The 71,652-nt window shown below is 44.9% G+C and overlaps 2 protein-coding genes, 3 long non-coding RNA genes and 1 pseudogene across 8 annotated transcripts in view; 4 read left to right on the top strand and 2 right to left on the bottom strand.

Moving 5' to 3' along the window:
• The first annotated feature begins 15,204 nt into the window (after window positions 1-15,204).
• On the top strand, window positions 15,205-18,594 carry LOC136495602 (9-beta-pimara-7,15-diene oxidase-like). Of its 2 annotated transcripts, XM_066491495.1 has the most exons (3): window positions 15,205-15,625; window positions 16,810-17,734; window positions 17,814-18,594. In XM_066491495.1, exons 2-3 carry the CDS (start codon window positions 16,829-16,831, stop codon window positions 18,444-18,446), a joined length of 1,539 nt encoding a protein of 512 aa, XP_066347592.1. In that variant the 5' UTR covers window positions 15,205-15,625; window positions 16,810-16,828; the 3' UTR covers window positions 18,447-18,594. The 2 variants fall into 2 exon arrangements, with proteins under 2 accessions (XP_066347592.1, XP_066347587.1); XM_066491490.1 differs by having other exon boundaries at window positions 15,205-17,734.
• A 17,372-nt stretch (window positions 18,595-35,966) lies between these two features.
• LOC136495589 (alpha-copaene synthase-like) lies at window positions 35,967-48,121 on the top strand (annotated as a pseudogene).
• LOC136495598 (uncharacterized) lies at window positions 40,443-43,298 on the bottom strand. The gene is made up of 7 exons (XR_010769015.1): window positions 43,042-43,298; window positions 42,918-42,938; window positions 42,770-42,822; window positions 42,129-42,205; window positions 41,828-42,031; window positions 41,259-41,359; window positions 40,443-40,815 (listed from the first exon to the last, which is right to left on the bottom strand). It is a non-coding gene; the product is annotated as an uncharacterized lncRNA (long non-coding RNA).
• On the top strand, window positions 45,321-47,057 carry LOC136495583 (uncharacterized). Its single transcript, XR_010769014.1, has 2 exons — window positions 45,321-46,039; window positions 46,127-47,057. It is a non-coding gene; the product is annotated as an uncharacterized lncRNA (long non-coding RNA).
• A 13,454-nt stretch (window positions 48,122-61,575) lies between the features above and the next one.
• LOC136495567 (glucose-6-phosphate 1-dehydrogenase, chloroplastic-like) lies at window positions 61,576-64,700 on the bottom strand. Of its 2 annotated transcripts, none has more exons than XM_066491463.1 (8): window positions 64,376-64,700; window positions 64,128-64,306; window positions 63,944-64,038; window positions 63,410-63,524; window positions 63,064-63,269; window positions 62,825-62,974; window positions 62,324-62,674; window positions 61,576-62,239 (listed from the first exon to the last, which is right to left on the bottom strand). In XM_066491463.1, the coding sequence occupies exons 1-8, from the start codon at window positions 64,620-64,622 to the stop codon at window positions 61,780-61,782; spliced, it is 1,803 nt and encodes a 600-aa protein (XP_066347560.1). In that variant the 5' UTR covers window positions 64,623-64,700; the 3' UTR covers window positions 61,576-61,779. The 2 variants fall into 2 exon arrangements, with proteins under 2 accessions (XP_066347560.1, XP_066347565.1); XM_066491468.1 differs by having other exon boundaries at window positions 61,580-62,239; window positions 64,128-64,282.
• Window positions 64,701-70,941: 6,241 nt separating this feature from the next.
• LOC136495558 (uncharacterized) overlaps window positions 70,942-71,652 on the top strand; it is a 3,126-nt gene continuing 2,415 nt past the window's right edge. For both annotated transcript variants that reach the window (XR_010769013.1, XR_010769012.1), the window contains exon 1: window positions 70,942-71,451. This is a non-coding gene — a long non-coding RNA (uncharacterized lncRNA). The remainder of the gene's footprint in view (window positions 71,452-71,652) is intronic.

Below are 71,652 nucleotides of genomic sequence, written 5' to 3'. Positions count from 1 at the left end.
CTAAAAGTTCAAAGTTTGGAAAGTGGTCTCCTAATTGGGAAGGTCCATATCAGATAAATCAGTCTGTTCCTGGTAACGCATATATTCTAGAAACCCTCGAAGGGGTTGTGTTTCCCAGAGCATTAAATGGAAAATATTTAAAGAAATATTACCCTAGTATCTGGATGGATGCATAAAAGTATAAGTGCCGATAACAGTCCTATCGGCTAGAATTATGCAAGGATGTCAATGTCTCATAAAGTGCTGATACAATAAATAAGATTACAAGTTTAACAAGGATTGGATAGCTAATATCGCACGCAGGCGAATCTGGTTGGCTTCCTCCATTTCTTTAATGTCGTCATCGGCAGCACCCTCCACCGGCTTGAGTTTTTTCTTCATGGTCAAAGCTTTGCGAGCCTGGATGTCTCTTTCTTGCTGAAGGGCTTTGATGGCATTGGGTAGCTGGCTTTCTTCTTGTTGAGCATGAGTTAAGGCTGCATCGACTTCTTTCAATTTAGCCAATAAAGCCATCTTCTTTGCCGATAAATCCAAGATTTTCTACTTAAGTTCAGCACCCGAAGTCTGCAAGTTGCCGATGCCCTTGTGCTTCTCATCGGCAATTTGTTTCAGTTGTAGCATCTCTTCTTTGAGTTGAGCCTGAGCTGCTCTATCGGCAATACGTTGAGCAGCCCGTTGATATTGTAGTTGGCGGCTTTCTAAATGGGCTGCTGGGAAGAGTACTTCTTCAACATCGGCAGGGACCTGGCCACGGATTGTTTTGAAAATTGCCTTTGTGGGGTCCGAGTCATCTACCAGTTGGGCGGTATCCTGCTGTAGCAAGTTCAGAAGAGCTTCCAACTTGGACTTAACTTCTGCCGATATTGTTCCCAGTGCAAGGGAAGAACTTGTTTCCTCTCCATCATCGTCAGAAACGTCAATGGCAAAGGAAAATAGGCTGTTTGGGGAGTCTTGTTCCTGAGGAAAAGAAAAAGAGGTCAGTTGAGGATAAATATGAATATTATAAATCGACTAGGTCAATTGGCTTACCTGTTTCAAGGCAATTTCCTGTGCTTGGCTGGAGGAAGCAGCCTGGAGTATGCCGTGTGGAGGATCGGCTGAACTTGCCGATGGAATATCCTCTGTGGCCTCATCAGTGGTTGGCCCTTGGGGTATGATGACCGATGGTATGTCCTGTACAGGAGGATTAACTGCTTGCTCAGTTGCATCGATTGATTCTAGCCGGCTTGCAGACGTTGGGGCAGATGGGGGGATCGGCATGGACTTCTGTCATTTTGGCTGTGCCTCGGCATCTGTTAAGGCTTTGCGCTTTGCTTGGGCCTCAGCAACGGTTGGCTGGGGGGCATCGGCACTTGTTGGTTGTGGAGCTTGAACATCTGGTACGCTTGCTGATGTACCCATTTGTTGCTGCAAAACAAGTGTAAGGTATGATATTTAACAGATAAAATGTGAAATCAAGGGGATACCTCTGAAGGTTTGTCAGAAGAAGTGGTGCTTGATATCGGAGGAATTGCCGATGATGATCCAGCAGCGGCTCTTACACCCTGATGATTAATATTAATACAGTTTGTGATTGGCATAAGTAGAAATAAACAAGGTTGTTACCTTGAATGCCTTGACCAAGGTTGTAGCAGCGGCCGATGGAGTGGCCCTGGCTGTAGCCAATTTGGACTTGGAGGTGATGGTCTTGGTACGGATCTTCTGGTGAGTCAAAGCGGCTAAGGTGGGAGCGTTGTAGCCGATCGGTGATATCAGGGAAACAGGCCAAAGATCGAAGGGTTTCCCACTTTTGCTCATAGTTGGTGCTGGGTTGTTAACCTATCACGAGAGAGTTAGTTACCGATATATGAAAGGAAAAAGCGGAAGGGAGCTAAAAGGAACTTACTGCGTCATCGGGAATGGCGTATTCAGGGTCGATCATGTGCCGATATGTGTGAACAGATGTTGCAAACAGTTGTTCCCTCCACTCTCGCCACCATTGCTTATATGATTCAGTGATGAAAGATACTAGCGTCCAGACGGATATATCGACATTCGTAGTATCGGCATCGGGGGAGAGTTGCACTACCCTGTTCCAATCTGTTCCGCAGGTGATTGTTTCTCTGGGTTTGATCACATCGGCAAAACAAAGTTTGATTGGCAGTTGCCCAAAAGCCAATTGACGGGATACTGCCGATGGGTTGTAAAACTCATATGTGATATTGGTGTTTTTCTCGCTACCGAATGTGTTTACTGGAATTGCCCTGAGAGTAATGATAGCCATCATGAGCTCGTTATCTTGATTCAGAGTGTCATCGGCAAAATTGAAAAGAAGGGGGAATCTGTTTTCTTCGTCAATATAAGGCACCCAGGCCCTATGATCACGAGAAAGACCATTGTAGAAGCTTTGAAAGAATCTGCCGATCTGGTCTTCATTGGCTTCTGTTCCAGGGAGGACAATTATGGCTTCACCAAAATTGAGAGGTGAGCGTGTTGCCGATTCCTCGTCCCCAAGCACATAGTCTTCAGCAATTTCTCATGGGAATTGTTGGGCAAAGAAGTCCCATTGCAACCGTTTGTGCATATGGGTATTCAGCCACATGTTGATGAACCACCACGGGCCTCCTAAGTTGCCGATGGGTTCGCCTAAGCAGAAGTTTCTGAGACACTTGATGAAGAAGGTGATAAGTGGAGCTCAGAAGGTATCGGCCAATAGGGAATCTTACGCCATTGGCCAGGAGTTCAGCAGCGGGGAGGAAAGTGTTAGTTGGTCCTACTGATCGACCACAGAAGATAAATTTTTCTAACCACATATTCAAGAATGTGGCATGTTCCCTCTGATTAACTGTCCCAGTCTTCTGGCATTCTTGGATGTATCCTGTCCAACCGCCGATATTGCGGGTATTCACCCTATATTCAAATTTTCTGCCATAAATAGAGCCTTCATCGGCAGTTGAAATATCCAAACCAGTGAGCATGTATACATCGGCAAGTGTGGGAGTAGCTGGGCCATGTCCAAACATAAAAGTGTTTGTTGTGTCTGACCAGAAGTAAGCAGCTACAATCATCATTGATTCATTCTTCTGCATATCGGCAATAGATAGCCTAATGCATTGGTCTAGCTTCCGTTCTGCCCAGTACACTTGCATCGATCTATTAACCCTCAAGTACCAATCTTTCCACCCTTTGGTGGTTTTGGGCCAAGATCGGAATGTGTCTTTCCATAAATTCAGAGAGAAATTTTGGGCTCTAAAGGGGATTCTGTTAACTTCTGCATTAATTAGATCAGTTAGATCTGGGTTGCCCATTGGTCCTAGGCATTGGACATGCGGCTGATCGGTTGGAATAACTAATTTGTTGCGCAGTTCCTAAGTTTAAAGGATCCGGAGAACAAAAAGAAAGGAAAAATCACCAACTGTATGGATTTGCAAAAACTAGGGGAATCAAAGTAAAAGGTAATGGAAGTGGAGCGAACCGCAGGGACGTCGAAGTTGATTGCCATTATCTTGAGGAAGATGGGGGCACGAGCCGGAGACTTGAGGTTAACGCTGGAGAAGAGTTCTTGTTGGTTGAGGTCGCGCAGTTGTTCGTCGAAGTCGCCGCCGGAAAGAGAAAATGTCAAAGATTGGAGTCTGAGGGTAGAAGACGAGTGTTCCGGAGGAATCTATTTATAAGCCGCTTGGAGTAGGGGTATTTTGGACTTATCTCTATACCGCGCGCATGTAGGTCGAGGTGGTTCAGATGGATATGGTAACTGTTCGCACAATAATTAGGGGATTGTACAGATGAGTTGATGGCAAGTAATCATGACTTGGAAGAGATATCGGTATAGGATATTTTAATTCTGAAAATGACAGCATTATCATGTTAGGATCTTGCCGATGGGCTATTGTTTCGGTATCTTAACCATAATCAAGGCAAGAGTGGTTGGCGATTGTGCGATATTTACTGAAGTGCGTGAATCAGGATTAGATTTGATTGGATTTGATAACAGATCAAGTTTTGGCTTGGAGAATGAGTTACGGTAATCGGGCGAAGGCAAACGTTATCTGGAGTAAATTTCGGAGCATTAATGGTTTTATACTCCGAAATTGGAGGGCATGTGTTGACACCGTTTTTTGCACGTGTCAAAATGATCGGAGTGGACTAATCGGCAAGGGGAAAGTTACTGTATGCTCTGATAGCCGATGAAAGCCAGCTTGTAAAGATGGTTGCCGATAGCTGGTGGTGGTCGATGGAAAGGTTGATTTAGACTCGGGCGTTGCTGATGAGGTTGGAGGTGTTATTGTTGATGCCGATGAAGGGAGGCTTGAAGACTACTGCCGATGAAACATGAAGTATGCCGATGGAAAGGAGGTCGGTGAGATTTCCATCGTAATTGAGGCGGACAGGGAAATAGATAGGAGTTGATTTCCTTTTCTGTATTCATTAGAGTATGATTCATGTAAGAGTCACGTATTTCCTTAGGTATGGATTTGGTGTCCTAGTTATGTTTGGTTATGTCTCTTTAGATCAGGGTATAAATATAGATTGAAGGGCAATGTAAAATATATATCAATCAATATCAAAACCAAGTTTTACTCCTATTTACATCTACTTACTTTTCGGCGACTTCGTCAATTTGCATATTTTTTCTTTTTACGAGTTCTCATTGATTCGGCGAGTTGCATTATCTCAGTGCGACCTTCGGCGACTCTCAAGTTCCGCGTGAGTACCTCTTGGCCGTGACTTCCAGGCGTATCGCTGTTGTCAGGACCAAAGTGCTCGTATCTTCATCCTTGTCGATTAACAGGTCAAATCGACTGGCACGCTTTGGATATCGATTCGGGTATTAGCCCTTTGTGTTTGCAGATCCACTTTTGCATCAACAGCCGCCCACTCCATGCATGCTTCCTCGCAGGACTTGGGGGGATTCGGCTCCCCTCGGGCCCACTGGCTATCATCAATAGCTTGGATCCACACGCAACAAGTGCCACTACTCCACCTCCACCAGATCTGCTCCATGTGGCCCCGACGTCCAATCTCCTAGACTAGGTGGGACGGCATGGGGGCTGCATGCCATAACTCCTCCACCAGGCATCATAGCCTAGACACCATCAACCGCCTATGCAAGGCATCAGCGGATGGGATGCACCCAGAAGCCACCCCTTCTGCTAGCAAGGAGGCCCCACAATTGGCTTAGGGGCTATGCCGGCTCCCTAGATGGAGCATCCCGACCCCCCGATCGATGGGCACTAGGGTGGCGCATCCCCGAAAAACCAACCAACTCCCTAGAGATGGGTTGGGAGCCACTAAGGAGTGGGCCCAACGAGGGCCTTCATCCAAGCCTCGGTGTGCTCCTATCTCCCCGACCTATGGCCATGGAGGGTTAGCCCTAGAAGGCCAGCTCGAGAAGATCAGGACCTGTTACAGCAACCCCTAGAAGGGCGTGGCACTCTGGATGATCAGATGGCCTCGAGCCCGAGGCCAGCGCTCTTGATCACCTAGCCCATGGCAGACTCTGATAAAAAAGGACGGCGCCCCTAGGCCTATAGTCGGTAACTCCTAGACAAGTTCACTGAGTTTTCGCTCAAGTCGTAGACCCATGCGACATAGGCTCACAAAGGGATCAACACCATCTTTGCTCAGCCCTGACAACCAAGCAATGCCCATCACTTTAGAGAAGAAGGCCCCAAGCAGGGCACAACGCTCTCACTAGTGGAAGTCATCCCCACCAAGGAGGGTTTGGTCACCAGATGATCGACTTTGGCCCTTCGTCACCATCACACCAGGTAAGGCCATGAAGGGCTCAAGGACTCCTGATGAGATCCTAACATATAGGTATGTTAAGCCTTGGGTCCTATGGTTCCCAAATGAAGAAGACCCCCGACCGACCCCTTTAGGATTGCCTAGGGTCTCGAGGGCTATGCCCATCGGGCACTCTCATGCGCACCCTCTGGCAAAGAGATCTAGCTGAGCCTGACTCAACTGCAGCTTCCGCCTAGGGCTCAGGGGCTTCCTTGAGCCTTGGGCTCCTGATCTATGGCATGACCTAGCCTGGTCCTTGGCTCCTACTTGGCTCATGACACCGACCAAGGCCCGGACACAAGAAGATAGGCCTTGAGCTACCGATGCTCGAGGGCTCCTCGGCACCGCTCCCTAGGCGTGGCCCTGCCAACTGCTCCTCCAATAGGGTCACGTCCGGGGCGTGACACAAGAAGAAAAAGCTTCCCACAACCTCTGGGGGCTCGTGGAGTTCTAGGCCCACACGTTAGCCCCTGGAGCCGACCTCCTCCACCACCAAGAAGACTCTAGAAGGTCTCACCTAGGGGAGGTTGGTCCAAGCTGACACCGCCTGACACGTAGAGTGTCAAAACAGAGCGATCAGACGACGTCCAAGGCTTCTTTGACTACAAGGCACCGCGACGGTCCACGGCACACCATTGTAAGACCCTCCTGGACTCCAACACATGTAGACCATAGACTAAACCCCGAAACCACCATGTACCCGACCTATCTCGTTATATAAGGGATAAGGTCAGATCTAGAGGGGGAGGATCCCATTTTGATCACCAGACACTCCATTCCACCAGCCTCTGCTCTACACAGAGGGCAAGGCAACCCAGAGAGGGGCACCAAGAGCCTTTTCTCCACCATATCCCAATGTCTTCCTCCTCTTCGATGAGGGGAAGGCACCACCGATGGTGAGGCAACCTTTGGATTAGCACCAAGCTAACCCCTTACCAAATCTTCTTCCTTTACACTCTGTTGTAACCCCCAATTTTGGGTGCTCTTGAATATAAGGATCATCAGCTACTATACATAGGGACCGAATTGGCCCGAACCAGGATAAACCATTGTGTCTTCTCTGTGTGATTCTTGCATTCCTAAGTCCACCCAAGCCACCGAAGACCCATACTCTAACACCGACTCAAACAACATGCTTGCCGCAGTTTCGACCCATGATAGTTGGCTCATCGCCAAGCATTCCTCCTTGGCTCCAATGGAAGTGGCGTTGGGGCCGTTCCTTACAAGGCTCCTCTTCCTCGGATGTTAGAGAAAGCTCCATGAGGTAGGTCTCCCCAAGGCTACTTTCAACAGTCCTCTCTTGCTTGCAATGCAGATCCAAAGGTTAGAGATGCCTTGTGCCAGTCTCTCCGCTTCATGAGGTGTCCATCACGAGCAGGAAGGAATCTGATGATCAATGTAGCCTCGAGTTGTGTTGACATCCAGTCTTGTAGTGTGTTCAACCAGATGTATTTGCCCATGGCTTAGGAGCCGATGGTCCTTAATGTTTATGATTGTAACGTGTAAGCCTTTGAGCCTTCAATGCATGCATTGTTCTTTTGATTTTTTCTTTGTTGTTGCACTATTGGTTGTTTGACTGATTTGCCTTGGTGAGTCATGGTGTGAGGAATTTCACTCGAGTTTTGTGGCTCATGGGTTACTAATGGTTCTCGTGAATCATCCTGCTCGGTTTAGCTCGTTGTCGAGTTGTTGCCAAGCTGCGGTGTGAGTTCGTGTTCATGTGCCACGGTGCGTTCCACCTTAGTCAAGGATACTTTGGTCATGGGCTGGTTTGGTGTGGCTCCCACCCCAGGGGAAGCAGCACACTTGTCGTTTTGTCGTTGGTCATCCCTTTAGAGGAGCGGTCGCCGATAGCCCGGATGAAGCGACCTTGTTATCTCATGGGTGTTGTTGCTTGGATGCACGTCGAGGTGCTTGATGTGTGAGCTCATCTGTCATGTCGCCGCCTGCATTCCTCTTGTTTGGGCTAGAATTGCTCCATCTCCTTAGGCCTTGTGCGTGTGGGTGTGTGTTCTAACTTGGGGGCTGGCCTGTAGGGCAGAACATTACGTGGCCCAGCGGTGCGATCAAAGTGTTGGGGATGGGTTATAGATCTGTTTCTATGCAAGAGGTAAACAAGCAGAGGGTACATGTTTCGTCTGTCCACATTCCACCTATTCAGGCAGAGCGACGTTTTGTTTCCTTTCACTCTCGCGCGCGAGTGCTCGACTTTGCCCTAGAGCTGGTTTGTGAAGCTTGGTCTGAATGGTGCCTTGGTGCGCTCGAGAGGTTGGGAATCAGTTCGTCAATCTATCCTACCATGAGTACAGACAGAGAGGCTTGAGGCAAGTCCTTTGTTTGACGATGGATGGTGTTTAGCCTTTACATGTATATGATGTGTGTTTGGCGTATTTGTTTGTCATTCTACCGTTCTTTCACTTACTTTTTTGTCTGAATTGGAATGTGCTTCATCCCCTTAGTCCTGTGCTCATGAATGCATGTTTTAGCCTAGGGGCTAGCCCACAGGGCTAAAATGTGCGTGATTTGTTGGAGTGACAGGATGTCAAGGGTAGGTCGCAGATCCGACATGATATGGAAAGAAAGTGAGAGGATGACAAACACAGAAATAGGTCGCTAGGATGATGACAAATAGTGCTATGTCATGGATCACGTGCATGCACCTATGTGTGCAGCGTCTGTGAGTGAGTCGTGTCTGGCTACTTGCATGAGTCAGATCGGTTTACTTGGGGATCCAAGTGATACTAGGATTTGATGTGTGGAAGCTATGGTCTTTGGTTCGCTCTACATGTCGGCTCTAGTTCTAGCTCTCCAGTACTCATGGGTGAGCCTACATGTGTATGTGGATGTGCTTGGATAGAGTGGCTAGAGTCAAAGCCGATGTAACTAACCAATGTGTCAGAAGCCATCGTGGATTTGGCCATCGTTGCTCAGGGCGCGGTGAGCCCCCGAGTGCTTGTCCATGGTGAAGTCATTGCGATCTTTGGGTCGTAAGCTGATGAGGGCATTTCTTTAGTGCTTGGAATGGTTGCAGCAAGCGTGGGTCAACCTCTCAGATGGCTTTGGATTGATCTTTCCTGTCTTGACATCTTTGGCAGGCTCACAAGCCCCTAAGGGTGACTTCTTCGAGTTCGGCTCGCTGTAGCCTCTGATTGGGGAGGCTCATGCCTTATAGTGCTTGGGCCCTCGTGGCATGACGACGTTGCAGTCATCGTGTCCCCACCTCTGGGTGTGGTTGCCGCTCTCAACGAGGAGCTAGCGTGACTTGTCGTTGTGGAAGTGGGTCTGAATGCAATGCAGTTTGGTCTGCTCGACGTGGCATGTGGTGCGCTCAGGGAGTCTGCTTCCTCGGATGCACGCACCTCAAAGTAGCAGCTGACAGTCTGCTGAGGCATGACGGGTGGTTTGTCCGTCAACCAGGGCTAGGCTCTGGTTCCAGACTTGACTACGCAAGGCGTAGCACCGAGTAGCCACTTGATTACTAACGACGATGCCGCGGGGTGGCGGGTGATCTCATCGCTCATGCGTGTCTTGATACACGACACACCGCTAGTTGCGGAGACACTGCTCAAGGCGCGTTTCCACTCTAGGCTTCCACGTGGTTGACCTGGATGGGGCAGAAGCTGGTGATGGGCGCTGACCCATTAGTGTGGATAACCTCGTGATTCCCCAAAAAGATGTGGCCGGTTGAGGCCATTCACTGGGTGAGTTCGTCATGAGCCATGGTCTTCTAGCTTCCTGGTCAGAAGACTTGGACATGACTAGTGACGAGAGAGGGCATTGGCCCCCCTATGTAGGTGAACTCTGGGATGCCACCGCCAGAGGTAGTTCTGAGAGTGTGTCCACCATGGGCCATGGGACCAAGATCTCTATGGTGGAGGTTTGGGCCGCGGCTGTAGGCAGACACGGGCGCGGGCCCTTTGACGCTGGCGAACTCATAGTTTTCATGGCGGATGTGGCCACTGTGGGCCATTCCACCAGCGAGTTCTCCAACAGTGTGAGGAGTCATCGCTTCCTACTCAACAATCAAGAGTGTGCGATTGTCCCCTACCTGGCGCACCAGCTGTCGGTGTTTTGTAAACTAGACTAGTAAATTTAAACGATTATCGCGCTGCTCTAGGAAGATGATGGTAGCATCCAAAAGACACGAGAATTTATACTGGTTCAGGCCAGAGCCCTATGTCCAGTCTTAGAGATGATTGAGTGCGTGTTCCTCACTTGAATGCTCTGAAGTTCTTACAATGGGGGGTGCAAGAATGGTGGAAGAGGTAGGAGACTTGGAACTAGGAGACGGGCTACCCAAAGGGAAGCTTTAGGAGCCCTTCTACGGTGTAAGAATGAGTGAATAAAAGATGGATCCCTAGAGGGCTGCCCTGGCTGCCCTTATATAGAGTTCGGGGCTAGGGCGCATACAAGGAAGAAGGTTCTCTCAATCGAAGGGTCATGAGCCTGAGAGAGGTCCTAGCTAACTTGGCTTCTAAGCTATGCTGTCTTGTGGGGTATGTCTGGGCGTGGTTGTCGTCATGGTCTTGTGGCCACGTTGTGGCATGCTGTGATGTGGTGCTACTGTACCGGCCATGGTAGCACTGTAGGCACGGTGGTGGTTTGCTAGCTGTCGTGCGTGACGTGGTCCTCGTTGTGGTTTTCATCGTCGCCTCTTGGTTTTCGAGGGCGTCGTACAGGAGTTGGTAGCTGCCCTCGGGTCATCGATCGCCTTGTTAGTTTGAGGGACTGAGGGCCATGATCCCGATCATTGGGGTCGTGGCTCCCGCCAGGTTGGGCGGCTTCTAAGTCAAGGCCTTCATCGTGGATCCCATCCCATGGTGGGTAGAATCATACATGCATCCTGTCAACCATATTTGGATGGTGGATCACCGTACTGGTTGTCATCGCCGTGTGGTGTTGTCTTGTCTGCACCGCATGGCATAGGATGGCGTCTGACTGGACCGAGGTGACCGCTGTCCCTTCGATCATTGCAGGGTCAGACTGACGTGCCTATCCTTGTCAGAGCAGGCATGGCTGGCTGTGCTCGACCTCTCCCCATTCCTCCTTGGGGTCAGGACGGTGGAAAGGCCATGTGTCTTCTTGTGCGCTGTGCGACTAAGTCTGATGAAGGGGTCGTGGCCAATCTCCGCCTTAGCGTTTGGCCTGATTTTCTTGGATCGGCTAGACCTCGGTCGTTCGGGCCTTTGCTAGCTGATATATTGTGGGCCGCATGGCCCACTGACTAATCGGTGTTGTCGATGAAATATGGTCGGCAGTCCATCTAGGGGTATGCCCATGATGGTAGATTGTCGGTAGACGGTGCGTGTAATCAGGAACCAGATGGTTACAGAGGCACAAGACACAAGATTTATACAGGTTTGGCCGCCGTGTTGGCGTAATACCTACGTCATGTGTCTCATTATTCTGTATTGATTGAGGTCTGTTGGAGATCCCGACTAGGGGACCCCTGCCTCTCCTTATATAGTCTAGAGCATGGTTTCCTTTTTTGGCCGAAATCTCCTGATATTTCTGATATATCTTTTTTATCTGTAGGTGCCAATAAGAGAAATATCTATCTTTTTCGTATAAATTTTGTTTAAATTTATTTAAATTTACTTAAATTCAAATTAAATTTTATTTGAATTTGGTCCAATATTTCCGATATATCCTGTTTATCCTCTTTATCTGTGACCCCCGATAAATTTTAATTTTCGAAAATGAAAACCTTGGTCTGGAGGAGGAGGGTTACAAGTAAAGTATCCTATTTGGTACTATTACAATATCTAGTACAACTTGTAATCTTGCCGTGCATAGGTCGAGAAGCGAGCGACGAAGTCCCCGAGCCATGGTCGGAAAGCGGTCGAGGCAGTCCCCGAGCACAGGTCGAGAAGCGAGCGACGAAGTCCTCGAGCTGTGGTCGGAGAGTGATCGAGGCAGTCCCCGAGCGTAGGTCGAGAAGCGAGCGACAAAGTCCTCGAGCTGTGGTCGGAGAGTGATCGAGGCAGTCCCCGTGCGTAGGTCGAGAAGCGAGCGACGAAGTCCCCGAGCATAGCTCGAAATTCCTGCAATATAAATATGTAGAATGGTAGTACATGATGTATAAAATAACAAATTATGGAGAAAAATCAGCGGTGAAGAAATAGCGCATGACGCTCAACAATCACTTGTAAATGAGCATGATGTGATAAAGCAGTTGGTGCTTTGTAAACATCAGTGTTAATGTGAAGTTTGTGTTTATACTTAATATAAACTGCCCGACCAGTTAGTATGTAGCTGAGTCTCCAGCCCTAGCTAGCCCGTTAACCATAACGCGGGGCGTGGAGCCCGTGCACGTGTAGGAAGAACAAAGCGTCGCTAAGGAGCCGCTGCCGACCACCCATAACGCAGAGGGCAGACGCTCATGCACGTGTAGGGAGGAGCCGGAGACAGGGCCATTTCTGGAGACATCGAGCGTCAGCATGATTGGTCGAGGATTTGCATTAAGTATAGTTGTATGTTATATTTAAGATTGTATACATGAACAAACGTTATTTGAAGAATAATCATTACGAGGACGTTTGTGGAGAAACGTCGTAATGAAAAATTATATTAAATATAAATATTAGAAGTGTACTTATCTTTGGATAGAAATCTGGTCGGCGGTGATGAAGTTGTCCGGTCCTCGAGCTTTCCGACCTGTCGTCATGACGGTGGTCGCAGTTGTCGTAGCGCCGTTCTTCGCGGCGATCATCATTGTGATGTGGTCTGGTGGTTGAGGTGGTCAGAGCTCGGCAGAGCCGCTAGGGACGTGGTCGACGTGGTTCATGGTCGACGTGGTCGAAGCTCAGCAGAGCCGCTCGGGACGTGGTCGACGTGGTCCGTGGTCGATGTGGTCAGAGCTCGGCGGAGCCGCTCGAGACATGATCAACGTGGTCTGTGGTCGACGTGGTCGGAGTAAGTAATATGGGCAATGTCGTCTTTATGTCGAGGGTCGGCCTTAGGCAGACCAGATTCGGAGAGATCGTTGACTGATCGGAGAAGTGATGTTGTATGGCGCTTTGATAGAAGACCGAGCAGAGTAGTCGGCCTGTCGCGATGTCCGAATAGGTGGATGTCGCACGGACGGCTCACTTATGACTTGGGCGGTTCGCCTGATGGCTCGGACGACACGCTTAGTAGTTCATTCGATGGAGGACCGACACCGCATCCGTGCCTCAGAAGATCATCGCGGCGATCATGTCGACGTCGGAGAGCTTTGTTGTCACGTACGTGGCTCCAATACTTGCTGTAATATTCGGCTCGGATGCGAAGACTGGGCATGATGCACACGTATGTTGTACGTGTGTGCGTCATGGCTCTGTAGATGTATATGCATGAATACATGTAATCATTTTCTTGATCATTGAAGATTAGCTAGCATGCTTGATAGATGCACCGTGCATGTATACATGCAAATCCTTGTTTGCACGGCCGATGCTTATTTGCCTTCTTTGGTGATTGCCTAGAGCCTTGTGTGTGTCATCGGAGAATCCACGCCAAAACTTAGTCGTCAAGGCGTTTGCCGATCTGTAGCCTGGGCCTCCTCCTTGGCCGCACGCTGCGGCGATGTGAGGACCTAGGACAGAGTCTGGTCTCGCATACTAGTTGCAGTCAGGTTTGATCAGTCCTGAAGTCGGCAGAGGCCGGATGCTGGGATCGAACTTGATCGAGGCAGATTGCCCGTGTATCAGAATCGGGCTCAGCCTGGACACGGTGCATGTCGATGACGCTATCGATGATTTGACTGAGTGCTCCACGAGCAGGACGAGGCGATCGCACTAGGCCCTGGGGCTCTGCAGCTCGAGGTACGTAAGAAGCCGAATCGCCGAAGATGACGATTTAGAAGTTCCCGTGCAAAATCCAAGAACGATTTTGTAGAGAAAGTCTTGTTGATCTTGAGGTACACCATCTGGTTCGCCATGGATCAGCGCGCACACCCCCTACCTGGCGCGCCACTGTCGACGAAATATGGTCGGCAGTCCATCTAGGGGTATGCCCATGATGGTAGATTGTCGGTAGACGGTGCGTGTAATCAGGAACCATATGGTTACAGAGGCACAAGACACAAGATTTATACAGGTTCGGCTGCCGTGTTGGCGTAATACCTACGTTCTGTGTCTCATTATTCTGTATTGATTGAGGTCTGTTGGAGATCCTGACTAGGGGACCCCTGCCTCTCCTTATATAGTCTGGAGGAGGAGGGTTATAAGTAAAGTATCATATTTGGTACTATTATAATATCTAGTACAACTTGTAATCTTGCCGTGCACGCCTCGATCTTACGGGTCGGGCCACCTCGGATGGTGCGGCCCATGTACCATCTTGTGGTACCCGGGGGTGTATCCCCCACAGGTGCCTTGAGACATCCCGGAGTTGTAACCCCAACACACATGTTTTTCAGACATATGATGCAAGCGTCTATTCAAAATGTTTGATCTATTTTAGGCGTACGTTGAAAAGTGCATATTATCTAGATGTTGTAGTTGCTATACACATATGTTGCAAACACATGTTTGTAAATGTTTCACCTATTTCAAATGTCTGTTGCATAATGTGCTTTCATGTTGTAACATTAACAGGCGTAGGAAGCGGGCGCATGCAGATGCGGTCCCCGCGGGCATAGCGGTCCCTACGTGCGCGACAAGTGAAGTCGGCGTGTGACGCGTAAATAGGCCTGTGGTGCGGTCTCCACCTGCGTGCGCATCAATAGTCTGGCGTGCAGCTGCATGCGTACGTGCACGACGTGTAGGCGCAGCAGTTGCGTGCGGCACGCGGGGGGCGGGCGTGCAGGCGGGGCTGGCGCCGTTCCATTTTTTCATGAGTGGAGCAAATTCGCGTCGGAACCATGCATGTGGATGAAAAAATTGTTGCCACTCCTGCAATTGCATGCATTAGAGAGGGCGCTGCTGGCGCATGCGAAACTAAGGAAGCAGGGTGTGCAGGGGGTGCTCGACGCTGGGCGAGCATGCAAGAGAAGGTGAAGCGCAACGGTCAGGGTGGAGACCGCGGCGGGACAGGCGCGGGCTTCTAGACTGGGGCTAGGGTTCGAACGTCTGGACGCTAGCCGCACTCTTATATTTTTTAATATAATTAGTTAAACTTTAGTATTGTGTTAGAATTATAATTTTTTATAGAAATGGAGTAATATCTTTATTATCATTTTTTATGCCATCTTCACTGGAGGTGGAATAAACCGTGTCTTACGGGCATGACCAGTGGCGGAGCTAGAGAAATTGGGAGGGGAGTGTGGCCACCGGCCATAGATAATGCACCTAGCCATTGATCAGTGATGACACGTGTATTTTTTCCCACGGTGTGGTGTGTTGCCACTTGCCGCGACCGACTGGACACGTTTTTTTCAGTCCAACTGCCGCATCTTCCTGTTTCAGTCCAACTGCTGAAGCCCAACAACATTTGTTGGCCCAATGTGCCTCCAGCTCCAACCCTTGGCAGTGGAGCTGGAGCCTTCCCTCAATGTCCGCCGCCGCCGCCACACATCACCCGCTCCGCTCCCCCTGGCGCCGCTCACGCGCCCACGCCGACCGCACTGCCGTGTGCCGTCCGTCTACAAGCAAATGCGCCCCGATGCCAGCAGCGAGCTTGACCACGCCTTTGCCCGCCAGCCGCTGAGGCCGCCTACTGGCCTCGCTTGCAGCGCCTCACGTCCTCACCAGGCACCAAGCTCTCAGTGCTCCCACAGAACTCCACCAAGGGGCACAACCGCACAACGCACAAGGTGGAGGCCGTCGGCCCCTGTCCATGGATGGCCACGCAAGTTGCAAGGTGACTCTGAGGGGCTGCTCCTGAAGACCAATCAGATCGAGGAGCGCCCAAAACTGTTCGTCAAGGATTACTCCGTGTATGAATTGTTTTTACGCCTTTTCCTGATAAAAAAGTTGGTCACTGCACAGACGCACTGCTGCAACTTGTACCGTCCGTTTTTCCTCCCACTACTGGTAACCGTTCATATAGGGCCTGATTCGTTGCTCCGGGGATGGCGCTCATGGGAAGGAGGCTGAAACCGTGCACTGTGCTATGTTCGGTTGCAACTTAAGAGTTGTTCGGTTCCCAGGTTTTAGTGACCTGGAATCGTTCCAGCCGTAATTCCTTCTGTAATTTATACGGCTAGCGTTCACTGGGAACAGTTCCTGCCGAGAACCACCCTAACCAAACGTGCCTTTAGTCTATATACTGGATCGTGTTTGGTTGCACGCATGCATCAGAGTTTTGGGTGTCTTACACATGGGCATCAAGTTATCCCGGCTCGTTTGGGAATGAGAAATCGAGAAGACTAAGACGTGCGGGATCAAGGAGGGGAAAGGAATGGAACGAAGCAGGCAAATGGTGCGAGTCAAGGAATCAAACAAGGCCGAAGTGCATTGCGAGGTGCCGGATGGGCCTTCGGACGGCCCGAGCCGGGCAACCAATCATGCTAGGGTGGATAAGGAGCCGGATCGGTTCGGTTCGGCTCAGCTCGTTTACCAGCTTGAGCTGGCTGTTTTGGTCCTCAAGCTAACTCAAGTTGAGGGGATTGTCGTGAGTGAGTGTGTGTGGTCGCCTTTATATAACTAACTATTGTCTCTAGCAAATGAGTCCCGAGTTCATTTGGCTTATTCCTTCCCGTCAAGCTTCCCTTCCATGGTTGTTGCCCTGGTTGGGAACTTGGGACCAACACCTCTTCACATCTCTCAATGGTCAATGCCACCGTTAAGACTTACGAGTAAGCAACTACAGCCTTTTGGTAATGAATTCTTCTACATTTTTGCCTTTCCGTCAGTTCACTTGCACCACACTGTCATGTACTAGTAACTGTGAAACAATTCTGCAAATTTTTATATATACTTGATGAAGGGAAAAGCCCCATGTTTTTTTTTGTTATTAATGATGCTTACTAATGATGCTTCTCCTCATGGACATGATGAGCTGGAAAATTTACACATACAGATCAGACATCAGTAGATACCGTTTTCAACTATCTGTTATCTATACACAGATCTAAATCTACTAATATATATCCAACTTATGTTTCTCCATTTCCTCCAGGAACCGGTGATCTTGTTCCATGGAGCTAAGCACAGCCACTACCTTCTTGCTGGGTCTGATGCTAATCCTTGTGTCATTCCTTAGCCACAAAGCCAGAGGCAAATCCATGAACAGGAGGCCTCCTGGTCCTTGGGCCCTCCCCTTCGTCGGATGCATCCACCACCTGCTCACATCGCAGCCGCAGGCCGCCCTACGTGACCTGGCTCAGAAGCATGGCCCGGTGATGTACCTGAAGCTGGGGCAGATCGACACCGTCGTCATCTCCTCGCCGACGGCGGCGCAGGAGGCGCTCCGGGAGAAGGACCTAAGCCTGGCGTCGCGGCCAAGCTTGCTCGCCTCGGAGATCATCTGCTATGGCAACCGCGACATTGCCTTCGCGCCCTATGGCGACTATTGGCGCTTGCTGCGCAAGATGTGCACGGTCGAGCTCCTCAACGCTTCCAAGGTGAGGCAGTTCGCGGCCATCAGGGACAGCGAGACCATGTCCCTAGTCAGGGAGATACTCTGTGCTGCCGCCGCCGGCGGAGAGCCCGTGGACCTCGGCGGCCTGCTCCTGTCGTGCACCAACTCCATAACTGGAAGGGCAGCGTTTGGCAACCGCTGCAGCAGGGACCTCAAGGCAGAATTTCTGTCGGCCATCTCCGTGGTGCTAAGCAACATCTCAGGGTTCTGTTTCTCGGACCTCTTCCCGTCGCTGCGGTTGGTGGACGCCCTCACCGGGACCAAACGCCGCCTACTGAGGGCACACCAACAGCTCGAAGACGTGTTTGGCAAGATCATCTCGGAGGGGGAGGCACGACGGCAGGAGAGGAAGGGAACCGTTGCTGGAGAAGATGACGACCTTCTAAGCGTCATGCTGAAGATTCGTGACGAGGGGCAATTTGAGATCCCAATCAACAACACAAACATCAAGGCAGTCATTCTGGTAAATACATGATGTTGATACTTGTACTTGTTTAATTTCCTTGCTACTGCCATAATCCATAATTTGAATTTTGGTTCAGGATTTATTCACAGGAGGGACGGAGACGACTTCGTCAGTCGCCGAGTGGCTGATGGCAGAGCTGATGAGGAACCCTGACGCGATGCAGAAGGCGCAAGAGGAGGTGCGGCAAGCATTCAACCACAAAAGCCCTGACGAACACGAATCCCAGATGGGCAAGCTGCACTACACCAAGGCGGTGATCAAGGAGACCCTGAGGCTCTACCCACCCATCCTGCTTCTCATTCCTCGTCAGTGCCGGGAGACCTGCGACATCGGTGGGTACGAGGTGCGCAAAGGAAGCAGGGTGATCGTCAACGCGTGGGCGATCGCGAGGAACCCAGCGCACTGGGACAATGCCGACAAGTTCGTGCCTGAAAGATTTGAGCACGATAGCGTGGCAGGTTATTACAAAGCTGCTACTACGCAGTTTGAGTACTTGCCGTTTGGGCATGGGAGGAGGATCTGCCCGGGCATAGGCTTCGGCTTATCCACCTTGGAGATCCTTGTGGCACGGCTCCTCTACTACTTTGATTGGAGCCTTCCGGATGGAATGCAGGCGGAGGACCTAGACATGGACATGACTGTTGGTGCGTCGGCCAGGAGAACCAACAACCTGCACCTAGTGGCCTCGCCGTATGAAGTGCCCATGTAGATTTGATATGATGGTTGCAGTTGCAACCAAGTCGTGCCTTTTGCTTCTTTCTTCTACATTTCTCCTGCGGGAATCAAATAAGAGCATTTCACGTATCCACTACAATGTAAGGGCAAATAAATACGCTTCCAGATAAACAATGATGAAAGAGCAAAATGTTTTATAAGATTTTTGAAAATACTTTCTGGTGCATGCATAAGCTTTCATTAACAAGAGTTTAACTTGGCCGTCCAAAGTTTTGTAATCCTCTATATATGCCGTCATAATAAAACGTTTAATCTTATCCTTGCTGACCACCACATTCAATCCCACCAGCTTGATGAATGCTAAATGGGATAAAGTGCAGCGGTCCAGAAATGACTTGGGATAAAGTTAAAGCGAATTATAATTTAAAACATAGAGGTTAATAAATTTGGTGATTGGACTTTTGAGAAGACGGAGGCATGGAGAAAGCATAGAAATATTTACTTGTAAATATATCATAGCGTTAATTTCGTACTACCCGTGCATTGTTACAGTAATATCGAGTTCCATGCTTCCTTTGAGGACCCATTCTAACCTTTAATTCAATTTGACAAGTTAAAGAATTAATTAGTTGCCGATATGTGAAGCACTGGTCTGTTTAGTTGGACAATCAGTAGAATTAAATTAGATTTTAATAAGATAAACTCCACTTTTAATCAAAACTGTAACAACAACTTAAGTGGTGCGAAAATATTTATTTTATAGAGAAAGATTAGTGTTGAAAGGACCATGATTGCTTCTCTTCTTTGTTTTTTTATATTTATAGGAAACAAACATAAAAATGGATTCAATGATACGCTTCACTCTTTGATATTAGATACATATTTAATGTTTTTGCAGGATGACATAGACTAATTATTTTTTAACTTTCAGTACACACACACACACACACATATATATATATATACATATATATATATATATATATATATATGTATATATATATATATGTATATATATATGTATATATATATATATATATATATATATATATATATAGAGAGAGAGAGAGAGAGAGAGAGTATATTCAGTAGCCAGCTACAAAATAAGTTATTCTGTAGCCACCTCCATTTACGATAATATCAATACATATTTACAATAGTTGGGTTACTATAACATATGAGGATATTAGCATAACGTTATAGTAAACCACTTAGTAAGGAGTTACTATAATCTCGTAAATTAACATAGTAATTATCGTAACTCAAAGTGGCTACAGAATAAGTTATTTTGTAGCCAGCTACAGGGTAGTAGTTCTATATATATATATATATATTGTTGATGATTTTTAAGGTGTATTAAAAAATAGTTTCACAAAAAAAAATATTTTCTGTATTTAATAAATTTATTCATTCTAATAAAATATAGTAGCCAGTTTGAAGCAGTTAACTGTGAACAACAAAAAAACATCACTTATTTGTAACCGCATAGGCATATTAAAACTTAAGTGGTGCACCACAAAACCTAAATAAAGCCAGTCACAGTAGAAGTTTCATTTGAATCTCATTTGCATTTAATATTGTGACATATTAGTAGATTTGATGACTTAGCAGGTTAATATGAAGAGAGAGATAAAAGAGAGTTTCATAGAATCTGTGGTTAACACAAAAGCTGATGTGACGGTCTTGGTAATTGTGCCATGAAACTCCACGCTAAGGCCAGTCTCAATGGGGATTTCATAGAGTTTCATGGACATTAAATATGCTGACATGGTACTGTCTTGATGAAGAGAGAGAAGATAAAAGTTTCATGGGAGTAGAGAGAGTTTCATGGGGATAAAACTCTTCTGCACTGTTTCCAAAATATGGGTGTGTTGAAAACTGGGAGATGAAACCCCCACTGAGACTGGCCTAAGACTAACCTAAGAGAATGGTTTCATGGCCCACTCAATTAGTGATCAGCACTTAGTCACACAACATTGCTTCTTGTTGTCGATCAAAATTCTGGACAGTGCAAAAGTAGTAAACGATAAGTGCTTTAATTGCCTATAAAGGTTTTCTGCATTATCTTACACTAGAGTTCTCTCAAATAGAGAAAAGTGTGATAGAGAATGACTTGTGTATAGCAAAGAGCTTTGTTTTTGCTACAAATTGTTAAGAGAATAGGGCTCGTGAGAAGTCAGCTAGCAAATGATGGTTTGAGTGATTGGATTCATCTTGGCACTAGATTTAAAGAACATGGAACTAGGAGAGAACATGTCATAGATATGGCTACATGGTACGACTTGCATCACAGGTTTCAGAAGAATGGGACAATTGATAAAGTTGCTCAATAAGAACTTGAAATAGAAAGGGAGGACTGGAGAAGAGTTTTGCTCAGGATTATTTTGATTGTAAAATTTCTAGCGGAACATAATATATCATTTCATGGAAGTAATAACATGCTATGCCAAGACAACAATGGGAATTTCTTAGGACTGGTTCATATGTTGGCTGAATTTGACCCAATTATCAAAGAGCATGTTGTCACCTGTGATAAATTTGTGATCATTGTCTTGGTCCTTCCATTCAGAATGAGTTAAGAAATTTGCTAGCTATGACAATCATTAAAAAGGTTAAAATAAGAAAAGTATTTCTCAGTCATCCTTGACTGTACTTCTAATGCTAGCCACCAAGAACAAATGTCTTTGATAATGAGGTATGTTGGCACATCTTTAGATTTTATTTGCATTAAGAATCCTTCTTAGTTTTTTGGATGTATATGATACCACTAAGCAAGGATTGTTTGATGTTCTACGAGAGGAATTGAAGAGTCTTGACCTTGATGTAGACAACATGAGTTGACAGCGATATGATAATGGGTCGAATATGAGCATTTTATTCAGGTTGTGGTTGTCACAGTCTGGATTTGACACTATGGGATATGGCACGGTCTTGTCGTCAAGCAGCAGGTTTTTTTTTTGGGAATTATCTAGCGCATCTATACAACACTTGCTAATTCTGCAAAGGGGTGGCAAATTCTTAAAGATAACATTAGTGGACAAACTCTCTAAGTCATATATTCTAATCTACTCGTTAGGAGAGTCGTGTTGACAGTGCTAAGGTTATACTATAGGTGGCTGGAAATAAGGGAGGCTTTACTATATGTGGCTAAAAGCGATTGATACATTGGCATGCTGATTGGCAGAAAATGAATTTGGTGACTTTGAATTTTTAGTGGCAATAATGATATGGTATGACATATTATTTGTTGTTAATTTGGTCATCAAGCAGCTACCATCAATAGATATGCTTATTGATATTGAAATCCTATTTGCGTTCTACTATGACGTAAGAAAGACTAGATGTGTTTGTGGCAATTTTCTTGGAGAAGATTAATTATAAAGATATAATTGGAGATCTTATTTAAATATTCTCAAAAGGAATTTGGAGGTCTCATTACGGATGATGTTTTTTAGTAGAACTTGAGGTTAGTAATACTTTTACTATATTTCTAAATATTGTACCAAAGAATACATATTATAGTTTTATATTTGAGTGAAAGTATGCCTTACTTTTATTAGCCATACAAACTTTATAAATTTAGGGACCCATTTTGTCTTTTCTTCCTGTGCCCTAAATTTTTTGGAGACGCCTGGCTAACAGCCAGTTCATGTCCACGCAACCAATCCTGTGAACCAAATGAAGAATGGGGATAGTCTTGTCCCACAAACCAAACACTCAAGTGGGATGATCCCATTCCAAAAATTAGAGACGGGATTATCCTATTTTAAATGGTCTCGAAATCAAACACATGCTAAAATTTAAGTGGAGCACCAAGATAGACCCACGTTATGCAGAGGCAACAAGAACACAAGTACATATGAGACAAAACAGTACCTACCATGGCCCCTTAGACATTATTTCTTGATACGTCTTCTAAGACTTTCAGCTCAAGTGTACACTTCAGAAACATAAGAGGTGATTCTGAAGATACATGTCAGAAACCTCGGCTGCCAATTCTTTGGGACATTAAGAATAATTATTGGTTTTCTCGATCCTATTGGAAAAAATATGGACCTACGTCTCCTTTTCATGGAACCAAACTGGATCAGAGTTAGGATGGTCAGAGGGGCAATTGATATCCCATAGCAATCAATCAATTCATGGAAAAAATATGGACCTATGTACTTATACTGTGCATGTTAGGTCACCAACTGGATCAGAGTTAGGATGTTCAGAGAGGCAATTGATTGATTGCTTGGTGGATCATATAGTTGCTACATGCTCAACACTTCAGCAGCCTGTTCGGTTGGCTGGTTCGTATCGTTGCTGGTTCGTGAAGAAGTACTGCTGGCTGGTTTGTGTGAGAGAAAAATACTGTTTCAACTGAAAATTTACGATCGTTTATGATAAGCCATAGTCAAACGAACAGCCCGCAAAAATGTGATTGTAAAGATGCATACAAGAGACCTCGGATGCCATCAGAATCATTTTTGGTCTTTGGTTCCTATTGGCATACATGAGTGATTGAGAGTACCTTGACGTTATAGACATTTATTTTACACACTTCGCCTCACCAACAGCATTGAAGTTAGGGACTTAGGGTTCGGAGCACGAGATGGATCCCATAAAAAAAATAGGACTGATTGGTCCTTGGACCTGTGGGTCATTCATCTGCTACAGGCTCCTCATCTGTTTTTCAGCTCAAATGAAGTGGTTCTAATAAAGATGGCTATGGTCACGTTTAGTTCAAAAAGTTTTCCCAAAAAGTGCTACAGTAGTTATTACATCGAATCTTGCGATACGTGCATGGAGCATTAAATGTAGACGAAAAAAAACTAATTATACAGTTTAGATGGAAATTGCGAGACGAACGTTTTGAGCCTAATTAGTCCATGATTAAATACTAATTACCAAATAAAAACGAAAATACTACAATAGTCAAATTACCGAATTTCATCCAACTGAACCAGGCCTGTCTCCGAAACGTCCGATGCGGCGATGCCTATCCGATCCTGTTGTCATACGTAAGTGATGAGTTCATTGATGATGCCTACAGGCTCCTAGGTAGTGCCACTGTAGACCAATTTGATTGGTCGTCATGTATGCCTTCATTCGGTTGAGGCAAATAATTGATGGTTTTTGGACGTGTTTGTGACTGCGCCGCGCTCGTATAGCAATAACGGAGGGGGGAGTTTATAATGCTCTGGCTGGCTGAAATACTGTTCCGACTAATTTATTATGAGAGAAAAATACCGTTTTGGTTGAAAAGACAAGCCGAAAAATACGAATTATAAGACAGGGAGAGCTTGTAATGCTCCGACTGATTTATTGTGAGAGAAAAATACTATTCCGACAGAAAAGACAAGCTGAAAAATACACGTTTTCTATTTTATTTGTGGAAACTGCTTCTGACACAAACCCAATCCACTCACGGCATCTAGGGACTCTTATACGAACGTCTATTGGAAAAAAAAACGAATTGCATCTCTTTTAACTGTTTAATCTACAATACAAAAACCATGTTGCAGGCGCTTCGTATATCAAAATTAACTGAAAGCAACAGTCACATGAATACGCGGGAGCCGGCAGAAGCGCCGCTGCTTCGCGGAGCGGCGACGCCGTCCGCAAGCGCCCGATCTGGGCCAAGCTGTGCTCCACGGTGGCAAGAAAACAGTACAACGACCTATAAGCGTCTAGCGTTGTACGTGGCCTAAGCGATATCTTGATCACTTCGATCAATACCCAGCTATCATTGAAACCAATCTATATCCATTTCACTCTATGTTTACTTTTGTAGTTATGCCCAGGGTTTTCAATTTTGGTATTAAAAAATTTCGGCCACCCCCAAAAATTAGCGAAATCCCCAAAATTGGGCCGAAATATGAGTCTTGAGTTATATAGCATCACTACCGGAAACAGTAAATTTACTGGTACCGTAGATGTCGTGTGTTGTGTTACACTCGACAAAGCCTTTGTCAAGTGCTTTTTGGGTAAGCTACTGTTTCTGGTAGTACATATGTATTAATTAGTGCATTACAAAATTTCGGATCTTTTCCTACGGCCACCACCGAAGTTACCAAAATTCGTGAAATTTTATGCATTATTCATTTCGGTAAATTCACGAAATTCACTAAAATTCGGCCACAACATGTATTAGTGTTTGGTTGGATGACATAAAAATCTGGAATGACTCATCTGGTATGCGGGACCCGGTCATTATCCTCGCATTGGAGTGTCCAGACTCGCGTAAGGTCCGCCAGGAGAGAGGTGAGTTGACCATCTAAATGTCAGACATAGATGCATGATGATTGATGGATGTACATTGATTTCTTGATTCTTTGGCGCTTAGCACTCGTATAGCATTAGAGTGTCCATACTCTAGGATATGATGTGAGGCTGCACTCGTCCTATTTAAATCTAGAGAGTAAAGTTTTGGGGTGTTATATTGGGTGTTATACGAGGATATTGCATGGGGTGTTCGGATACTAATAAAAAAATAAATTACAGAATCCGTCAGTAAACCGCGAGATGAATTTATTAAGCCTAATTAATCTGTCGTTAGCACATGTGTTACTGTAGCACCACGTTGTCAAATCATGGACTAATTAGGCTTAAAAGATTCGTCTCGCAAAGTAGTCGCAATTTGTGCAATTAGTTATTTTTTAGTCTATATTTAATACTCCATACATGTGTCTAAGCATTCGATGGGATAAGACGTTAACTTTCTTAGAGACTTGCACATGAAGTATGTTTTTTCTAAAAAAAATAGATCTAAACAAATATTAGCGTGATTTGTGACTACACATCTATTGAATAGAAGAATATGCAACATAAACATTAGAAAATATGAGTCTTGAGTTATATAGCACATACATTAGTGTATTACAAAAATTCGGTTTTTTTCTTCCAGCCACCAAATTACCGAAATTCGTGAAATTTTATGCATTATTCATTTTGTAAACGGAAGAAATTCGCCGAAATTCGGTCACAACTCATATGAATGCAACTCCCATTTCATCACCCTCCCATTTACCCTTCTTCTTCCCTGGGTGGCCGCAACTCAACACGGCGAGTGTCACTCTGTCGGCAGCTCGCCCCTCCGTGACCAAGTTCGCTCACCAACCCCACAGCTCGCCACAAAGCACAGTGCTCCTCTACTGCCCGCCACCCACGCTTGCCCCTCCACATCGCCCATGAAAGAGATCGTGACACCTAAGAGGAAGGGGCAAATTAGGCTTTCTAAAAATCTACTCTAAACTATGGTAGATCTGAGCATTTTGTGGGCCACACTAGGTTTGGGCCGGGCTGAAAAAAAGCCTGGTTATTTTCGGCCGAAATAATCTCATCCATGACTGTCCCACTAGGCGAGTCAGGCCTAGTTTTTCGAGTCGGGGCCTGGGCGGGCCGCCTACGGAGTTTATAGTGTAGAACAACTAAGATAAATATTTCGGGCCATGCTCAGGCTGAGAAAAAAAATTCTAGGGAATGAAATCTATGCCCATGCCCTGTCCACTAAGGTCCGTGGGTGGGCCAAAACCCAGGGGGCTCGAACCGGGCTGGTCAAGGCCTAATTTTCTTAGGTCAAAACTATGGTCTCTAATTTTTGCCTAGTTAAAACCTATGCAATAAGTAATTTATCTAGGTGTGCAACTAACGTTTTGCCAGGTGTGTGTTGTTATCTCTACCGTAAAGGAGTTATGCAAACCTAGTGTAACACCTCGGGTGTTTAAATATTAAAATCTGGCATGTCATCATATGCATTGCAAAGTATTTGGCATTTGGTGAAAACTTTGAGATGCATACTCTAATACAAGTTTATATTTATGTGGTATGTGTTGCATTGTATTATTTGACTCAAGTTCAAAGTTTGTTTGGATTTTGAATTTTTCAAGAAAACCCCGCTTTTCAGCATTTAAATCCTACCCTAAAAATCCATTTCAAAATCTAAGCATATTTTGGGGTTGAGCCCAAAAGCAAAAGTGTAGAGCTTGGCAAGTTATACAAAGTTTGTTTTTGGAGTTTTCAAAGTTGTTATGAAAAATTTGAAGTAATTTGAAAAGGCGAGATTCTTTAAATGTTCCCTTTTTTAATTCAAATTTGCATTTCAAAATGTAGACCGAATTAGGGGATGGTTATAAAAGCAAAGTTGTAGAACTTTAAATTTGGAGCAACTTTTATTTTTGGATATTTTTGAGTTGTTACATAAATTTGGGAGTAATTTGGATTTTTAAATCGAATGGCAGTTTTGGTAATTTTGATGAACAGTAACCGCGGAAGCCAACTCACCGTCTACAATCTTCCTTCGGCTTCCAGACGCGACGGTGGCTGCCCTTGGCTTCGCGCTGGCATGGGAAAGGCTCCTGCGTGGCTTCTCCTTGCTTCTGAGCCACTCTATAAGGACTTCACCGTCGCCGTTTTTCGCCACTCTCCTCTGTTTTCCAGTCGCCATCACCACTGCTCTGTCGTGCGTTTGCCGTCGCCGCAGTGCCTCCACCATTTTGGTAAAGCTTGTTCCAGCTCCGCCTACTCCTTGCACACCTAGCCAACCGAGTCTTGGTGCCTGATTCCACTAGGAACCCGCTGTGCACGCCTTTCTTCCTCGCGGCCGGCAACCTCACCGTCGTGCTTGCGCCGTCGTGGCCAGCGCTCTCCGTTTTGTCCACCGTAGTCGCTGGAGCACCGCCACCATCGACGTTTTGCTCCGCCGTGGTTGCTCGGATCGTCGACCTACTTCACCGTTGCTTCTCCGGTCCTGTTCTTTGCTCCATCGAGCTCGGGGTGAGCTACTGGTGCTTCCTGTGCACGTCGAACCACTCATACGTTGTTCTTCCGATCTAGCTTTATGCTCCAATGCGTTTGGGGTGAACTCCAGGTTCTTTTCCGAGTTGTTTGTGTGAGCTCCAGGTTCTTTTTCGAGTTGTTTGTGTGAGCTCCAGGTTCTTTTCCGAGTTGTTTGGGGTGAGCTCCAGGTTCTTTTCCGAGTTGTTTGTGTGAGCTCCAGGTTCTTTTTCGAGTTGTTTGTGTGAGCTCTAGGTTCTTTTCTGAGTTGTTTGGGGTGAGCTCCAGGTTCTTTTCTGAGTTGTTTGTGTGAGCTCCAGGTTCTTTTCCGAGTTGTTTGGGGTGAGCTCCAGGTTCTTTTCCGAGTTGTTTGTGTGAGCTCCAGGTTCTTTTCCGAGTTGTTTGTGTGAGCTCCAGGTTCTTTTCCGAGTTGTTTGGGGTGAGCTCCAGGTTCTTTTCCGAGTTGTTTGTGTGAGCTCCAGGTTCTTTTCCGAGTTGTTTGTGTGAGTGGGTGATTTGAAAATGAATTTTTCCTTTTTCAGAAATGATTGAATAGTGCTGTAATTTGTTATTTTTGTGTAGATTTATTTAGAGCTCCAAAAATTATGAAATTTTTGTGTGATCTCTCTGTGATGAATATTATTTAGGAAAAATATGAAATATTGATTTACAGTACTTTTTGAATGTAATGAAAATTGCTCAATTTATTAATAAATAGATTTCCATGACTTTTCTAGGCTTATTTAATTGTCCAAAAATTATGAAATTTGTTTTGCCACTTACTTATCATGTGATGAACCTTTACTAAAAAATTTGAGCTCAATTAGAACAAGTTGATTTATTTCATAATTCTTAATTAAATAATTAATTCATAAAAGCAAATAGTAACTTTTAATGATTTATGTTTTGATTGAATTTTTGATTGAGTGATGTCCTTGGGTCATTAGTTGGTAATGATCTTTGGCAATTGATATAAGTAGTATGAAAAAGAATTGGTTAGTTTGACTTGTAACCGTACCGCGAAGGAAGGTTGTATTCGAATTGTTAATTTTTGCATCCATCATCGAGCATCATGTTTCGTATTCCGCATCATGTTAAACATGGCATTGTTACTACGTGTAGTGAACGAAGGTGAACACGTGGTAGTTAATCAAGTTGCGGAGGAGGTTAATCCGTCTGTTGAGGTCGGATCGAATACTTGTGTAACGTCGCAGGAACCGGACTTTTCCGTCAACGAAGGCAAGCCCCGGATGCATACAACCCTACCTTGTGTTTTATAAATTAATTTCGCTTTTGCTTTCTGTTACTGCATTAAGTGATTAGGAGTTAAGTGAGAGCCTAATTGGTGCATTACCACCCTTGTTATTCCATATTTACCATATTACCAGTTTTAAATTTGTATATGCCTAGTTTTGCTTAGCTATGCGTAGAACGATGAAAGTCGGGTGACTACCTGCCACCTGTAAGTTTTAAATGAAACATTGGTTAATTATGTTAGCATGTGATATGGGAATGTGGAGTAATAAATCTAGACCGGGCGGACTCGGTGTGTGTGAGCCACAAGACATGGAGGTCTTATGAGCGGGTTCTTTCCGCCTGTGTCGATTAAGGCACGTCCGTTGTTGAATTGCATGAGATGAGAATTTGTAGTACTAACCACATACTCCGGTAAGCCTGAACTTGGCAATTCTATTACGAGAATGGCTACTCGCGCACTGGGAGTGGAGAGATGGCGGGAATAGCGTGTACCCACGTGGCCATGGGCTGGAATGGTGGAGTACTGTATTCTCGGGTGGCGCGGACCCGTTCTTGTTTTAGAGGATCCGAGGGTAGGTTGGTATATGTAGGTCGGGGACCTGCATATGTCGTGTGGTCTAGAATCCCCAGCTGGGTTTAATCGGTTCGAATCGTCGTTGCTCCTCGGTTATGGAGACTCAACTCACTGTTCATCATCGTAGAATTAATAACTGGAACTTGAATAAGGCTTGTGAAGGTGTTGGATATGAAGTTTCATGATCTCAGCGCGGATCGTGTCAGCTTTGTATATAATTCTTATGAAGTTTTCTATATAAAGAATTTTGTTAAAAGAGCTTTTATACAAAAGAACTTTGATCATTGTTAAAGCTATACCTTGAATCCCTAAGCCTGCATTCCTAAGTTATCAGTTAATATTTCGGTTAAGTCTTGCTGAGTACTTTTGTACTCAGGGTTCGTTGACCCTTGTTGCAGGTGAGCCTCATGAGCAGATCTGTTTTGGATCGTGCTGCATGACTATCGTTCGTTCTGACGATGAGAAGTAAATGTGTGATCCTTGGGCAGGATGTCTATTTTGTGTGTTATATATATGTTAATTATGCCACTCCACTACTACTATGGTTTGTAATAATTATCGAACTTAGTTTGTAAGGTTTGAAACAACTAGTTTGTAAACTATGTTACCGTAAGACTTCTGCTGATTTCACTCTGGTGTTGATATTTGAATAAATGTTGTAATACTGCAATGACTCTGTAACGTGATCCTGCTCGGAAATCGTGGATGATTCGGGGTTCCCCGAGGACACCCGACAGTCTTTTTAAGTTATTGGAAGCATATGCATAAATGTCAAAGGTCATCGGACAGTGACAAGTGCATGTAGGCCCTATAACTTAGGAGGTTCTGCCACACCTAGGTTCTAATTCTGTTAACTAGTATAGCAAACTAGACTAGAATGGTAAGCACACAACCAAAGTGCATAAAGTAAATGCGAAAGCTTAAGGGTAGAGAATGCAAACTTCCATCCACAACACCGGTATTTTTATCGAGGTATCTAGATGATCCATGCTTCCACACTAGTCCTTGTTGCAACCCCTCGCAAGGCCAAGCTGGTCGAGTAAACTCATGGATAGCCCCTGGGACATCCCTGTGTGCAAATGGGTCTTCGAGATAGCCTCTTCTGGATTGCTCCCCGCAGTCTTCACCATCGAACTTTTGGCCAAAACGCCATGATCCTCATTCCCTCTAGTACACCGGTGGCGAATACACCACAAACGTGGTTGGTGTAATATCGCAAGAATGCAAGCCCCTCCTATCAAGGGGGGTATATATGACCCCCAACCTTGAAAGTAGTCGTTGGACCCTGCTGCAGTTTTTTGCATAGTCACCAGACTAGTCTGGTGGGGTCACTAGACTAATCCACTGTCTCATAGCTAGCCACTTCCGACTATTGGAGCACTGTTCATACCACATGCTTCGGTGCCTATCACTGGACTAATCCAGCGCTCCAAAATCACTTCTACAACCTCTCTAGTGGTCACTGCATTGATCTGGTGCCTCCTCCTTAGCCCTCACTAGACTAATCCAGTGGCAAACCCTAGCTAGGTTTGCGTAGTGCTGGCACATGGTCCGATTGTCCTATATCCACAGTCACCAGAATAATCTGGTGGGTCTTCGAAACCCCATGCAGGTAGCCACCACGCTGCATAGTCCAGCGTCTCCTCTATGCTTATACCGGACTAATCCGGTTCCTCCTCTGGACTTACACTAGACTAATCCGGTGCATGCAAAAATCATGCACCCGACTCTATTTCTTTGTGTCTTTGCATCCAGCTTGGTTCCATATTAGGTCTTCGACTTCTAGCATATCTTGTAGGTCTTCAACATGCACAACTTCTAATGTCTTGCTTGATGGGGTGTTGATTAGTCAGATCATCACTTTGCATTGCCTAAGTCCAAGTCCACCTTGCACACATTTGAACTATACCTTGTATGCTAGCAAAAATCATTAGTCCAAATGGTCATGTTGTTAATCAAACACCAAAATCAAACTTAATGGCCAAAGGGTCCATTTTTCTTACAATCTCCCCCCCTTTGGTGCTTCATGACAACACGATCGTGGCTTGCAAATAATAGATGTACCACTTGTAAACAAAACCTATCTACTTGCTAGGATGCAAAACAAAAGCAAGATCATATGCCGCTAAAATATACTACTTGAAGGAAAAATAATACTTATCTTGCCCTTGCAATTGTATACATGTCCCCTTATGTAGCATTATGGACTTAAGCTTCCCCCTAACTCCATAATCTACTTCCTCTCTTTCTTGGACCATCTCCCAAAATCAAATTATCCCCCATTCAATACCACTTGAATTTTTTTGAAAAGTGATTTTGATATTTATCATGGGCTGGCCTTGCTTTTGGTCCTTCAAATTCTCTCCCTTTGGAATCAAGCACCAAAAAGAAAGATATTAGTAGCACAAGAGAGGGTCAATTTTGTGACCCTTTATATGGAATGGAATTGATCACAAAACTTAACTCTCATATTACATAGACTAAGCTCCCCATATGTGTATGCATACATATGGTGGAAGGCAAAGCATATGCATAATCGGCAATTTAATCACAAGGGAGTTTAATCTATATATTGCACGGAGAAAGCATATAAAAATAACAATTGAAAGACTACAAATTGACATCGGTTTAGAGACACCACATGTAGACTCTCAATTTGGCTTGATAGCAATTTGTATGATATGTCATACCACATGAGGATATGAAAATACCACTTGTAAGTGATCATCTATGCTTAACTCCAGGGACTCCATTTTTCTTTCAATGAGACTACTACACACATGATAAGCTTACAAAGAGTGTTACTCTCAAAGATACCAACTTGTAGAGTAACCTCCCCATAAAAGTGTGCATACAAGTGTTGAATACTTGTAAGAGACATGCACCTAGACTTTAAGGTCAAAATACCACTTGAACGATGATACTCACTCTATCCCTAAATAAATAGAAATCCTACCTCAAGAATTTGTCTACAAATAAATCAATCTCTAGGAGGTTGAATGGTCCACTAGCCCATTTATTTTTCTCGAAGTCTCCTCGTAGCATTTACTGTACCCCTTCCCATCTTCCAATCCAGTGTTGAGTTTCAACAGTTAGATGCGAAAGGTCCTAAATGGCTAGAGGGGGGGGTGAATAGCCTAACAAAAAATTTTATAAAGCACTAGAGCAACTTGTTAGTCAACTAAATGGCGATAAAGTGTTTTTCTCTGGCTCTACTAAAAATGCAAGCCACCTATCCAATTCTAATAGCTATGATCTCTAGTTCACACACAAGAGGGCTAAGTTGCTACTTAACTAATTAGAGAGCTAACAAGAACTAGTTACAACTAGCTAGACAACTAACTAGCTAAACTACAACTACCACTACACAAGAACATCAACAAATGTAAATACAAGAGGAGTAGTGGGGTATACCGAACCGGGCAAGTGTCCAATATGAAAACCAATGAGACAAATGACACAATGATTTAACCCGAGGTTCGGTTGCCTGCCAGCAACTTACGTCCTTGTTGTGATGATGCACTCACTTGTTGGTTCACGCGCTAATAGGCACATACAAGCCAAGCCATACACAAAGGTGACGTAAGAACCAACACAAGATGAGGGTACACAAGTCATGAGCATTCCACTAGAGTTGCTTTTGGCGCTCCATTGGGGAATAAGCACAATAACCCCTCACAACAATGCTGGGTGTGGCCACGAACAATCACCAACTCATGCCAACACTCCTCCGCTGCTCCAAGTCGTCTAGGTGGCGGCAACCACCAAGAGTAACAAGAAAATCACAGCAAGAACAATCCCCAAGTGCCACTAAATGCAATCATTCAAGCAAATGCACTTGGAATCACTCAAACTCACTTTGGATGCACAATCAAGCAAGGGGATGAGTGGGAGAGGTTTGCTTCAGCTCACAAGGATGTATCAATGATCAAAATGTCCAAGAGAGTGAGCCCAAGCCGGCAAACATCTATTTATAGAGCCCCTAATAAGGCTCCACTAGCCGTCGTGCCCATGAAGGGCCATCGGACTGAGCTCAGCACTCAAAAATCGAGACCTTTGAACCATGCACTGCGGGTCCGACGCCTCCCCGTGACCACTGTTCACGCCATGCGTCCTCGCCTTTGAATTCAACTGTTGCCGCGCTCCAACAGCTCACTGTCGGGCTCCAAACTAAGCTCCGGACCCAGCGGCAGGACCAACCGCCCCTAGGGTCCAGCGTTGTCCAGTAAGCTCCTATGAGCTAAAAACCATGCCAGACTTAATTCGGCCTATACCTCCGGACCAAGCTCCGCTGAGTCCGGAGCATTTTTCCTACTCTCTGTCTTGCGATAATTATTTGGGCACCCTCCGGACGTGGACGCCATGGTCTGACGCCCTCCGACCTGAGTTCGGTGCTCGCCAGCTATACTATTGCGCCCAACCGGACCCTCGCTCCATGGTCCGGTTGCCCTGTCTATCAGGGTCCGACGCCTGTGCACAGAGTACCCTAACTTAGGGTTAGGTACCGGACCCGTAGCCCATGGGCCGGCTGCCTATCAACCAGGGTTCAGCGCCCCTAAGTCGCCTCCTTTCAACTCCTTTCTTCCACCCTTGCTTCCATATGCTAGCACCACTGTGTTCCACCATTTGTGCACGTGTGTTAGCATTTTTTCAAAGCATTTTTAAGGGTTAAGTTTGCACACACTAGGTCCTAATGCATATGCATGAAATGACATCACCTAGTGGCACTTGATAACCACTTTTTCCATGATTATTCCCTCTTCATAGTACGGCTATCTATTTTAAATGCAGTCACACTCTCCATAGTGTCTTGACCTGCAAAATAAAAATGGCCCCATTGCATGTACCTTTGCCTTGAGCCTATTTTTGCTTTTCTCTTTCTTCTTTTCAAATGTTGGAGCAGTTGATTTACCATCTTGTGGCCTGCTCCATCTCCATTTGTGCCATCTAGCTCCATCACTTGGTTTTGGACCAACCTATCTCAAATCCACGACTAGAGCATAGGGTTTGTCCAATAGGTTTCATCAATTAGTCAAAACCAAACTAGGGCTTTCAAGATGTGTGTAGTAAATGCTATAGTTAGTGTGCTATTGGAACAATCACCGATCAGTGTGCAACTACTCTAGTTAACAAAGGGTAGTATGATCTTTTCTCTGTCATACTAATCTTTCCTAAACTTGCTAGGAATCTATTTATTCAGGGCCAGAGGGAGTATCATATGAAGGTGAGTATCACTTGTGGGTGATATTTGGGGAAAGGTATCTACAGTTTGAACTTTAGTACATATAAGATTAACCAATTATAAAATGAGCTATGTGTCGCGTGCTCCTAAGCAATTTAAACCATGCAGATTTGCTCCAAGGGTAAGAGTGAACCGAGCAACCCTACCATATGATTTACCTAGCGTATGCAAAACAAGAATTTAAACGTGCACATGTAAACCTAGGTATAAAAGGAACTGATGCTAAATGAATTTGCAAGAATTTAAATCTAGTTACCTAACATGAGAAGGAGAATTGGGATCCAACAGTTTTCACAAACCCACTTGGCAATGACATTATCCATCATGATGCACCCTATGCAATGCATCCCAATTTGCTAAGTCTCCAAATTCTTCGATGAGGTCCGTAGTTTTTACTGACCCACTTGGCAATCGAAGGCGGCAGCATACTTGTGGTTCTTGCGGATCTAGCTAGCTATATTGCTGGTGCGTCGACTGGCTCAACTGGCCTCCTCGATGGCTTTTTTGTTTCCTATAACAGAGATGTGCATACGATACCATCTCTATAAATGGTGGTTAGTAGAGGCGTTGAATCAGTGGGGGTGTCTTGCCCGCCTCTATTTACCCTTTGTAACCAGCTCTGTAAACTGTTATTGCTGTGGTATACATAATTGTTCCTTAGCATCCATATGACTTATGTAAACCTGTCTAATACGCATCTTGGCACACATGTTAGACCACATCATCTACATTGATAGAAGTGGTGGCGAAGCTATGGGGGAAGCCTCCCCCTTTATCTACTATGGTCCTTGCCTAGGCCGTCTCGAAGGAGCACCGCACAGAACTTCATGACAGCTATTGGTCCAAGTGGCCATTACTTACCGTGGTGGTTATTTCATAAAAAAAGCATTCATGCTTTATTATAGTATAGATTATTACATTGCTGTCTAATTGCTATTCTTTATCTCATTTTGACCGGACTATTTTTTGTGTCTTTTATATTGATTAATGTTTAGACCCAATAGCTCTACTATATACTCCGTATTACCACGTGTTTGTAACATTTATATTGATGGTAATTAGCATTGTTCAAAGCATTTTCCAAAGAAGAACCCAATATAAATTACCATTGTTTTATTTTTTGTTTCAAGTTATTGTAACTATATTTTCATCATTACTTATTATTTAAGTCAATAATACACACTTATTGCAAGTTCAAAGAGCTTAACCATGCATGTAAATGAAAATTCATTTTTAATTTATTAGCTCCAATAATATTGAACACATATAGCTTATACAACACACATACATATTGTGCTTATACTCAACATGTATAATGAATAGCTATAAAGAGAACTTTCCAATTCAAATTTGCATAAAATAAGGCGGCGGAATCTATGCATCTAAAACATTTGTGTAGGTTAATTATGAGTCAGTCCCATAGCTAGACAGTGAACATATTAGATCAATACACCGGTAAGTAGCTAGAGCTGGAGCAAGTGTATTGACTTAAGTGATAAATAATGTGTGACGCATAATAGAATTACACAATCTTACCCAGCCTGATCGGCCGGGCCACCTGCAGTTCCTTTGTGTGTGTGTGTTTTTCCAACAACGCTCCTGTCCTGTCTATAAAAGGCTCCTAACTAGATAGTGAATGAAGCAAACATCGACAGCTCCACCTCCTCGATCACTACTAAGGAGCAAGCTTGTATCCTCGCGTACGTGTGTGAGTGAGAGAGATGGCTGGTGCGAGAGAGGACGATAGCAGCAGCAATATGGGATGCAGAGTGATCGCCCAGGGATACAAGGTTGTGGACGAGGAACGTCACGCCGTGGACTACCAGCCTAGTGTCTGGGGTGATTACTTCATTAAGAACCCTACACTACCACATACTTATGTGGTACACATATATAGAACTCAAATCACTGCACTACCACATATTTTTCATGGAAATTAATTTATACTTTGATCGTTATTTTACCCTATAATTTGCGGTTCGTTGAGAATATATTTTATTGTTTTGAACTGAGAACGTTCTTTCCTGCCGTCATATCTTATTACTACCATATTTGCAATATTATTATTGGCGGCTATATATATAGATCTTCCTTGCTCTCACAATGCATGGTGTGTTCCAATTTAATCATATATACTACAGAAGTCGGTGGAATGGATGAAAGAGAGACGCGATGTAGTAATCAACGAAGCCAAGAAGAGCTTATTGGCCGGCAAGCACGATGATCCCATGGCTGAAATGAAGCTAATCGATGCAGTTCAGCGTCTCGGAATTTCTTACCATTTCCAGGACGAGATCCATGCGTCACTGCAGAAGCTCAAGTCCATGGAGTTCAGCAATTAAAGCTTCCATGAAATATCCCTCCAATTCTGGTTATTAAGGCAAGAGCGGTACTACATGTCTTGTGGTAATAATAAATCTCTCTCCCCTTGCCAGCGCACACACCACACCACACAAACACTGGAGCCTGGCCTGAGAGCCGGCCTACATTGAATTATTGTCCAACTGATGAAACCCTGACCATGGCCCAATATTTCTGTCCTGTGTGGGAGCCTAGGCCTAGACATGAGTGCAAGCATGCTATTGTGAACCGAAAAACTGGTTTGTGGCCAAGCTAGCGTTTTTGTCATGGAACCAAGTATCAGCAGTTTGATGCTTGCACGCTAGTTTGAAACTTTGTACAATAGACTAGCTACTCCAATGTTGTCATGTTATATCATCTGTTATGATTTTTATACGAGTACTATGTTTAGACATATCTTACCGTATATGGTAGAATTAAAACTTGCACACTTTTTACATACAAGGTATGAGAAATAAATAGTATATTGATAACTAAGAAACCACCGGTTTTTAATTGGACGCCAATGCATGAACCATGGCCTAACCAGTTTGACCTCGTGTCGGGCTTCTTTTCCATGTCTATAATATGGCGTTGGTCGATATTGAATATCCTAGTGTGAACTGTGAAATACACCATCATATATAGAAGTGATTACAAACAACAAATATTATGTTTCATAAATAAAGAACTAACTTAAAATAAAATTGCTGTTTTTCAGATGTATTCCAAAGTTTCGTGGACAACCAAAAGAACCTAAATGTCAGCTTGCGTAGTGATGATGTGCGAGCATTGCTTGCACTCTATGAGGCAGCTCATCTAGGCACTCCAAATGAACAATTTCTCATTCAAGCTCAAAGGCAAACTACAAGTCTTCTAAGATCAATGGTTGACCATCTTGAAAAGCCACTAGCAGATAAAGTACGACATGCTGTTCGAACACCATCTTTCCGGAGGATGAAGAGATTGGAGGCAAGACTATATATCCCTCTATATGAAGAGGATAAAGAGGATTGTGATGAATTGATACTTGAACTGGCAAAACTAGATTTTTATTTGCTCCAGCAAATTCATCGTGAGGAAGTCAAGGAAATATGCGAGTAAGTGCATTGCAGTAAATTAAAAATGTGCTCAATATATACGAACTTGTAGACTAGCACATTCCAATAGTTTTTTGTTAGCTTTGTTGTCTATTTAGGCTTTTGTAGATCTGAATTGAGAAATAGATTTCCAATAACACAAGAGTTTTTTTTATCATAAAGGTGGTACCATGGCTTGGACTCCCCACGAAAATTATTCTACGCAAGACATAGGCCAACAGAAGCTTATTTTTGGGCATTAGGAGTATACTATGAACCACAATATGGCAAGGCTCGAAAGTTGCTAGCGAAGTTTATAGCAACAATTACACCATATGATGACACTTTTGACAACTATCACTAGTAGAGAACAGACCTTTCATCCGAGGTCAAAATGGACTCTAGTCCCGGCATTTTTTGCGCCCGGGACTAGAGAGACCTTTAGTCCCGGTTGGTGTCTTCAACCGGGACTAAAGGTCCCTGCCCAATGGCTACTGCGCTCGGCACAGTGGCAGGGGACCTTTAGTCCCGGTTGGAGACACCAACCGAGACTAAAGGTGGACCTTTACTCCCGGTTGGAGCCACCAACCGGGACTAAAAGTCCCCAACCTTTAGTCCCGGTTGGTAACACCAACCCGGACTAAAGGACCCTTTAGTCCCGGTTGGTATTACCAACCGGGACTAAAGGTCCCCCGATGGGTTAGTTCAAAAGGGAAGCATCCCATCCTTTGTCAGATGTGTTGTGTAAGTGGGGTGGTAAGCTACGCGCGAGGCAATGCATGAGATCTTGGGTTCGAATCTCACGGGACGCAGCGGTGGGAGGCATTATTTTTTTTAAAGCTGGGAGGACCTTTAGTCCCGGTTGGTGTTACCCACCGGAACTAAAGGTCCTCCTTTAGTCCCGGTTCCTGACCCGGGACTAAAGGACCCCCTTTAGTCCCAGATGCTTACTCCCGGGTGGGGAACCGGGACTAGAGGGGGTTCCCCACCGGGAGTAAAGCTTTGTTCTGTACCAGTGTATGGCATTTGGGAAGAGCTACAACCATTTGCTGATGTGATGCAGAGGTATGTTATTCTATTTTTCGAATAATCAAATGTCACACAATTGTTGTCCTCCATCTTAAACAAAATTGCTCAATTAACCTGATTGTTATTTAAAAAAGATTTGTAAATTATGTGTGTTTGGCCGTGTAATACTAAAAAAAACTATTTGCAGTATTTTTGTAGTACTATACGTATCTAAATATGATTTTATCTTGTATTTTTTATTGAACACTCCTATAGGTAAAGATGAAAACGGATGTTCCGTCCGCAACGGTATACCGTATTTTTCTGTCCATTTTTGTTTTTTGCGGGATAAACGGAAACGGTACCGAAAACAGGACGGGATACAACGGGACCAGGACCGAAAATGGTTGAGCGTTTTTTCGTCCGTATTGTCGGTATCCCATTTTTGACCGGGATATTTCCGTTTTCATCCCGTTTATTCATTTACCGGGACAAGCGTAGAGGGCGTTGAGCCAAGCTGTGCCGTGAGCGGGCGGCCTTGCTTCTACGCTGTTCGGCTACATGCAGAACATAATATTTAACAAAAAAAAAGAGTCTCAGACATGTATGTATATATGTATATGTTACGCAAAAACATGTGTCAAATGTCTCTTTTTTCTATGTGCTATGCGTGAAAGCTGCCTACCATAAAAGGGTTAAGCACAAAAAGATTAAGCAAGGATATACACGTGTATTTTAGCAAGTGACGTACACGCAAACGTATCTGAAAAAATGTTACAAAAAATGTTTAAAAATCATCTTAGCATGATATGTCACTTTATCACAAACATAGGAACAATTTACATCATGCATGCAAGTTAGATCTAATAGGATATGGAAATTAGATCTAATTGGAAGATATTTTACCTATTTTGCTAATATATATATTTCTTCATTCTATTACCTCCTAGAAGGTAATATGCGATAAAAATCATCTAAATTGACGGTTCACATTTATTTGGGAGTACCGTAGCAAGCCCTTTGCTTTGTCATACGTGGCATGTAGTTCCGGCTTAAGTTCCCGCATACCGTTCGTTTCCGTCTATTTTTCGATCGTATTTATTTGTTTTCTCATTACCGTTTATCCTGCTACCGTTTGGGCTCCCGATTGTCCGGCTCCCGCTCCTGTTTCCGTCAAAAATTATGAAAATGAAAACGGTAGAGCTATTTTTCGTATGTTTCCGTCCGTTTTCATCCTTACCTATAGGTGGGACATGAAGGAAGCCACTACCATAGGAAAATTTTTCCGTGACAGCTAGAACCGTTAGGAAAAGTATCAGAAACCACCAGGGATACTGTTCTGTGACGGTAACCGTCAGGGATGAGCCGTCAGGGATGAGGCGTCAGGGAAAGTAAGCCTTTCCTGACGGAAAACCGTCACGGATTATACACTGACGGTTTCAGCCGTCACAGAAATCTTTCCCTGACGTTTTTACTTATGCCGTCAGGAATTTCTTCCCTGACGGTTTGATTTACTGTCAGGGAAAAATTAAACTGTCCCTGTCAGTCGGTGCACTGCCAGGGAAAAATTGAACTTTCCCTGTCGGCCGTCTACCCGTCAGGAAACCTCATTGCCCTCCCTGTCAGTGACATACCGGCAGGGAAACTCCTTTCCCCACTCAATAATACACCGTCTAGACAGGCGTTGGCCTCACTGTCGTCTGTATACCAATTATTATGTAAATTAATATCACATCAGCTCAAATAGCCATTCAACCACAAGGCGCTAAATTTAAATTCAGCAATATCAATACATATATGTAATCATCATCAAAATATTACATCAGATAAAGTTCCTTGGATCAAGCTATATGAAGCTGCTGCTACCCAAGTCATACATGAAGCTACTATCAAATAAAGTAAGGGAAAAACTTAATTTTCAATGCTTCATTCCTAACAGGTCAACATGAAGCTACTAGTTGGATCCTAACAAGTCCTTGGTCAATACAAGGACACGAAGCTACTGCTTCCTAACAGGTCCTAACAGGCCCTTTGCACAACAAGCACATAGTATGCAATTCACTACAAACTCGTTCCAGGTTCATGTTGTCTTTATATTTTTTTTGCTGCCACTGAGCGAACTAGAAGCATCATATCCAGTATCCTACAAGGAATGTAGTTAGTGAGTCCTGATGCAACTCAAGTTGGAAGGGCAATCTTTACTATGTTGGAGAAACCAAGATCAATTGAATTTCCAATTTTATATGGATGCAGATAGATTAAACAAGCCTAAGCATCAAGTTGGCGATGAAATGTATTAAAACAATCACAGAGCTGTACTCTTTTAAGTTCCCAGCTAGATGAACACCACCAGAAGATATCTAGCCCAAATGATTTATCTCATTATCTACAATATCTAGCTAAATCCATTAATCCTGACATAGGTAGCACTAACGTCAAACGAACATTAGCTTTTCCAGAACATGCATATCAAGTTGATTTTTAAATTTGAAGGTCCCTCGGATGGAAGCAGCACTGGAACAAACTAAAGCAGCCCAAAAGCAATATTTCCCATACAGCAACAACACAACGCATACTTCATCTTACCATCAATAGCTTGCGCGGTGGCTGACAATAATCTTTCTATGTCACTTTCTTTTTCATTAAGCATGCCACTTAGTATCTCTTTGTTTTTTGTTAGCAGTGACCTGCAAAAAAATAAGTACCAACATGATGGATAATTTTGGACCTTTAGGTAGTGTGAAATCTGTAGTTAGCAGCTCATTTAATTAGGAAAGTGCATGGATAAGTGCCACAAGTCCTTGCAGCAGAAAAAATGCATGTAGGACTAATGGCAACAGTATAATATGTATCTCTAAATTACAGTCCCACTTGATAGAAGCACGGAAGATGGCAAGTGAATGAAACTCGCTACCTTTGTGTATGCTTTATCAATTAATTCAGGACTGCCCTTGAGTATATTATTCCATTAGTGATGCAAGGACAGAAAATCTATATGAAACATAGAACAATCAAATCTTTTTTTGATAACACAACAGTCAAATCTTGGTCTCTGTTTGCTACTTCAGAAAAGACTCTCAAGACGAAACAACATAAGCATCAGATCCTATACAGGTCAACTAAGAGCAAAAATAATGTGAGCCGGGTAATCTTACCATGTTACTTTCTTCTTCCTTAAGCATGTCAGGCGGTATCTCTATTTGTTTTTTTTTGTCAGCAATGACCTGCAAAAAATAAATACCAACATGGTGGATGTTTTTTGGACGATTAATTACAGACAGATTAAATCTTAGAAATCGATCATCTCAAGTACTGTCCTTTGTGAGTGAATAGACAATAATTATACCGTCAATGGGAACCTGCAGAAATAGCTGGCATTCGTTTTTACTTTTAGATGGGATCACACTACTGCACAAGGCTTGGGTATTATTGCAGTGTCTAGTGTATGGATGATACCTGATTTCATAGCCACAACCTGCCCTGATTTCATCTATTGTTCTAATTGAAGCCTGAACCTATCTGTAATCTCTTAACTATAAAAAAATAGCAGAATCAAAAATCAAAAAAAAAAATTACAAGTCATGTCACATCAGAACCAATGAAGAAATATATGGCCTGAAGCAATAAGACTAATTTGCAATGGAATTCAGTATAATCGATCCACAAAATATAGCCAGAGTAGTTAAAATGCTAGAACAAGAAAGTGCAGTTGTCGAAATAGTTAAAAAGATGAGATTAGCAAAGATGCCCTTGTTAGCTAACAGCAACCAATCTGAGGCAGAGAAATACTACAGGTTACTGCACGTTCTGGATTGCATCTAGGCATTGAATTTCGGCTGATGATTCATGAAAAGGATTCATCCTCCTACTCTCATGTTCACAAATAAATGACAATGGCACAACTAGTACAAAAACATTTTAATTTTAATTTTGGATCGATTTTATCTTTTGGATAGTAAATGTTGAACTGTGAAAAGAAGAAAAGCCGGAATCACCCAGAGGGTTGCCCCACCCACTACAGAACATAAATTGAGTACATTACAAAGTGAAAGAAAATAGTCCACGGAAGAAAGAACGAGATGCATAGTAGATCTTACCCTCAATCTTGAGGAAATATGAGACTGGCGTACGGCAAAGCCAAATGATGTACCTTGCAGCCACACAAATCGACAAGTTTTCTGGGGTATGATTTGGAGAAAATTGAGATTAGTTGATTGGAAGAGGAGAGGTTAGGTTTGCTGGTACCTGCGATGGTGATGCAAGGACCTACAGCAGAAACGGCACATAGATGAGTCCAGGTGACGGCGCTGCCGGTCAGCGGAGCACAGATCATCCAAAGCGGTGGAAGGGCCTAGGGTTATGGGCTTACAGTGTTTTTGCGGCGACGGTGGAACGACCTTGCCGTGAAGGGCCCTGGTGGTGGGGCTTAGGATCTTTGGTGGCGGCGACCTGCGAGGGAGTCGACGGCGGCGACCTGCGTGGGAGTCAGCGGCGGTGACCTGTGAGGGAAGGAGGGAGTCGACGGTGGTGGGGAGCGACGATTGGAATGCGAAGGAGAGGAAAGGTTGCGAGATTTGGGGGAAAAGGCATAAAAGATTGGAATCACGGGCCGAGAGGCGCCCTCTGTCTGCGCGCTTTTTTTCGTGTCTCTCTGCCGCATGGGCCTTGGGACTGCTTTTCAGTTTTGCGCTCGCGCCATGCGCCCGCCAGGCGCGAAAAAAAGTTTCCCCGTCGGTGCACGAGATTCCCGGTCGGTTGTTCTGACTCCGTCAGGCACGGTTAAGCTTTCGTGACCTGGGCAGCCCAGCCGCAGGGAGTACTGCACACCGACGGGAGAAAACTTGGCTGGGGTAGTGGAGGGTCTCAATGAATGCTACAGTGTCTTTGCTCGCTTTATGTTCCGTACTACGATTGAAATCGAGAATGCACTTTAAAGGATGTTGGAAGAAGAGATGTCAACTTTATCAGAGACATTGTACGGTTTGAACAGTTCTTTGTTATCGTTTTTTACGTGCACATGTGTGTCTTTTGCCATTTTATAAATACTCACATAGTAGTAATTTGTCAGTCTTATGTGACTATGTGAGCCATTTTTATAGCATGTAATAATCTTTTTAAACTTGTTATGCATTAAACATGACTAGTCCATCAATCCATGCTTTCGCACGGGCAAGAATTTTGAAAGAAATCTTATGATGTCATAAATCAATACATTGATTCCAAATTTTGATATATTAACTCTTATTTTGTATTTTATTGAAATAAGGATTTTAAATCATAGATTGTACTATTAAGTATTAAGATAGTATAATGGTCATTTAAACCTGCACCATATTATTCAAGATTTGTGGTAGAGCTTGAAGTGAGATCTATATTTGGGTAGTGGTACTTGTCTTAAGAGGATACTAATATTTAAACCATATTAGTGTTGTTTACTCCAAAGGAATCTCAAGACGTTTGAATTTTCTATTAGGGTTGTTACGATTATATTATCAATATAGATATGTCAAATGTTATAGTTAAAATGTATAAATTCATCTAAAGAAACAATTTATATAAATTATATGTCATGGATCTTAAGAAAATATTAGATAATTTGTTAGTATCATTTATGAGTTGTTAAGGGAATTTTTTTCATGATTGTGAACATAACATATATATATATATATATATATATATATATATATATATATATATATATATATATATATATATATCCCTCATTCATGTATGTGCACTTGATCTCCATGATGGCACAACATGTTTGTTTACTGATCGTTTTAATATATTTATATTAATAGAGGGTAACTTAGAAATATATTTTATAATAATAAATGTTGGTAATTTAGATGGAGGTTTGATAGGATATTTTAAGTTTTTAATAATTGTAGCGCATTAGTTTCACATGGTCCTAGGATGCTAAAAATGATTCATATAAATAAGTAGTTTATTTCTTCACAAAAACCATTGAGATGGTGTACCAAGGACTAGCCAAGTGAAATTACTGTTCAGTATTGTAATTGTGTGTATTTGAGTAAAAATATGAAAGCTCTCTTCTCCTCACAAAAAAATTACTAGCCAAGTGCAGAAAGGGAATTTTTTATAATGTTTTCTTCCTATTTTGTTGGTCTTTTGGGATATATAGATCAATGAAGTATGTAAAGGCTATCTGACTGAAATTGGCTGGAGAGACAACAAGTACATTCCTCCTTTTGTTGTCTTTGAAGAGAATGTTACAGAAGAAATTCTGAAGTGGATGTCCAAATTTCCACAAATTGTCAAGGATTCATGTATTATATCTCGGCTCATGGATGACATTGTTGCCCATGAGGTAATTTTGTACTACTTCACTCAAAATTCATAACAGACAGTCAATTGTTAATGCAAATAATAAAGGGAGAATTACGTTCTTGCCCTTGTCCAGTACTTCAATTGTGATTTTGCTCCTCTTTTTTTAACTTTGTGATTTTACCCTCGTTTTTTTCAAACGAAGCTCCCGTCTACCCCTGTTTTGTAACACTGTCTAAAATATTTGGATTAAATGATAAAAAAAAAGAAAAGACATCTATATGAAAAGACAATGATGCCCCTCAGTCCCTTTTTCCTTTCTCACCTGTTCGTTCGACCCCGTTCCGACGAGAAGTCGCGGCCCGCAGATGGTTTCGCGGCCTGGCAGAGGCGCAGCTGCCGGCGGCGGCGCAGCTCCTCCTCCCTCCTTCCCCCTCCCCCCGGCGTGGCTCATCCTCCCTCCTTCCCGCTCCCCCCGACGCGTCTCCTCCTCCCTCCGCCACACTCCGGCGCCCGCTCGTCCTGGCGTTGCCGGCTAGGGTTGCGCGAGCTTCCTCCGGCGAGCTCCCCTCCATGCGAGCGCGAGCTTCCTCCGGCGAGCTCCTCTCCAGGCGGCTTCCTCCGGCGAGCGCGAGGCGCTCTCCACCCCAGGCGCTGCCACCCTCCTCCAGGCGCGCCCTCCACCCCAGGCGCCGCCCCTGCTGCTTCCCTCGGCCTTATCCCCTTCTCAGTCCCTACCGATGGACAGCAAAGCTTCGGCTCGGCGCATCAACAACCCCAAAGGGTGGCCGCCTCCGCATTGCTGCACGCGTCCGGGCCGGTGCCGTCGCGGCTGTGCTGCGCAGGCGCATGAGCGGCCAACGCGGCGGCCTCCTCCTCCTCACGTTGCACGCGGCCGGGCTGGCGGCGTCCCAGCTGTGCGCCTCAGGAGTTCTCCGTCTAGCGCCGACTCCGCCTCTCCCTCACGTCACCCTCCGTCTCTTCGTCGGGCGTCCCCTCTACCTTCGCCTCTCCTTTCACGCTGCCTTCCAGGTCGGCATGAACGCTAGCCACCATGTGTTCGCTGAAATGCTCTTGAGGTAATATATGATGCAGTCCTGGTTTCTCCTCGATTATTGAGTGTGTTTGCCAAAGATTTGACTGCTGCCTTGCATTTCCTTTAGCAGTGGACAGAGATCTTTGGTTATTAACCATCAGTGAATCATCTGCTGGAGCCAGTCAGTCCTGCAGTATATGTGCATTTGTATTTATTTTTTGGTTACTCCTTTACTTTGTGTTAATTTTGGGTACTACCTAGATTATAAACTATGGTGTCTGCTCCTTGATTGGGTGACACTGCAAGGAAAAACACCTATAATGTCGTACTTTTCCATGCTGCAAATAGTTCATGTCTGTTTATCATACTACCTATGAATATGTGATTTCATTTCAGTCTATTGCCAATAAGAATACAAATTATTGTTTTCTGACAAAAGGAGAAAATGCATAATCTTCTATGCTCGTCGACTGCCCATTATTTATTTGGTACCCTTTTCCTGTCATTACTTAACAAACTAATTTTAGCTTTAGCATTGATGAGAAGTGTGTGGAGTTGAACTTAACATCCTGGATTTTTATTCGGTTGATTTAACTGTTTCAAAAATTTGGATGCAGGGATGGCCCTTTTACAGATGACCATTTTCCAAGGTTTAGCAGTGACCATTTTTAGCAGACTGATACAGTATATACATATCCAGGGATTCATCTTCGAGGCCATTCACCACTCAGCCTTTTCTGTTCATTCAAAGATTATCCTGTTGGCGTCACAAAAGGCCGTCATTGGTTTCGTAGACAGCATCAACTCTATGATGAATCTGAAAGAGGTGCCTCCTTTTTATTAATTCCATTCCAGTTGCTGCCTATCACCACACACAGCCTGGACATGCCAAGATCTTTGGCTTCTTTGCAGCCCGGGATAAGATTGAACCTTTACGCAACTATGTCTACAGACGTGGGATTGACAATTATAAAGCAGTGTCTGTGAAGCGTAATTTGTTCTTACCTAAATGCTTATTTAACATTTCAAAATACCGTACAAAAGCTGTTTTTTGTTGGACATGTGCACATTCAATCGTTATTTGCAAGTTGTGATGTCTGATTCCACGTTACACAAAATTAAAACTGCGTTTAAGAAGCCTAAACCTGCAGGTCACATCGTCATTGTACAGGAAACACTTTATTGCAGCTTCACTCATTCTCAAAGTAAGCTGACCTGATCAGCCTTTTGTGATCTCCCGCACTGGCACGCGGCTCGTTACATCTATCATCACTGTGAACCTTTTGGTCCCAAAATTTTGAATATTTATTAATATTAAATCTGGGTTCAAATAATTATAAGTTGTGCCAAATATGTTTGACCAAATTTAATCAATTGTCAGCATATAATAAAAAAGTCTAATTCCAAATCAGGGTAAAATCACAATTAGGCATAACAAACAGGGGCAAAATCGCATGGGCATTCATGTCCTTTTGTACAAAGTTTAACACCGTTAGGGGTGGATGACGGAGCAGGGGCAAACTGGTGCTTCGTAAATGGCACAGTAGGGGTAAATTCACAAAGTCAAAAAAATAGGGGTAAAATCATAATTTTGTTACAAAACAAGGGTACAAACGCAAGAGCCCCAATAATAAAATAATAGTGCCAATAATCCGTATTGCGATATCTACATGCATATATTTAGTACAGAATATTTAGAAAAATATTTATATGATAAATATTATTATTGAAATAGTTGAAGAGCAATGTACAATTCATATATATGCAATACACCTAGCTAGAATCAGTCATCCTTTTAGTTTTTCCAGATATTCTAATAACCACAATCTTCTTGTAGTTTGAAACAGAGAGAAACAATGTTGCTACAGCTGTAACTTACATGAAAGAGTATAAGACAACAAAGGAAGAAGCAAGTGATGTGTTGTGGAACTCAGTAGAGCATGCATCGAAGAGTATGAATCATGAGTACCTCACTTGGACTTCAATACCATCCTCATTGCTTATTCGTGTAATTAACCTTGCACGAATGATGGAGACGATGTACAAGGAGATAGACGGATACATGGATTCAAAACTACTGAAAGAGTGGATATCCATACTCCTTGATCAACCGATTCCCCTCTAGGGTACCATCCTATGAGTGTTTTCATCCATCACAATAATAAAAGTATCTGGTCCACAAAAGCAAATTTGGAATTTGGTTCAAGAGCGTCAGTTCTTAATTAGGGGCTTATTTCACTGTTGTTCAATGTTATGGTTCATGTTCTTGCAGTTCTGTGCAAGCTGTGCTAGTGTGCTCTAGTATGTGTTATGTTGTGGCTACTACAATTACTCTGTGTCCAATATAATAAATATCCAGTGCTTGTTTAGTTCTCCCTAAAGTTTAGTCCCTATTACATCGGATGTTTGGACATATGCATGAAATATTAAATATAGATTAAAAAATAACTAATTGCACAGATTGCGACTAATTTGCGAGACGAATTTTTTAAGCCTAATTAGTCCATGATTTGACAACGCAGTGCTACAGTAAAGCTACAGTAAGCATATGCTAATGACGGATTAATTAAACTTAATAAATTCGTCTCACGGATTACTGAGGACTTCTATAATTTATTTTATTATTACTATCCAAACACTCCCATGTAATATCCTGATGTGACACCTCTAAATTTTAGTCTCTGGATTTAAATACAACCCTAGTACTTATTATGTACCAAGTCCCCTTGCCATATTTGTGTTTATTTGATTTGATTGGATTGGATACACTACGTGTCCTGTTGAATTTTCAGGATGGACGAAATACTAGTTGGCTTTTGGTGGTCACCAACAATAAGGCGATGGTAGATTAGAACACAAGGCCAAATCGATAATCAGACGGCAATACTGAACAAGGCTGCTTTTTTTGTTTTATTTGAACAAGAATGTTGCATCTAGGGATGAAAACGCTCAGGATATATCCCACAGCGTTCCACGTCGTTTTATACATTTGACCCATTCGAATTCTTATTTTCAGACAAATTCGAAATCAATACGAAATACGATATACCAAATTTGAAAACGGTTAGGTGTTATGCCAACCGTTTTCTACTTTTCCGGTTTTTACTCGGATATCCTGTTTTTGGCCCACTGAAAGTTTAACCTTAGAAAATTTATATCTTTTTCACACAATCTCGGATGAAGATTTTTTTTATATAAAAGTTGTAGCTCTCGATGTCACACCCAATTTTAAGGATAAAAATAAATGCATAAAACTCATGTGTGCCTAGAGATCAGTCACACACATAAGTTGACAAATAACATAAAGTATCATCACGGTGTTTCTTCCATCACGATTAATACCATTACATAGTCTTACACAACACAGCGGAAAATAAAAAGATAGCTCTCTCATGGAAGCTCCAACACAGGGATGGTCAATTGGTTGACCACAAGCCCAAAAGTCCTTTGGAAACTCCTCATACTCGTTGACATCTGTTACCCATCCGGGATTTTTATCCAAATATAGAAAGTAAACAAGCGTAAGTACTTCCCGTACTTAACAAGATAACATGGGGTTATGAAAGCTCAAAAAGGATGACTCTGGTTTACTGCAGTTAGCACTTTTAGTATGTCAAGATTTTATCATCAACTATTATCAAGTTATGCTTAAGCCCCAATTAAACCCACATGATCAGATATCATAATCAATTGTATCATAATATCATCATAGAACATCATAAATGAATAATAATAAATAACCAGTTATTCTGTGAGTTTTTCAGGCCGCTCGTGACCGTGAGCACGGCTGTTATAATAGTTTGTAACACTCTGCAGAGGTTGTGCACATTCACCGTGAGTCGTGATTCCCATATGCCCGGATTAATTACTCCTATATCACTGCCAAGGTGAGCGGGCGGGGTACACTATGAAGCCATTTCATAGGTTTCGCTAACAAGTTAGGGCCGTTAGGTTTCCTCAGTAGGCAGATGTAGGAACCCCCCTTTCCTATGGCACAAATCCTTCACGACTATACACATAAGAACAGGGGCAATCCTATACCCAACGTGGCAAGCTCCTTTTGCGCCATAAATGTAACCTCTAATAAGCTAGAAAAGGTCCTATTACTGAGCTAAAGTCAGAGCCATGTGACCCTCACGGTTGCACTGCCAGTCCTAGCTTTTGTCGACAGATGAGTCCTTATAGAGGGCCGAGAGCATCACGATCAAAAGTCATTTGCTCCTTCACCCTATAATTCAGTTGTATAAAAGCAACTTTTACCTTTTCTTTCCATAGAATCATTGTTCAATATGTAGGTCATGTACAGTTACGTTGAGCGCTAGCAACTACCCATATGCATATAACCCGTAGGAGACAAGGAAAACAGGATGTTCAACCACTAGGATGTCCTTACGGGTATCAAAATTAGACACATGCAAATGAGTAATTAATAAATGATGAATAGGACATCAAGGTAGATCCCATGCTATACTTGCGTTGGTTAACAAACTCTTGCTGGTCCTGCTTGTCGTCAAAGAACTCTTGGTCTCCAACGTTCTCCTCACCGTCTGCACACGACCAACACGGCAACATACAACATTTCAGGAACATTCATGCAAAGCAAACAAACCTATAGTTAGAACAGTACACCAGCAGTATAGAAAATAGGATAAAATGTTTATGAAAAGAATCTATGTCTCGTTACGATCACGTCAACGCGAAGTTCACAAAAATCGGAGCTAAAACACCAAAGCTATGAATTAAATGAGGTTTCCTATAGCAATTTGTTTAATTAAATCTAACCTCAAAATTTAAATGTTGCAAACATGTTTGACAGTGGTATTAACATGTAGAGAACTTTATTACGAATCTAACGCAATTTGAACGGGTCGAATCAGAGTTAAAACAAAGTTTTTATGAGCAAAAACAAATCTAGTGGCATTTCTATAATTAGAATGAACTATTTTAGATTTAAAATAAATGAAAAGGATATTCGGATTTAATCGATTGAGGGACGGCGGGCATAAATTGCTGAAAACCGAGGGACTCTTTAGCAACTTTGCCACGGCGAAGGGGTATCGATCACCCTGGGCCGTTGATCAAGCGATGGATGGCTCAGATTAGAGCTGGGGGAAGAGAGAGAAGGCCGGCGGCCGGAACAGGGCTCCGGCAGGTGGCGCTGCCATTGCCGGTGGCGAGGAGGTCATTGGCAAGCAGGAAACATGGCCTTCGTGCCACGGTTCGACGAACCGAGGACACCGAGGAAGAGAGGGGGTGAAGGCGATCTCGCCCAGGCTAAGAACACGATCGGAGGACGCGACCGACGCGGTGGTCACCATGGCCAGCGGCGTGAAGGTCCATGACGCTCGCGGATTGGGCCTTAGAGGCCATGAAACATGAAATTAAAGGCATGGGGAGAAGGAGGGGAGCAAGGGGGTCTCACCGCGGAGGAAAACGAAGACGAAGGCGGCTCAGGGACGATGGACCGCGCGGAGGGACAGACAGCGGACCTCGACGCTGCGGTTGTGGCTTCCGCGTGCACGGGCGAATTCAAGAGTGGAGCGGGGGAGGCAGCAGGGAGGGCATCGACGAGCTCGGCTCCTTTATAAAGGCCGGGGCGTGGGGGAAGACGCTCCCATGACGTGAGGTGGGCGCGGCGACAGTTGCAGCTTGACCAGGTGCGGGGCGCGGGAGGTGGGTGATAGCGCCAACACGTGGGCCTAGGCCGTCAGCGGGGAGAGAAGGAGGGAGGGCACGGCGGCAACGGTTGCCTGCCCGGATTGGGCTGGCCCAAGAAGGAAATGGAAGGAGGGGAAAGGAGAACGGCGAGTGGGCCGACTCGGCCAGAGCGAGCTGGGCCAGCGGGGAAATGGGCCAGCAAGCCAGAATGAGGAAGGGAGGGGAAGAAAAAAGAAAACCTTTTTCTTTTTATTTTCAAGAGTTTTAGCAAACCATTTTCAACTTGATTTTGAATCCAATTCAAATTTGGTCAAAACCAATCATTACAAAAATAAATGTGCAGCAGCATGTATACATCAAGAGGTTACTAACCTTATATTTGATTTTAATGTCACAAAAAATATTATTTTCCTATATTTGAATGCACACATAATTACATAAATAAATCAAATTTAGCTATTTTAAAAGAGTGAAAATTTTAGGGTGTTACAATTCTACCCCCCTTAAGATGAATCTCGTCCACGAGATTCGGATGATTGCTTACTCAAACAGTTGTGGATAAGACTTTCGCAAATCTTCTCTTTTCCAAGTAGCCTCATCCTCTATATACTGATGTCACTGTACCTTACACATTTTTATAACTCGGCTCCTTGTAACCCTTTCTGTCGTCTGTAAGATCTTTATCTGATACTCTTCATATGTGAGATCTTCCTTAACAGCAAGTTCTTCTAAAGGAATCTGCTCTTCTGGTACTCGCAAATACTTCTTTAATTGAGAAACATGAAACACATCGTGCACACCTGACAAACTCTCAGGCAGTTCCAACTGATAGGCTACTTCTCCACGTCTCTCTAGAATCTTGAAAGGTCCAATATACCTCGGTGCCAACTTTCCATTCATATTGAATCTTTTCACACTTCTCATTGGTGACACCTTCAAGTACACATAATCTCCAATTTCGAAAGTCAGCTCTCTTCTATGAGTATCAGTGTAACTCTTCTGTCGGGACTAAGCCACTCTCAAGTTGTCTATAATCATTCTCACTTGTTCTTCTGCGTCTCTAAGGACATCGGGTCTAAACACTTGAGTTTTACCAGTCTGATTCCAGAACAAAGGTGTTCTACATTTATGCCCATACAGCGCTTCAAAAGGTGACATCTTGAGACTCTTTTGGTAACTGTTGTTGTACGAGAACTCAGCATATGGAAAACTCTTGTCCCAACTAGTACCATACTGCAGTGCACAAGCTCTCAACATATCTTCCAAAATCTAGTTGATCCTTTCAGTCTGTCCATCAGTTTGTGGGTGGTAAGCAGAACTGAAATTCAATTTTATCCCCAAAGATCTATGTACTTTCTACTAGAATTGCAACGTAAACTGAGTGCCTCTATCAGACACAATTTTCTTGGGAACACCGTGTAAGCACACTATCCTTTCCATGTACAACTCTGCTAGCCTTACACCTGTATAGGTAGTCCTGACTGGTAGAAAGTGAGAAACCTTGGCGAGTCGATCTACTATTACCCATATTGAATCATAACCTCTTTGAGTACGGGGCAAACCTACGATAAAATCCATACCAACTTCTTCCCATTTCCATTCAGGAATCTTCATTGGTTGTAGCAACCCTGTAGGTCTTTGATGCTCAGCTTTCACCCTTTGACAAGTGTCACACAAAGCCACATACTATGCCACATCTCTCTTCAAACCATACCACCAATACTTCTCTTTGATATCCAAATACATCTTAGTACTTCCAGGATGTATAGAATAAGCAGACTCATGTGCCTCTTGCAGAACTGCATCACGAATAGCCTTCACTTTAGGTACACATATCCTTTTCCCAAACCAAACAGTACTATTCTCATCAATCCTGAATCCTGGTGTCTTTCCAAGCACTACATTCTCCGCTATATCCTTAAGTTTTTCATCCTCCAATTGACCTTTGCGTATCTCTTGCTCCAAGGTAGGCTCTATCACCAATTTCATTACATTAATAACAAATCTCAAGTTGAGATACTCCATTTCAGCACACAACTCTACTGGCATAAATATCATCCGAAGTCCATTGGCATAACTCTTTCTACTAAGTGCATCAGCTACGACATTTGCTTTTCCTAGATGATAATGCACGTCCAAATCATAGTCTTTGATCAATTCTAACTAACGATGTTGTCTCAGATTCAGATCTAACTGGGTAAAGATATACTTCAAACTCTTGTGATCTGTATAGATATCACTCTTATGCCCAATTAGATAATGTCTCCAGATTTTCAAAGCATGAACCACAGCTGCCAATTCCAAGTTATGAGTAGGGTAGTTCAACTCATGTTTCCTCAATTGTCTAGATGCATATGCCATCACTCTTCCTTCTTGCATAAGCACACATCCAAGGCCCAAACGAGATGCATCACAATATATTGAGAAGTTCTTGCTTAAATCGGCAAAATCAATACTGGAGCTGTAGTCAATCTTTTCTTTAGCTCATCAAAGTTTGCCTGGCATTTATCAGACCATACAAATTTAGCATTCTTTTCCAATAGAGCTGTCATAGGCTTAGCAAGCTTGGAAAAACCTTCAATGAACCTCCTATAGTATCCAGTCAATCCCAAAAAGCTACGAATCTCACTTACATTGGTTGGTGGTTTCCAATTTAATACATCTTGCACTTTGCCTGGATCTATTGCTATTCCACCATTGGAGACAACATGACCCAGAAAAGAGATCTCCTTCAACCAAAACTCACACTTGCTCCGCTTAGCGTACAACTTATATTCTCTAAGCTTTTGCAAGACCGACCTTATATGTTTAGCATGTTCTTCTTCAGTCTTGGAGAATATCAATATGTCATCAATGAAGACCACCACAAATTTATCAAGAAACTCCATGAACACCTTATTCATCAGATACATAAAGTATGCAGGTACATTGGTCAATCCAAAAGACATAATGGTATACGCATACAAACCATACCATGTAGTGAATGATGTTTTGGGTATGTCTGAGTTTCGAATCTTTAGCTGATGATAACCTGAGCGGAGATCAATCTTGGAGAACACATAGGCTCCTCTCAACTGATCAAACAAATCATCAATCCTTGGCAAAGGGTATTTATTCTTGATAGTAACCTCATTAAGTGAATGGTAATCCACACACATCCGTTGGGTACCATCCTTCTTATCCACAAAGATCACAGGTGCCCCCCATGGGGAAGAACTGGGGCATATGAAACCTTTTTCTTGCAACTCTTTTAGTTGTTTCTTAAGCTCTTCTAATTCATTAACCCCCATTCTATATGGACATTTAGCTATTAGTACAGTTCTAGGTAATAATTTAATAATGAATTCAATGTCATGGTTAGGTGGCATACCTGGCAAGTCATCGGGGAAGACATCCGGGAACTCCTCCACAACATGATCTTGTTTATTAGCATGACCATCCAGCTGGTTCACAGTGGCTGTTGGCTAAGCTTGCACTACCACTTCTACATAGATTCTATCTCCATTGGGTGATGTCACAACAACAGATCTCTCCTGACACTGAATCACTGCCCGGTATTATTTCATCCAATCCATTCCTAGAATAAGATCAATTCCCACTATTCTCAACACAATAGGTTTCACTTTGAAGTCCACCCCCTTAAGGAAATGCTAGCTGAGGGACTCCAATAAGAAGCTGGCATGCTACCTCCTGGTGAATTTACTAATATGGGGTTTTTCATGGCACATAAAGGTATGCTATGCATTCTAACAAAAGCTTGGGAAATAAATAAACGCGAAGCACCTAAATCAAAAAGTACTGTAGCAGAGATAGAGTTGACACTGAACGTACCTAACATGACCTCAGGCGTCTCCTGAGCTGCATCAGATGACACATTTTTCTTTTGCAGTGTGAGGTGGTCGGGCATTAAACTTCGGATTGCCATTCTGGTTCTGTGGAGCTTGCTGGTTCTGCTTCTCTAGACACTGATGAGCATAGTGACCTACTTCTCCACAGCGGTAGCATGCGTTGGGGTTATTGGGTGCACCACTCTTCATAGGAGCATTGTTGGACATTCCCTGGCATGATGCTGGGTTGCCGATCTGTTGCTAGGGACACTGATTACCAAACTATTGCTGGTACTGAGGGTGTTGCTGGAACTGGTTACGCTGAGGATACTGACCACGATTTTCCTGGTTATATGGTCCTTGATTCCTCTACTGAAAACCCTACTGGGGATAGGCACACGAGCGGGTGTTGCTTCTAGAAGCTTGCCCTTGAAGCCTCCTCTTCTTGGCTTCCATCTCTTTGCGCTTATCGTCAATCACAATAGCGCGGTTCACCAATGACTAAAAGTTAGGGTACGTGTTGGACATAAGCTGGAGCTGCAGGCCATCATAAAGTCCCTTGAGGAAGCGGCGTTGCTTCTCCCTATCATCAGCTACATCATTTGGAGCATAGCGTGATAGTTGAGCAAACTTGTCATGATACTCCACCACAGACATGGATCCTTGCTTAAGGGACCTGAATTCCTCCTGCTTCAATTCCACTAGTCCATCGGGAATATGATATGACTAGAAATTGTCATTGAATTCCTACTAGGTGATAACAGGAGCGTCGTTGGGGCGTCCATACTGGAAAGAATCCCACCAATCCTGAGCTGCTCCCTGGAGTTGACCAGAAGCATACAACACCTTCTCAAGATCATTGCATTATGCTATGTTAAGTTGTTTTTCCACAGCACGCAACCAATCATCTGCCTCCAAGGGGTCTGAGGCATGGGTGAACACCGGAGGGCGACCCTTCATGAATTCTCCACGCTTGTCTCTAACCTGAATAGGCGGTGGTCCTCTTACAGGTTCGTTATCCAAACGTTGAATCATGGCTTGCATCAACTGCGCTTGCATTCCCATCAATTGCTCCATAGTCACTGGTGGCGGTGGTGGTGGATTCATGGGAACACCACGACCACGTCCATGGCCTCTGCCTCTTCCTCCTCTTGCGGCCATCTGTTTTCCAAACAAATGCGCAAAATTTTTAGAGATTTCCAAATTATAGAGAACTTATAAAAGATAAGGAACAACGCTGAGGATTTTCTGGACAAGATTCAAATACAATAGTTTAGTAAATCTGTCATAACTTGAGTTTCAGAGACCCAATAGAGGCATACCAAGAATGGTTAGAAAGCTTAGGAGATCAGCTACAACTTTTATTTAGAACATTTTTTCAGATTCTGATGTACACATGGTCAAAAACAGAGCTAAACCGAATCTGTTCTGGGTTCTAGTCTGCGCAGAAACATCAACTTGTGACAGCTAGATCTCACAAACCTGAACAGATATTGATGTGATTCCAGAGACATTTGAAAGATACAGAAGTCTAGATATCTCCACAAAAAATTTAGAATTTTTGGCAGCCCAGATTTCGAGATACAAGGTAAAGAACACAGGCTGCTCCAGAAAACAGCACAACAGAGATATGATAAAGCAACCCATCTGCATTAAGACCTCATCTAAACTTAGGGTTCAAATCTATGGAATTTGTGAACATTCCCACAAACCTCCAGCAATCAAACAAACTCCAAATCATCCAAGTTCACAATTAAAAACATCTAATCACTAAAGTTCAGAAGACAAGACAAGACTAGACATAACACATGAACTAACAACGCCGTAGCTTTAAACAAGGCACCTAACACCTATGGGGCGGTGTCAACCATGGTGAACGACTGGGGCTTCTTCTTGTAGATCGGTGGCAGCCCAAGTTGAGCACACAGTTCGTCAACTTTCTTCTGGAGACGCCTCCCGGACCTCTACGATGCACGCAGCTCTCCCTTGACTTCTTCATCTACCCCCTGCATGGCATGGACATGTTGCACTGTTGCTTCCAGAGTTGGATCACTTTCTGGTGGTGCCAGAACCTGCCAATCACCCTCATGATCATTGCGAGGAAGGAACCTAAAATGATCCTCCTTCATGGCCTCAAAACGACGACCATAGTAGTAGATGTAAGCGTCCTGTGCTGCATCTTCCATGCCATCCAATGCATAAGCCCGTCTGGCAGTGGCACTGTGGGCAGTCTCCACCTCATGTGCATTCTTTAAGTCGTTCCAGGCGGTGACAACCAACTCTACCTTCCAAAAACTTGCCTCCAAAGGGTGCTGGTACTCTACACAGAGATACTTCATGGAGGCGTGCAGATCAGTGAAGTAGTCATCCAGCATATGAGTAAGGAGGGTGTGGTAGTATGCCATTTTCGGGGCCTACTTGAAGTAGTATTTGCACGTCCAGCCCATCTCCTCATCCACCACAGGGACAACTGGGGGTGGCATAGGCGTTGGTGAAGTAGCTAAGGACTTCATTGGTGTAGCTGCAACAGCATAGACAGGTGCAACAGTTGGAGTAGGAGTAGGTGCTGGTGCAGGAGTCGAGGTAGCCATCCACTCCTCATCATTAGAGATGACCACAATCTCCTTCTCCACTTGTGGAGCACGGGGGTGAACATGGCATGGTAGCCTGTAGTGCTGAGGCGGGCGGTCTTCGGGTTATGAGACATCTATAGATTTAGAGTAAGATAGAATTAGAATCAATAATTTTATATAATAGATTAAGGTATGAAAAGCATAAATATTTTAGTAAAATAACAAGAATAAGACAGTAAGCAAGAAACTAGTGGAGCAAAGATGCTAAAACGACCATCTCTAACTAGGCTTGCGTCCTACAGTCAACCTGGCTTTGATACCAATTTATCACACCCAATTTTAAGGATAAAATTGAATGCATAAAACTCATGTGTGCCCAGAGATCAGTTACACACATAAGTTGACAAATAACATAAAGTATCACAATGGTGTTTCTTACATCACGATTAATACCATCACATAGTCTTACACAACACAGCGGAAAATAAAAGGATAGCTCTCTCGTGGAAGCTCCAACACAGGGACGATCAACTGGTTGACCACAAGCCTAAAAGTCCTCTGGAAACTCCTCATACTCGTTGACATCTGTTACCCATCCGGGATTTTTATCCATATATAGAAAGTAAACAAGCGTAAGTACTTCCCGTACTTAACAAGATAACATGGGGTTATGAAAGCTCAAAAAGGATGACTCTGGTTTACTGCAGTTAGCACTTTTAGTATGTCAAGATTTTATCATCAACTATTATCAAGTTATGCTTAAGCCCCAATTAAACCCACATGATCAGATATCAGAATCAATTGTATCATAATATCATCATAGAACATCATAAATGAACAACAATAAATAACTAGTTATTCTGTGAGTTTTTCGGGCCGCTCGTGACCGTGAGCACGGCTGTTATAACAGTTTGTAACATTCTGCAGAGGTTGGGCACATTCACCGTGAGTCGTGATTCCCATATGCCCAGGTTAATTACTCTCATATCACTGCCAAGGTGAGCGGGCGGGGTACACTATGAAGCCATTTCATAGGTTTCGCTAACAAGTTAGGGCCGCTAGGTTTCCTCGGCAGGCAGATGTAGGAACCCCCCTTTCCTATGGCATAAATCCTTCGCGGCTATACACATAAGAACAGGGGCAGTCCTATACCCAATGTGGCAAGCCCCTTTTGCGAAATAAAGGTAACCTCTAACAAGCTAGAAAAGGTCCTATTACTGAGCTAAAGTCAGAGCCATGTGACCCTCACGGTTGCACTGTTAGTCCTAGCTTTTGTCGATAGATAAGTCCTTATGGAGAGCTGAGAGCATCATGATGAAAAGTCATTTGCTCCTTCGCCCTATAATTCAGGTGTTTAAAAGCAACTTTTACCTTTTCTTTCCATAGAATCATTGTTCAATATGTAGGTCATGTACAGTTACGTTGAGCGCTAGCAACTACCCATATGCATATAACCCGTAGGAGACAAGGAAAACAAGATGTTCAACCACTAGGATGTCCTTACGGGTATCAAAATTAGACACATGCAAATGAGTAATTAATAAATGATGAATAGGACATCAAGGTAGATCCTATGCTATACTTGCCTTGGTTGACAAACTCCTACTGGTCCTCCTAGTTGTCAAAGAACTCTTGGTCTCCAACGTTCTCCTCACCGTCTGAACACGACTAACACGGCAACATACAACATTTCAGGAACATTCATGCAAAGCAAACAAACCTATAGTTAGAATAGTACACCAGTAGTATAGAAAACATGATAAAATGTTTATGAAAAGAATCTATGTCTCGCTACGATCACGTCAACGCGAAGTTCATGAAAATCGGAGCTAAAACGCGAAAGTTATGAATTAAACGAGGTTTCGTATAGCATTTTTTTTAATTAAATCTAACCTCAAAATTTAAATGTTGCAAACATGTTTGACAGTGGTATTAACATGTAGAGAACTTTATTACGAATCTAACGTAATTTGAACGGGTCGAATCGGAGTTAAAACGAAGTTTTTATGAGCAAAACAAATCTAGTGGCATTTCTGTAATTAGAATGAACAATTTTAGATTTAAAATAAATGAAAAGGATATTCGGATTTACTCGACTGAGGGATGGCGGGCATAAATTGCCAAAAACCGAGGGACTCTTTAGCAACTTTGCCACGGCGAAGGGGTATCGGCCACCCTAGGCCGTTGATCAAGCGATGGACGGCTCAGATTAGAGCTGGGGGAAGAGAGAGAAGGCCGGCGGCCGGAACAGGGCTCCGGTAGGCGGCACTGCCATTGCTGGCGGTGAGGAGGTCGTCGGCGAGTGGGAAACATGGCCTTCGTGCCACGGTTCGACGAACCGAGGGCACCGAGGAATAGAGGGGGTGAAGGCGATCTCGCCCAGGCCAAGAACACGGTCGAAGAACGCGGCCGACGCGGTGGTCGCCATGGCCGGCGGCATGAAGGTCCATGGCGCTCGCGGATTGGGCCCTAGAGGCCATGAAACACAAAATTAAAGGCATGGAGAGAAGGAGGGGAGCAAGGGGGTCTCACCGCGGAGGAAAACGAAGACGGAGGTGGCTCGGGGACGACGGACCGCACGGAGGGACGAACGGCGGACCTCGGCGCTGCGGTTGCGGCTTCCGCGTGCACGGGCGAATTCGAGAGTGGAGCGGGAGAGGCAGCACGGAGGGCAGCGACGGGCTCGGCTCCTTTATAAAGGCCAGGGCGCGGGGGAAGACGCTCCCACGACGCGCGGCGGCGGTTGCGGCTTGACCGGGCGCGGGGCGCGGGAGGTGGGTGACGGCGCCGACACGTGGGCCTAGGCCGCCAGTGGGGAGAAAAGGAGGGAGGGCGCAGCGGCAACGGTTGCCTACCCGGATTGGGCCGGCCCAGGAAGGAAACTGGAGGAGGGGAAAGGAGAACGTCGAGTGGGCCAGCTCGGCCAGAGCGAGCTGGGCCAGCGGAGAAATGGGCCAGCAGGCTAGAATGAGGAAGGGAGGGGAAGAAAAAAGAAAATATTTTTTTTTATTTTCTAGAGTTTTAGCAAACCATTTTCAACTTGATTTTGAATCCAATTCAAATTTGGTCAAAACCAATCATTACAAAAATAAATGTGCAGCCGCATGTATACATCAAGAGGTTACTAACCTCATATTTGATTTTAATTTCACAAAAATTATTAGTTTCCTATATTTGAATACACACATAATTACATAAATAAATCAAATTTAGCTATTTTAAAAGAGTGAAAATTTTAGGGTGTTACACTCGACGAGATCTATAACTTTCTAGATTTTTTTTATTTGAGATCGTTAAGATGTTCAAAAAAGTAAATAAAGTTTTAGCAGTATATTAATCGCGTACAAATGTTTGTTGCTTTAGAAAAAATCATATCTTTCTTATATGGTGTCAAATGGAGATATTTTTATATGAAAGTTGTACAACTTGTTACTTGTTATGCATTTGATCATGCACTTGTTAATTGTTATGCATTTTGTTCTATGGGTCAGTATTATGTATTGATTTTTTTGTATATTGACCATGTGCGACGTAATTATGTAAGTTCGTGTTCGTTTTTGTCTTTGATTTTATCGTTTTCGCTTTTGCTTTTATATTCCAATAGGTAAAAAAAAGGTCGAGGGATTTTCCGACTGCCGTCCGTTTTCATCACTAGTTGCAAACTGCACTGCACAGCTAGGAGGTATACGAAGCGTCGCGAGTCGATGGATGGATCTTTTCTAGAACTAGAAGGCGCTGTCATCGCTGGTGTTGTCTCCCCACCTGACGTTGTAGTTGGCGGCGAGGTAGTGCGCGCCGACGGGGCCCCTGCTGCCGTAGGGGTAGAGCTCCGGCGCCACCTTCTTGTCCTCCAGCTCCCTGAGCACGGGCGTGAAGATGGCCCAGGCGGCATCGAGCTCGTCGCTCCGGATGAAGAGGCGGCGCTCGCCCTCCATGGCGTCCAGCAGCAGGCGCTCGTACGCGTCGGGGATCTCGCGGCGGTAGCGCTCGGAGTAGAGCAGGTTGAGGTTGCTGCGGTCGAGGCGCATGCCCAGCCCGGGCACCTTGTTGTTGATCTTGAGGTAGATCGCCTCGTCGGGCTGCACCCGGAGCACCAGCTCGTTGGTCGCCTTGTCCAGGTCCGTGCCGATGTTCCGCCGGTACAGGTTGCCCGGCACCCGCCGGAACTGCACCCGGATCTCCGCGCTGCAATGCAATGCATTCCGGTCAGTATTTTACAGATCAACTTGCTTGCTTTCAGTTCAGTTCAGCAGCAAGAATGCACCGTACCGTCGTGTGTGCAGCGCCTTGCCGGCCTTCATGAGGAACGGCACGCCATCCCAGCGCGCGTTGTCGATGAAGAGCGCGGCGGCGGCGAAGGTGGGCGTGACGCTGCCCTTGGGCACGGTGGGGTCGTCGGCGTAGCCCGGGTAGGACCTGCCGCCCTTGGAGTGGTCCTTGTACTGCCCCACCACCACGTCCTCCAGCTTCAGCTGCCGCATCGACCGCAGCACCTTCACCTTCTCGTTGCGGATGTCCTCGGCGTCCAGGCTCACCGGGGTCTCCATGGCGAACAGGGCCAGGATCTGCACCAGGTGATTCTGCATGATGTCCCGGATGATTCCGTAGTTGTCGAAGTAGCTGCAGACAGACATTCAATCCAACGCCATGAGCTCATGATCGGTTGATCGACCTTCATTGTTTAAAATTGTACTGAACAGTGAACACTGAGTTTGCAATGCATGCATGAACATGATGAACTGAAAAAGGCATTGCAGAGTGCAGACAGACCCGCCTCGACCCTCGGTGCCGAAATCTTCAGAGAAGATGAGCTGCACATTCCGGATGTAGTTCCTCGACCACAGCGGCTCGAAGACGAGGTTGGAGAAGCGGAGGACTGAAAGATTCTCAACTAGTTCCTTGCCCAGATAGTGGTCGATCCTGCAGATCGTTGCAATTATTGTTCATTTCGTACGTTTAGTCCAAGATAAAGTGATGATCAGAAACTGTTCGTCATATGCATCACTTGCCTAAATATTTGCTCCTCGGCTAAGTACTTCTTCAAGGACCGAGTGAGTTCGCCTGAGGACTCCGAGTCGCGGCCAAATGGCTTCTCCACTATAAATCTCGTCCACCCGCTTGAAGATGACGCGGTACGGCTAGCGGATCTTACGACATCCACAAATATGTTTGGTGGGATCGACAGGTAAAACAGCCTGTTCGGTAGCCTGCCTGCCTGACGACACACACACATAGAGTGGCCATGCATGAATTCTTCATAAGTATTAGCATGGTCATTTCACATTGGCACAGAAAGCAGCATCTTCTGACAACCTTAATTAGAGGCCAACTCAGGTGATGTTATGTTGGGATTACCTCTTTTTCTTTAAGCTTTCTGTCTAACTCAGCAAACCCCTCCTCTGAGTTGTACTGCCCAGACTGGTAGAAGCACCTCTTCAGAAACTGTTCCATCTTGTCACCGCAGTTCTCCCTTTCAGTCAGACAGTCATTCATCAAATAGAGTTTGCATCATATTCAGAATACAACTTTAATTTGGTGATTATGAATAATGTATACAAAACCCAGTGTGAGTTTTGAAATTAGTTGGAGACTCGAGAAGCTTAAACGAATTACAGTAGATCGCAGACTGAATCCTGAACTGCATTCCTATTCTTTTTTTAATGACAAAACTACTAAAGCACATTTGAACGCGAAGCTAGTAATGCAATGCCACAGTACAGAGCACCATTTCCCCTATTTAGCCAGCCAATCAGATAACTGATGGTAACATAAAAACTGAGGCATGGCGAAAAATTCTCGTGTACAAATCACACAGCAAGAACTGAACCGTTCAAGTGTAGCTACGCCGAATGAGTAAATAACAGTGCAAAATATGTGAACAGACAGTACCTTTTGTCGATTCGACACGTCAGAGTCGTGCTGATCATGTTCCTGAGCTCTTCGTCGCTCATCTTGCTACGGGCATAACCAAAAACTGTAAAATGCTGCACTGTCCATGGTTACTTGTCTGAAACTCCAAAACAGGCAGGTTCACAGCCGAGCAGCAGAGCAAGCTCAGTGACGACTGACGAACCTCTGGAAGGCAGTCCTCGTAGAACAAGGCGAAGAGGGCCGGGAAGATCTTCTTCTTGGCGAGGTCGCCGGAGGCCCCGACGACGGTGATGCTGACGGTGCTCCCTCCCTGATACCCCTGTGCTCCATCTCCCGTCGGCATCCCATCTAGCACCTCTGCAGCAAGAAAGCAAAATAATCCTGCATACAGTCAGCCATCACGCTCGCACATACAGTAGCTACTCCAACGGCAGGCGAGGCGAGCGATACCATTGCTGGTGCCGAACGAGGCACTGATCTGCGGGCGCCCATTGGAGGACCTGGCCCTGAGAAGGCGCGTTCTTCTAGTTCTAGGGACGACGATCCTGAGAGGCGAGCAATGGTGGAGCGGCTGCCTCGTCGTCGCTGCTGCTGCCTCTCGTGGGTGAGCTGAGACTGAGAAGGCGGGCGGGTGGAAGCTCAAGGCCGCCGTGGCGGCCATCGCATCAGTGGAGCGGGAAGGGATGGCTGCGAGCATTAGTCCGTTTGGATCGACCGGAGAGATGGTAGATTTGGATATCGATTTTCAGGGATGGACGTTGATGTTCTTGGCGAGTGCTTTGTGAACAATGGTGACAGTTGGAGGTTGTGGTCCAGCGATAAGTGGTCACGGATAATGCGTCCTCCAAGATATTTCTTTTTTAAACGTCTAGTCAACAACAAGTTGTTTTAGCCCCTCATATTAATTAAATTTTTCTCATACATTTACATTGTTTTATAGCTATATTTACACTGTCTTATTACTATATTTACAATGATTTCTTCAGTGTAATTTATTGAAAATAGCGATATAATTTAGGAATAACATAAATATATGTCAATTTTTTCAAAAAGATTTATAAATTATTTCTATAAATTTCAGACATCAGAGAAATATATATCAAATTATTCATAAATTCTTCAAAAATAAAAAAAAAACAAAATCCACACAAGGAGGTGAGAGATGAGAGATTGTCGCAGGGTGTTATGTGCTCGCGTTCGTGTGTCAGGCAGGGATATAGGCACTAGCATGATTACTTGCTTGACGCTGAAGCCAAGCAGACGCACGCACGCGCCAGCATGATCGCAGGCGGTGGGAGGCTGACGCTTCCACCTCGTACGGTCCAAAAAACGGTTGATAACAACCGGCAAATCAACCGGTTAATCATTAGCCTGTTTTTTTTTCCCCTCTTGCTTCCTCGATGGTCTAGGAACAGGGTAGTGCTGTAGTCCGGACGGTCAGGAGGTAGTGCTGGAGCCCGGACGGACGCGTGTCCGGACATCGACGCTACACTCTGTTTTCCGCATGCGCCGGACACCCGCGCTTGCGCCAGCATGACTCCGCGCGTGCTCCCACGAGGGCCAGCGCCGCCCGAGTGTCGTGCGCTCCGCCACACTGCACGTGGGACCGCTCGCGTCCCATCCCGTTTTTCAGGTGCATCCCTATGTGTAACACCCCCATCTACTTTTGAAACATTCAGATGCAACACTTGCAACATATCTAAAAACAGATGAAATACTTGAAACATGTCTGTGAAACACTTACAAAAACACTTAAAAACGCTTAAAATTATTGTAAACATATGCAACACCCAGATAAAATACTTGCAATATATGTGTAAAAACATATGAAACATCTAGATATACACACTTGCAACATACGTCTGAAAACACATATGTCTGAAAACACAAATGAAACATTGGGAACATACGCTTCCAACATATGTGTACAACCATTGCAACATATAAAACATCCTGATCTACTTTTGCAACATCCATCTGAAACACTTGCAACAACATCGAAATACTTAGAACATACACTTGCAACATCCATTTTTTCAACCTTCTTCTATACGACGCAGAGCAGAGTGAGGAACGGCCGGTTCTGGCCAGTCGGCGGCCGAGGATGGTGGCGCGGCATGGTAGCGACCAGCTGCGTCTGCGCCTAGCCTGGGCCCGGCCAACAATGGCCCCCTCTCCTGGTCGCATGGCCACACGCAACGTCCGGGGTGCCTACACGACTGTTGCTAGGTTGGCCCGGCAAGCCAGCGGAACCGGCGAGTGGCTAGACCCTGGCGGTGGCGAGGAGGCTTGCCGGCTCGTTGGACGCGGCCGCGGCAAGCAGGCAGCACGGGTGCGGCGGTGGAGAACGCAGCGAGGTGGAGTGGGAAAGTCGACGAAGCTTCTAGTTTTTTTTAAGAAGTCCTAGAAGTTGTCCAGCATGCTTGTTGACCGGTCCACAGGCCTAGGTAGCAAGTGTTCTGTAGCATTAACGTTAGGAATAAGATAAGATACTCCCTCCACGAGGGATAAATTGAAGGCCTTCCGTGCGTTCGGTTACTGTTCATCACTGTGGCTGACATGATCTTTTTCTCTTTTTTCTAGTTTTTGTTTTTTTTTTCTCTTTTTTCCTTCACGAAAAATTGGTTGACGTGTAGAAAAAGCCAGCGCAGCGTAGCGCGCCACATCGTGCTAGAAATTAGGCTACAAGACGTCTTTGCGTCACTTGCTCTGGCCTCAGGGTATCTCCAATCTCCCACAGCAATGTCGCTTACAAAAGTGCTTGGCATGGCTCTTAACTCCGAGATTCGTACAGAAACTATCTGTAGGATAAAAATAAACTAGAGTGGTCTAAACATATATGTTTAATTTAAATGAATTAATAGCAAAATTGCTTAATTAAATATCTTTGATATGCCTACAACTTTATCTCTACAGGGTTTTTTTATCCACTCATCCAAAAAATTTTGCGACAGAGTTGTGTCAAAAAGCTATGTCTACTATATATAATTGAGGGAATGTCCACCGGACAAAAATTCCAGCAGCCGGTTTTAAGGCGGTTACAACTCTCACTCTTGTGCTTCGCCACATAGGCCCCTTTACAATCCCACTCATCTTATCAGACTGACTCCAACAGGCTGACCCAAATTGGATACGCATTCGATCCTTTAGGTAACGCACAGTGAAATCTCCGACGCAACCCATTCTCGACTTCTCCAACGATGAGCCCCAAATCCCCACGCTCCCTCACTCTCCTCTCCCCAGGCGGCAGCAGCGCCTCGCCAGCGGCGCTCCGAGCAAGCGGCGGCCGCCGCGGACGCGGCCTGCCTTCTTCCCTCCCTCTCCCGGCCGGATCCGGCCCCCCTCCCTCCCCTTCTTCTTCCCCGACCCTACCTCTCCCGGATCCGGCCGGTGGCGCCCGCGCCTCGGCGGAGCTCGCGCCCGCGCCCGCGCCCCGTGCGGAGGAGGGAGATGGCGGCCCCGTGGCTGTCCAGCTCCGGCGGATCGACGGCCCCGCGGCCGGATCCAGCTCCGGCGGCCCCGTGGCCGTCCAGCTCCGGCGGATCGACGGCCCCGCGGCCGGATCCAGCTCCGGCGGCCCCGTGGCCGTCCAGCTCCGGCGGATCGACGGCCCCGCGGCCGGATCCAGCTCCGGCGGATCGACGGCCCCACGCGCCGGATCCCGCTCCGGCGGCCCCGTGGCCGTCCACCCCCGCGCGCGGCCTCCTGCTCCGGCGGCCTGGCCCCGCTCCCCGACGGCCGCTCCCCGCCTCGCCACGCGCTCCTCCTCCAACACCGGCTGCGGGCGAGCTCCGCCGGGCGAGCCTCCTCCAACACCGGCTGCGGGCGAGCTCCGCCTCTGCGCGGGCGAGCTCCGCCCGTCGCGGGTGCGGGCGAGCTCCGCCCCGGCCGCCGCGGGCGCGCGCTGGCGAGCTTGGCCCCGGCCGGGCGAGCTCGGCGATTTGCATAGCGAGGAGAGAGGAGGCGTTTTTTTGCGTAGCGTTTGGGCAAGCAGGCAAAATGCGTCGTGTCTTTGGGTCTGCTGTTGGACGATGGATTCGGCTATGCAAAGTACTGTGCCGGACCCATTTTGGGTTTGGGGCTCGTTATTGGAGACAGTCTCAGTTATCATGATCAAAAGCCTCAGGTCTAGTGATAAAAAAACGTCAGACACAACAAATATTTTATCAGATGTCCAAGAGCCGAGGTGAGTTGGCTTCTACTGGTTTTCCAAGAAAAAAAAACTATCACTTTGCAAAATTCACCCATGTGCGTGAAGTGCAAAAGAGTGACTATTATATAAAGCATAAATGAGTCTTGCAATAGCAGGTTTCATCCCTAATCTCGCATGACAATTCTACAAATGTAAATCGCACAAAGTAAATGTGGAAAATAAAAGAGGGGGTTAGAAAGACAATTATTTCACCCGAAGATGTTGGAGATCCGACACTCAAGTTTCACTAGAATGATTCGAGCTATCCCTAGATAAGATAGAATCCACCATTTTCTGTCACAACCTTGTTCGTAATGCCCCGACAAGTTGTTCTTGAAGTTTGAATAATTTGGACAGCAATTTCTTCAGAAAAGACATAGTAACTCGTTGAAGCTATTTTCAAACCACCCAATTTCTTGAATTCAATTGCATAGCGCCTACGGCTATCACTCCGCATTTCCTCAAAAAAAGGTTAATCACTCCACAACCGACATGTAACAGTGTTTTTGCATCTTCTGAATTGCCTGATCTAGGCCATCTTCCACATTGTCATCAACTAATGGGTGTAATCTTGGTCAACTAGTCTCTTTCTGACACGGATTGTTTGGAAGTCTTGTTGGGTGGTTTCATAAAGTTCTCACCATCTTCCCCATGTGTAGTCCAACTCATATAGTTTTTGTTTTCTTTTGAAAATCCCTGAAAAGCAAATAATATTACAGGAGCTCAATGTTGCGAAACTACTTCTGATTCTTGCAGTCAACACACGAGGATGTATACAAAATCATCATCTCACAGATTGGCTGGGTTGTACACTAACCTATTCTTACTGGCGCCATGTTCCACCGCTAGTGCTAAAGGCCATTGAAAATCGCGAACTTCACATGCGTCTTCTAGAGAATCGTCACTATAAATGATTTACACTGGCTGTTTTCTTAAGAAAGCCGTCACTACAAATGATTTTCAAAAATTAGAAACCGGGCTCAAAAAATAGCAAAAAAATTATCTAAGGAGGTTCGCGCACAAGGCAGCCACACACGGTTCTGAATGTTTTCATTCAGCCCTAGGAATTGAACTCAGCACCTCAAGTGTTACGCACCTAACCACTGCACCCCAAAGCCACTTGTGCCTAAATAGTAGAAATATATCCTAAGTATTCAGTACCATAGATTTTAAAATTTGAGATTTCAAGACCTAAACGGATTCAAATGAAAAAAGTTTCAACTACAAACTTTTAGATTCGTCGAGATCTACAACTTTGCTTTTGATCGTTTTCTTATCGGAGGCCATTTGAGAAATTCAAAAAATATAAATTTTAAAATCATTAATCTTAAAACATAATTTCTGCGCCGAAATGATTTTAAATAAAAAAGTTGTCAACTAGAAAGTTGTTGATCTCTTTGAAACCTACAACTTTTTTTAGACCATTTCTCCATTCAAGATCATTTGAAAAAAAATCAAAAAATTAATTTCAAATTATTTGTAGTTTCGCTAGGTTATAAAAACCGCAACTATAAATGCATTTCTGCGGACTATTTTCTTAATGCTACCATCAATAGAAATCATATATTTTTATTGACCGTAAACTTAAGAAAATAGCCAGTAAAAATAAATTTACACTGACGGTTCATGGTCATGATTCACAGTTTTATTTCTAGTGACGCCAATACGTTACGATCCGACACTGAAAAATGGCCATCACCAAGAGAAATCGTCGCTGTACCAGTGGTACTTGTACACCTTGGTGGTTCACAAAAGAATCTACGCCATTCACAAACTCGTCGATAGTCATCCTAGTTACCCTACACAAGCCGGAAGTGCTTCCCGAGCGGCCAGGCCGTCCACGTCACCCCGATATCCTCTGACCGTTTGATTCTGAGATCAACGGTGGAGGCTGATCCTACCTCGTCCAGAAATATCTGTTGCCGTCTCTATCCGCTCCCTCCCTTCCTCCAGAAGCATCGCCGCAGACGCCGGTTCCCTCGACGTCTCCGCTCCCCCGAGCTTCTGTCCGCCCCCTCCCACCTCCGCCGCCGCTCCTCCCCAGCGCCGGTGCTCCTCCCCTCCCCCTTCCCAGCTCTGCCTCCGCCTCTCCCCATCGTCGTCGCCGCCCCTTCCGAGACCAGCAAGCCCCAGCGCGGCTGTACGGGTGCAGCCGTCCCGGCTAGGGAGGCCTCCGACGCGAACCAAGTGGAGGTGCATTGTCTCCCTTCATTCCCTTCCTCTACCCCTTCCCGTTCCCCTTCCCCTCCCCTTGCTGGCATCGAGGACGGGTGTGTTCAAAATCAATGGTGGGTGGGCTCAGTTTCTCAGCCACAGACGCTGCATTTCTCCAGCGCAGAACGGGGCGGGAAGACGAAAACCCCAACGCCGCCGCCTGCCGGAGTGGAAAGGGGTAAACCCGCTGAAATCGCATCCCACCCCACCCCACCCATCCGATTTCGATTCGATTCGCCGATGGTGCCCGCAGCGGAGGGGATGGCGAGCTCCTACTCCTTCCCGCTGTTCGAGCCGGCGGAGATCGAGGTGGCGCTGCACAGCCACGGCATCGCGCCCAGCACTAGCCTCTGCGCCGAGGACATCGTCCACCCTCAGCCCGGCTTCGTCGCCGAGGTCCTCTATCTCTTCCTCCTCAACTTCGTCGGGTACGCCCCCGACGCTCCCCTCGCCCCGAGCTGTCCCGTCTCACCTGGATCCGGCCTCATCTCTGCGTTTGCTTGCTTTGGGGGGCATTTTGCTTGTTGCAGCCACGAGCCCGACCAGCAGCTACAGTCCAGGCGCTGCAGGTGGTCGACAACCCGGAGCAGCGGATCTACAAGAGGGCCAACGCCTTCCTCCAGTCCATCCAGTTCCGAGACCTCAATCTCCGCGACCTCCTCCGCGCCGACGGCCCCCGTGTCGTCCTCATCCTCAACGCCCTCATCAACTTCCTCCTCTTCAGGCGGGACAAGCTCGCCTTGCTCGAGCCCATCGTCCAAGAGTACGGTGCGCTTAACAAACGGCAGAGGGAGGTCAGGGCTAAGATCGACGAGGTCGCGTTCCCATCCTCCTCCTTTACATTTTTCTGCCTTCTGTACGGGGAAATACTTAGGTTTTCTCTCCCTGTGTGTGTTTTCTTTTCGGCGTTTTGTTCCCTTCCATTTTCCACCTTATACAGCTTAGCAAGGCGAAAGAGGAACATCTGCTTAGGGAGCAGCTGGAGGCACCCATGGTCCACCAGCTCGAGAAGGAGGTCGATGCCCTCAAGCAGAGGCTTCATGATTACAATAGAGAGCAGCTGTCGCTGCGCGTTGCATCAAAAGCCTTGGACGAAAAGAGCGAAGAGACGCTGAGGAAGGTGCTGATTCCTGTCTTGCGTTGCATTTTTCCTTCCTTTTGAATAGAATGGTACTTGGAGCTTTTCCTTGGTATGTTTTTATTCTTGTGTTCTGTGTGATCCATGCAAAACAGAGGCTTACAATGTGGGCTTTTGTTTACATATGTCAACTTTGAACCTCCTGCATATTATGGCTGCTGTCAATAATCTTGGCACTACTAC

Source organism: Miscanthus floridulus, chromosome 1, assembly GCF_019320115.1.
Source record: "Miscanthus floridulus cultivar M001 chromosome 1, ASM1932011v1, whole genome shotgun sequence".
Taxonomy (NCBI): Eukaryota; Viridiplantae; Streptophyta; class Magnoliopsida; order Poales; family Poaceae; genus Miscanthus; species Miscanthus floridulus.
This window is presented reverse-complemented; position numbering and strand designations above follow the sequence as displayed.

What these genes read in the sequence shown, in the direction of transcription:
- LOC136495602 (XM_066491495.1), top strand. Translation starts at nt 16,829, where the DNA reads ATGGAGCTAAGCACAGCCACTACCTTCTTGCTGGGTCTGATGCTAATC. An exon ending in ACATCAAGGCAGTCATTCTG is followed by an intron (nt 17,735 to 17,813) that starts GTAAATACATGA and finishes ATTTTGGTTCAG; the next exon opens with GATTTATTCACAGGAGGGAC.
- LOC136495567 (XM_066491463.1), bottom strand. Translation starts at nt 64,622, where the DNA reads ATGCTCGCAGCCATCCCTTCCCGCTCCACTGATGCGATGGCCGCCACG. An exon ending in GCCGAGGAGCAAATATTTAG is followed by an intron (nt 62,975 to 63,063) that starts GCAAGTGATGCA and finishes AACGATCTGCAG; the next exon opens with GATCGACCACTATCTGGGCA. An exon ending in GGCACCGAGGGTCGAGGCGG is followed by an intron (nt 62,675 to 62,824) that starts GTCTGTCTGCAC and finishes GTCTGTCTGCAG; the next exon opens with CTACTTCGACAACTACGGAA.